At 44.8% G+C, this 72,089-nt stretch overlaps 2 protein-coding genes across 2 annotated transcripts; one reads left to right on the top strand and one right to left on the bottom strand.

The window, feature by feature from the left end:
• Positions 1 to 34,512: 34,512 nt before the first annotated feature.
• On the bottom strand, positions 34,513 to 48,306 carry LOC146392739 (rho guanine nucleotide exchange factor 37-like). Its single transcript, XM_084952549.1, has 5 exons — positions 48,000 to 48,306; positions 42,166 to 42,295; positions 38,395 to 38,454; positions 38,035 to 38,198; positions 34,513 to 36,411 (listed from the first exon to the last, which is right to left on the bottom strand). The coding sequence occupies exons 2-5, from the start codon at positions 42,269 to 42,271 to the stop codon at positions 36,262 to 36,264; spliced, it is 480 nt and encodes a 159-aa protein (XP_084808675.1). The 5' UTR covers positions 42,272 to 42,295; positions 48,000 to 48,306; the 3' UTR covers positions 34,513 to 36,261.
• Positions 48,307 to 59,548: 11,242 nt separating this feature from the next.
• On the top strand, positions 59,549 to 61,149 carry LOC146392738 (uncharacterized). Its single transcript, XM_084952287.1, has one exon. The coding sequence runs from the start codon at positions 59,611 to 59,613 to the stop codon at positions 61,147 to 61,149; it is 1,539 nt and encodes a 512-aa protein (XP_084808413.1). The 5' UTR covers positions 59,549 to 59,610.
• Positions 61,150 to 72,089: the final 10,940 nt, after the last annotated feature.

Here is a 72,089-nt window from a genome sequence, read left to right as displayed (position 1 = left end):
AAACAAAATGATCTCAACAGAGCTGCATGGGTTACAAAGTAATGTTTATACTCACGTTGCTACACGGATAAATTATAGCAGGCCAGGTAAACAGTGTACAGCTAGGTTAGCTTAAAACATTCTTAAGCTAACCTACAATACAATACAATACAACTTTATTTGTATAGCACGTTTAAAAAAACAGCCGTACACCAAATTGCTTTACAATAAAAACAGGAAAATTAAGACATGATTAAATAAAAGACTATTAACAAAGTACCACATATGTCATCAGGTTGAGGGCACTAATTATACAGCAATAAAAGAGAATATAAGAACAAAGTTACTAAGAACAGATATAGCTAAAAGATAAAGTACATAAATAAAAATTAAACCAAATATAAAATAGGGACACTAACTAGATGGAAAAGCTATGTTGAATAAGTGAGTTTTTAAACGGGATTTAAAAGATAAAATGTGGAATAACCTTCCCATCACTATCTGACGCACGGATAGTGATGGGAAGGTTATTCCACAGATTAGGTGCAACCAGGGCAAAAGGCACGGTCACCCCTAGATTTAAGTCTAGATCTAGGCTGAGTCAAGAGTAATTGGGCTGAAGACCTGAGGGCTTGCCCAGGGACATATAGACCAGCTAAATTATTAATAATTTTAAAGGTGAGCAACAATATTTTAAATTCAATGCGATATTTTATGGGTAACCAATGCAAATCAATAAGAATAGGGGCGATAGAGGCATGCTTTCTAGTGCCAGTCAGGAGGCGAGCCGCAGCATTTTGGACAAGCTGGAGTCTATGAAGGAGAGCGGAGTGAAGACCAAAGTAGAGAGAATTACAGTAATCCAATCTAGAAGTCACAAAAGCATGAATGAGCTTTTCAAGATCTTTATGAGGGACATAGTGCTTAGCCTTAGCAATAAGGCGCAGTTGGTAAAAGATTTGATTACTGAGGACACTCGTTTGTTAAATTTGAAAGAGCTATCCAGCAGGACACTAGGTCACTAACTGAGTCAGAGAAAGATGTGGCAAAGGAACCAAAGGTATCAGCTAATAGGCCTCAAGGGATATGGTTGCCAAACACCACAATTTCCGTTTTCTTTTCATTCAGGATAAGGGAATTGCCTGAAAGCCATTCTCTGACTTCTCTCATGCACTCGAGGAAGCCGTGCAACGAAGGAGCAATGTCGTCATCATCTAATTGAAAATATATTTATATATCATCGGCATAGAGGTGATAAGAAATGTTATATTTTTCAAAGATTAAGCCTAGGGGGAGCATATATAATGAGAATAACATTGGGCCAAGCACAGAGCCTTGCTGTAATGTTGAGGTTAGAATTAACTGGACATTAGCCTGAGGTCAAGCAGGTTTCTGTTGGCAGTCATGACCTTGATATGTTCATAAAAAATGTCCAAATCCTGCTTTATTTATTTATTTTTTTTATAACTGGGTTAAAAAATACAGGGCCCCGCAAGGGACGGGAGAAAAAAAATGAAGATAAACTTTTGCGAGATCCTGCAAAACTTTTCCGAGATCCCGAGTTTCTTTTGCAAAAGTAACTCAGGATCTCGCCAAAGTTTTGCGGGATCCCGTAAAAGTAACTCAGGAGCGAGATCCCAGCTGCGTCCTTCCTCCGAAGACCGAGAAGGCCGGAAGTGCAAGGCTGTGAAATAGGGAACAGTCGAACCTTCAGATTTGCATTAACAGCTGTCTCGGTGGACGTCAATAAACTCAGCCATCTGCTCCTTGCTATCTAAAATATAACAGGACAATGGAGTATATTCTCTACCATCTCACACTTCTGTTTAATCAGTTTCTGTTTGACGTTTATTCAGCTGTGTGAAAACTATAACTTTAATCTCAGTCAAACTGATTTACTCAGGAACAAATAAAACACTGAAAAAAGCCAAACAATAACATTTTTAAGTTGTCTAAGTGACTTATATATCATAATCTGAGTAGTGAAAGATCGCGGGGTGTTTGAAAACAATTTGTCGGGAGTCAGCTGTTCTCGTCAGCTCTGGTGAGCCTTGAACCCCTGGCAAGCTATCGAGCTGGTAGGTAACAGACGTCTCCGAAAACATTGGAGCACTTTTGCAATTATGTGATGTCTTGATAATCGAGCAGACATTTGAAGTTTACACAGCTACATTTCCGCCTGAAAGTATCTTAAAATTTTATTTTGTGACCCAGAAAGAGTAATAGTAAAACTACGTAGCAGCTGCCATTGTTGGAAACTGGAATTGGCTGGGCTGCACTGTGAATTCTGGGATAGGTTGGGCCATGAAGGATACTCTCGACCCATCCTTCAAATTTGGGGAAATGAAGGACGCATTTGTCGACCGCATTTGAAGCAGCCTTAGAATTTGGACAGCCTTCGTCGCCTGGCTGTGATGTAATCGGCCTTCAAATGCGGCCTGTGAAGGATGCCTCCTAGGAATTGGGACATAGCTCCCGAGTTACTTTTGCGAGATCTCCAATGTCCCTTGCGGTGCTCTGTAAAAACATACTGCACCTCATAACACAAATAAAGAGCCGCCGCACAGTAATAGAAATATTTAAAATATTTCTTCAACATTAAAATTATCCTGTGATCTGATAAATCTGGGTGTGGCTGTAAATCATTCACTAGATTTAAACGTGGTGATATTTTTTATTACTATGAACTCTAAACCTGAGCTGTAACCTGTAATGACACTGTAGTATTACACCATGATTTCCAGTTGATATATTATGATATTTGCGTTTCTCCTTTTTCTAGTGTTTCTCTGTAGGAGATAGAGAGTTGTTTAAATCTCAAATATTTAAGAGTACAGCAGTGAAAGTAGTCATTACTTAATTACTTATTAGTATCACTTTAAATTCAAATAGAATGACAAAGTATTTACAGGTGAGTGAGCAAACAGGTAATGGTATAAATGCAGAGGACTTCATCAGAAGGAGCATAGTGAGTTTCCGGCTTGAGTGAATGCTGGCGCGTCTGGCTGCCGCTACTCACCGGTTCATTTTTCGATTATTTGGATTTATTTGGATTAATTGGATTATTGGATTCAGATTTGAATGAACAGGGACATTCACACTCAGGACCAGATCGATCTCTGCCAGGGATTGATTTGCAACGCTTGTCCTCAACTTCTGTTATTTCAGCTGAATGTGTTCTCACGTCTTCTTCTCAGTGAGCTGCACTAGCTTAACTGTTTGAGCTATTTTAGCCCACCTGTTCGTTGCTCCGGCCGGCTCAGCTCCTTTTCCTCCACACAATCGAAGATGCGGACCAAGATGTTCCTGAGCTGGTCGGCACTATTTTGGATTCTCCTGACGCTCGTCTACCATCCTACGGCTGGACTTCTCCGCTATACAGCCGCTGAGCTCCTGCGCCTTCGCGGGCAGCTATCGCTCCCGTCGCCGGCGGAGCTCCACTACCACCCGGGCATCACTTTCCAGCCTCGCCGGAGATACATCCATCGCGGGTCCCGCAGGATTTTCCATAACTCCAATGGAACTAAATCGTTCTGGTCTGCTACTCGCTGCCCTCGCAGGAACCCTGATCGGGCTGTCAACCATCGATCTCTAGCCCACCTGCCTAGGGCGCCCACCGCGATTAGCAAAAAAGAAGATACTCCACTCAACTTCGGTCTTCTAAACATTCGTTCATTGACAAGTAAGGGACCTCTCATCCAAGACCTCCTATCTGACCGTAAGTTTGACTTTTTCTGCTTAACTGAAACCTGGCAACAACCTGATGACTTTTCTCAGCTAAACGAATCTGCTCCTCTGGGGTTTGTTTACTTTTCTAAACCCCGCTGCTCAGGTCGTGGGGGTGGTCTCGCGATCCTTTTTCGCCAGCACTTGAAAGTCCAGCCAGTTAATGTTGATACCTTTAGTTCTCTAGAGGTCCTTGCATGTGAGCTGACTGGACCCATTCCCACCATCATAGCTACTGTATACCGCCCCCCCCAAACCTAACCCTGTCTTCCTCAGTGACTTTGCTAATCTACTAACCCATCTTTCATCTCTCTCCCCAAATGTGATCTTGGTGGGAGATTTCAACATTCACATGGACAATAATGACCTTCTGCTCACCAGAGACTTTTCCTCCTGTCTCGAAGGCTCTGAATTTAAACAATTTATCGACTTTCCCACTCACTCTAAAGGACACACCCTGGACTTGGTCTGCTGTTCTGGTCTTACTCCCTCGAATCTTTCTGCTACTGAAATCCCCATAACTGACCACTTCCTCCTTTCATTTAACCTCACTCTCTGCTGCTCTTCTACCAAGCCAACCCGTCTCATCTCGTTCCGCAACATCAAGAACATTGATATGGACATTCTCACTACCAGTTTGGACAATGTTCAGATTCCGGACTTCTATTCTACTCCTGATGATTTGTTGTTATATTATAATAATTGTCTACGCACTGTCCTTGATTCTCTGGCTCCTGTAAAAACCCACTCTGTTTCCTTCGCTCGCTCTGCTCCCTGGTTTACCTCTGACCTCCGAGCTCTGAAGGCCAAAGCTCGGCAGCTAGAGCGTAAATATAAGAAATCTGGTTTAACTGTTGATTCAGAAATCTATAAATACCACATACTTCAGTATAAAGACTCCATTAACAAGGCCAAACAAAGCTTCTACTCTGGTATTATCAGTTCTTATGAGGGTAATGCAAGGACTCTGTTTTCAGTTTTCAACAAACTAATTCAACCCCCCAACGCTTTACCACCGCACTTCTATTCCTCTGAAACATGCAACTCCTTGATGCTGTTCTGGACTACGAAAATCAATAACATCCACCAGCAACTCAGATCAAATGTTGTGTCTACGCCCTCTCCAGAACCTTTTCTCCTTTTTGAGCCGTTTTCCACTTTTCATCTTCCTGATTTATCTGATATTTCCGAGTTAATATGTAAATCAAAGCCTGCCACATGTCATCTTGACCCCATGCCCACGGGGCTTGTGAAATCCTGCCTCTCTTCTTTACTCCCACTCATTTCTGCTATCATTCACTCTTCTCTCACCACCGGTATCGTTCCCTCCTTATTGAAGACTGCTCTAGTCACTCCTATACTGAAAAAACCTTCTTTAGATCCTAACAACTTTAACAACCTCCGTCCGATTTCCAATCTACCCTTCATTTCTAAGATACTCGAAAAAAGTGGTTGCAGCTCAACTTCATTTACACCTGGTTAATAATAACATCCATGAGAGATTTCAATCTGGTTTTCGCTCATGTCACAGTACCGAAACTGCTCTACTTAAAGTCACTAACTCTGGTCTTCTCACCATTCTCGTCCTTTTAGATCTGAGTTCAGCCTTTGACACCATTTCTCACTCTGTCCTTCTAAGCAGACTTTCCTCTCTCGGCATCTCTGACACACCCCTCGCCTGGTTTCAATCATATCTCCTCGACCGCTCCCAGTTTATTTTTAACTAAGATCATTCCGCTCTCGTCTATTCCCCGTCACCTCTGGTGTACCCCAAGGCTCAGTTTTAGGCCCTCTTCTCTTTATAATATACATCCTCCCTCTAGGTACCATCTTCCGCAAATTTGATCTTCAGTTTCACTGTTTTGCTGATGACACCCAGTTATATCTCTCTTGCAAACCTGATTCCTCCCTCCCACCTTCTTCCCTTACAGAATGTCTATCCGAGTTAAAATCCTGGTTTACCTCTAATTTTCTAAAGCTCAATGAGGATAAAACTGAGATCCTCCTTATTGGCACCAAATCCAACCTTTTGAAGGCAAACCATTTCCCACTCACCATCGATAACTCCACAGTTTTCCCTTCTCCTCAGGTTAAGAGCCTTGGTGTCATCCTAGACAGTTCACTTTCCTATAAATCTCACATCAATAATCTCACCCGTTCTGCCTACTTCCATCTACGTAACATTAACAGATTGCTTCCTTCTCTTTCCACCCAGTCTACGTCCATTCTTGTACATAGTCTTGTTACCTCCCGTATTGACTACTGCAATTCTCTTCTGCATGGTCTCCCCCAAAAATCCCTCCATAAGCTTCAACTGGTTCAGAACTCTGCTGCTCGCATTATCACCAGAACCCCCTCCTACCAGCACATCACCCCTGTTCTTCAGGAACTTCACTGGCTCCCTGTGAAATTCCGGATAATATTCAAACTTCTTCTGCTCACTTTCAAGGCCATTCATAACCTCGCTCCTTCTTACCTTTCTGACCTGTTAACCACCACTTGTTCTGCCCGTTCACTTCGTTCTTCTTCTTCTATCCAGCTTACTGTACCTTCCTTCCGCCTCACCACCATGGGAAGCAGAGCTTTCAGCTGCTCTGCTCCCAGGCTGTGGAACTCTCTGCCCCCTGAAATAAGAAATATTGGTTCTCTCCCCCAGTTTAAATCCCAACTCAAAACTCATCTGTTCAAGTCTGCATATTCACTGTGAATCCACTGTTTGTTCATTTTATCTTGTGCTTTTATTTTATTGTTCTTATTCTGCCATTGTTTTACTAAGTGTTTTATCCTATTGTAAAGTGTCCTTGGGTGACTTGAAAGGCGCTCATAAATAAAATTTATTATTATTATTATTAGTGTGAAAACACAGTGACAGGTACATTGTGTCCAACCAGAAAACAAACGTTAGATCAAATTTATACATTTTTTTTAAAGAACACATAATAAAAATAGATTTTTAAATGTATCAGCGAAAGATTTACAAACAAGCAGCATTACAGATGACACTGTGGCGGTGGGAGGCTGTTCTCTGACGCCTTGTGTTTATTAGCAGACGTCTTACTCTGGTACTGTGACTCTGAACAGTTGATCTAGTTAATCAGTTTGCTGTGCAGAGTTTGTTTCATTTTTTTTCATATTCTAAAATAAAATGCTTGTTTACACACATCTTTGCAGATAATCCCACTGCAATCAGACTAACTCTCAGGTTAGACAGATTTATGTTCAAGTCTGAATCCAATCTCTGTCATTTTTGTTGTTTCAATCAGCTGAGAGGACAAACTTTATTGTGCTAGTATGTGGGCCTACGTATCCACTGTGCAGTGCCTTCTTCGCTGACAGCAGCTGTTCTGGTCTGATGGAAGATTCTGGCTCTGCTTCATCCTGTTGTTCCTTTCATGGTGCTCCAGATGTTCTCAGCCGGTCAAAGGTCCGTCACTTGGCTGGACTTTTCCCCTATGAAGCTGTGCTGCTGGAAAAGATGCAGTCTATGCTTTAGCGTTGTCCTGCTCAAATATAAAGGCCTTCCTGAAAAACACATCTGGATGGAGCAGATGTTTCTCTAAAACCTGTTCACACCTTTCAGCACTGATGGAGCCTTTCCAGATGTGCCTGCTTCCAGCTCCAGAAGGATTGATGCCCCCCCAGGCTGATCAGGCTTTGACCTGAGCGCTGATAACGAGCCGGACGCTCCCTGTCCTCTTCACGCGGTCCGTATTTGCACAGGTCCGACCTCAGATCAGTTTTAAAGGAGCACATTTCTCCATCGTGGTCACACGTGGTGTCATCATGATGGAGCTGTAACCTGCATTGTGGAAGTGGAAGTGTTCGTGAGCAGTGCACTGATTTATCACAGTCGTGTTTTTAATGCAGCGCTGCTGAAGGTCACAGTTGCCAGCCTGCGTACAGAGATTCCTCCAGCTGTTGAGTATGTTGATGGTATGATGTTCTGTAGATGATTCACAGTGAGGAACACTATTCTGAAGCTGCTCCACAGGTTTTTGCAGGCTCTGCCTCTCTAAGATGCTGTTTTTATCCCTGATCATGTGACCGACCTGCTGACAGGTCACCTGAGTAGCTGCCAACTCTTTGTTTTTAGTACTTTGCCAGCCTCTTGTTCACCATTTTGCAAACTTTTAGAGACATGTTGCTGACAACAAAGTGAAAATGAGCTCATATTTCTCATGACGTAGTCAAACATCCTAGTTTATAGTAACATATGGATCTGTTTGTTTACAGGTTGTGATGGAGAGTCCAAATAAATGCCTTGAGAGTCCCTACAAGTGATGATTAAAATGTTGGTCCCCACAACAGCTGGAAACCAGTATGTGTATGTGCGTGTTTGTTACCCCCTCCAACTCTCTCTCACTTGTCATCTGCCTCTCTCACCCTCTCAGTTCATTTCTGTGTCACGCTGTCTTTGAACACACATGCTGACAATCTCTTTTATGTGTGTGTGTCAGTGCAGTGATACTCTGCCTCTCTCTCCACGTGACTCTGGGATTATTTCTGTCCACCAAAATGAAGCTGAGAGAGAAACAGAAGAGCTGCAGTGAATAACAGGAACAGAATAAGCTTCTGAAATCTTTTATACTTCCCGACAGTTTGATAAACATCTGTGATAATTAGTCAGACATGAATGATGTGTTTGCAGAGCACAGAAACAGTTTGATCATCCTCACTTGCTGGCATGGCTCCATCGCAGCAGGAACATCGTCAGCCCTCAGGCGCTATTTGCTCTGCTGTCATCATGTCCCCATAATCCCTGTTCTGCAGAGGACCCTGCACATGTTCTGGTACAGCTTGAGGAACTGTATCGCTCCTTGATGATTAGGAGCTGAGAGCAGCTTCAGGAATATAAAGTTGGCGTCAGGTCATGGTGAGGCAATCTCAGCCACAGCTGGAAACAGCAGCATGATGATGCCGACTCTGTCTGCTGTAGGGGGGGAGCCGAGTGACCTACAAAATGAGATCGAGCGGTGGAAATCTTCTGAGGGCTCGTGCTGAGTGAGGAGCTGGCTGATCCAGGAGCAGTGCTTCAGCCTCTGAGCAGGACACCTCCTGGACCTGGGTGAGGTGACTCTGGCAGAGGGAGGGACCCTCGCAGATGGACCGACGGCCACTGACCCATGTTTTCCAAACACATGTATTAGGCTGAGCTTGAATATAATAACTAACATATAGGTGGCGTCCAATGGTGGACCAGAGAGCATGAAGCTAGTGCCTGAACACATCCTAGTCTGTGATGATGTGAAGCCTGAATCTCTCTGTCATTTACTCTGAAACACGCTCAGTCACTGAATACACTGGAATATTTTACATCTCTACTCTCACTCCCACGGTCACAGCAGAAAGCCAGGGTCCAGAGGAGCCGTCTGACTGGTTGAGAGGAAACATTTTCTCTAAATGTTTCCCTCGTCTGTTTTTGATCAGCTCGGTGTTTAACAGTCTTTAACAGTGTTTGTGGAGATACTTGACCCAAACCCTCCGCCTCGACCTGTCTTTGTAGCCCCTGTTGGGGGAATATTTGCTCTCTGTGCTGTGGCGGCTCACCCATGTATACTGAAGGTGACAAAGAGCTTGGTAAGTCACGTGTCTGGATCAAATCCCAGTAAATTCCATGGAGGTGAATGAGGAAGTTAATATTGTAATGATTTACTTTTGATCACGGGCTGGGTCTGCACTCTGAGAAACAAGGCTGGGGTTCAAACTTCACCATGGACACGAACCAGCAAACGCATTTTCTGTAAGAAGATGAAGGACAGCAGCGTCATGTGTTCGTCACAGTTGAGATCACAGACAGATGTGGACAGAAGTTCAGTCCCAACATAACAGGACGCTCTGCTTTAGTCGTTGCTCCTTGGTGGATTTTGTTTTGCACAAGAGTGACAAGAATGACTCAGAATGCTCTTCTCTCCCAGACTGAGATCATTTTAGTTTGATTTGAGCCTTTTAGCTCCAGAGTCAGCCAAGAGGCAAAACATCAAAGTAAAATAAGACATTTCTGAAAATCTCATAAAAGAAATAAAATGAGGTGATCAGCCTGGGTCCAATCTCAGAGCAGCTCACCTGAGCTCACCTGCATCACAGTAGGCTCAGCCACAACAGAGAACTGCAGCCTGTGAAAAAAACTTCCTGGAAATAAAATGGACTAAAATAAAATGAATGGACTGTTGCTTACAGCCGTGGTTCTGTCTCCATACAGATCCTGATGTGATGGAGGACCCTCAGCTTTATTTCATGCTGTTTAGCTAAAGTATTGCAGTAACTGTTCTGGGATTACGGCCATTGTACACATATGCAAAACATACAATGCTGTCCGTAAACATTTGGACCTGAGCACTTTTAAGTGAAGCTGTGAGCTCGCTCTGTTCTCTGGAGTCTGCAGGTCTGCGGTGATCCCAGAGCTGCATCCTGAACCGACTGCAGGAAGCGTCTGTGGATTCTTTGCAGGCTGAAACACATTCAGCGAATGTGTGATCCCTGTTCACTCTGCTGTGTCACCGTGAGGCCGTTACCTGCACAAAGGCTATGGTTGCACTGTCACACCTGCTCTGACCTTTGTCCTCACACACAGCAAAAGTAAAAGCTTTGCTGCTCTACGAGCACACTCTGAGATTACAGCAGACTCGGGCCGTGATAGGATGACTGGACTTCACAGGTTATTACAGGCTCCTCCTCAAACATGGAGAGTACAGAAAGGCTGAAAGAGGCGGAGCCTGAATTTCATCCAGCACGCTCATAGCTCATCGCTGCAGCACTCTCGCTTTTACTCTGCCAATATTAGTGTCAGCTGCATTCTGTATTTTTGTGCCATGTAGGAATTGTGGGAAAAAGTCACACCGATGATGTAGAGGTCTCAAATACTCACCGATACTCTCAAATACTCACTGATACTCTCAAATACTCATAGATACTCTCAAATACTCACTGATACTCTCAAATACTCATAGATACTCGTGTATTAGCTGTGATACACTTGGTATCACTTTAAAAATAGAATGGGAGGTAGAGCCTTCAGTTTTCAGGCCCCTCTTCTGTGGAACCAGCTTCCAGTTTGGATCCAGGAGACAGACACTATCTCTACTTTTCAGATTAGGCTTCAAACTTTCCTTTTTGCTAAAGCATCTAGTTAGGGCTGTATCTCTCTCACATACATACACTGTGTGAAGACAGTATTCTTGTAGGCGCACACACATGTGCAGCTCTGCAGTTTTCACACATGCTCACTCAGAGTCAGAGTCCCTATCATGTGACTCAAGGACGAGTGTCAGCGGCCGAAGGTCAGCCAGCTCCACATGAGCGCCGCATTCCACTTGGTTGTGTGTGTGTGTTCATGTGTGTGTGGTTGTGTGCTCTCCGTGCAACATTTGCATTTTAGTACAGCAGGATCATGACTCACTCAATTTATAGTTGCAGTTAAACTGAAAGTGTATGTTTGTCTTAACCTTTCCACATGTCAGGATTTTTTCTCTATGTGTGTGTGTGTCAGCTTTGATCCTGCTGTTCCCATTAGTGCTGCTATTGATTAGTGTTGGTAATACACGTGACTGTGTGTGTGTGTTTCTGTCTACCTGAGATGGTGTGATTGTGCATTAGCATGTATGTGTGCCTGTGTGTGTGTGTGTGTGCGTGCACGTGTGTGTAATAAGCCTCTTTGTAATTGTGCAGTATGAAGGTCATCTCAAGAGCACATCATCTTCCTCCGGAGGGTTTTCTTCTGGATCGATGCTCAGAGAGGATGAGGAGGAGGAAGAGTGACGCTGTGATCCCGACCATGGAGGAGAGCTCTGATTGGTGTAATTCAGGGATGTTTAGATTATTTGAGTATTCAAAAATACATGAAAATAAAGTTACTTTGTAGAAGACAAACTGCTTGTTTGACAGTTAACAGTCGCTCTTCTACCAGCATGCTGAGTTCACCTCCAGTGATGACACGCCTTGTTTTTGGCCCCTCGTCGTCACATTGCCTCGACCAAAAGCTATGGTCCCAGCATTGTCTTCGTCTTCTCCACATTTGGACGCTACAATCCACGTGGCGTACACAGAACCTGGACCTGCTGAACATAACGTTCAAACATGTTCAGGTTCCAGTGCACACGTTACCGACACCAGCGCACATGGGCCTGATGTTGAAGGGCAGGTACAGTGCAGGTGTTTGAGGATCAGATGTTAATGCTTACAGAACAATAAAACTGCTGTAAAACTGTTGGCTGTGGAGAATTGGGGCCTTTCTCAATATGCGTACTTGTGCGTACTTGCGTTCTCGTGTACTCGTGATACATCATCAGTCGGAGACCAAGTACTGTTCCAATTCGAAGTACGCATCAAGCCGAGAACGCGAAAAAGTCCCGGATGTGTTCTCGCTCCGCCCGTTTTATCGAGCATGCATCGGTGGTGACTTGTGTGGACTTGGTACAGCTAAATATCCCAGAATGCATTTCGTCCAAAACTCAAACACGGCAATGGCGGACGAGCGGGGCTAAAAACTTTTAAATATTACTCTTTCTGGGTCATAAAATAAACTTTTAAGTTATTTTCAAGCGAGAATGTAGCATGTAAACGTCAAATATCTGCTCGATTTATCAAGATATCATATATTTCCAAACGTGCTCCGACATTTTCGGAGACATCTGTGACCCGCCAGCTCCATAGCAGACAGCGAGGTCGAGGATTATTAGAGCCGGCGAGAACAGCGGACTCCTGGCACATCGTTTTCAACCCCCCCCCCCCGCGGTCTTTTTGCTACTCAGGTTAAACAAACCCCAAACCCCAGTAGCTGTCTATTGTATTGAGTGTCCACTAAAATAAAAGGTATGTACACGTATGTACATGTACACTATTTTTATTAATAGAGATTTCACTACTGAGGTTAAACATGATATATAAGTCACTTAGATCACTTCTAAATGTTAATGTTTGGTTTATTTCAGTGTTTTATTTGTTCCTGAGTAAACCGGTTTGGCTGTGATTAAAGTTAAGCGTCATAACATATTACTCACAGTTAAATTAAGAGGGGACGGCAGTAAAAACTCCAGACCTGTGGCATCAAGTACGCTGGTGTTCCAATTGTACAAATCGCGAGTCCGTACTCGCATTCTCGGCGAGTCTGTACTCAAGTGCGTTCTCGCCGAGTACGTTCTCGCCGAGTACGTACTCGCGTACTTGAGAATTGAGAAAGGGCCTTGACCTCTAATCAGCAGGTCTGAAAGCATGCAGCGTAAGTTACCATAGCGATTTAAACCAGGAAGAAGTGAACCACCTTTGTAGTACAGAAACACTCGGGTGTCACCTGGTGTCACCCAAATCCTTCTTCGTGGCACAGGCCTCGGCACAAAGTCCATCCCTTTGTGGGCAGCTGTATTGAGCTGCAGGTTATTGCAGGTGTGGTCGACCTCAGCGTGTTTCAGTTCGTCTGGCTGTGACCATGTAAATCATTACTGCATTTCTTAGATATTTTCAGCTCGCTGGGCTGGACACAGTGACTAAAATGAGAAGCTGAGTGTGTATGAGCTATCTGAGCTCAGGGCTTATTTTGAACCGTAGGTGTTACACAGACGCTGACCTCCCTCCAAACACTATGAAACACCTCCTTTGACCTCTTGGTGACCTTTCATGGCTTGCATCACGTGTAATTCCACTGCTGCGGGGTCTAACATCTGTAACGGGGTCGGTGTGAGGCCACGGCCCCCTCAGAGGCTCACTCTGATAACTTAATATGCATATGCGTGTGTGATACGATACTGATGGGCAAATTAATGACTGGCATATTCTACGTGTAACATGGAGGCCATGGGGCGCTTTGGTTAATTCCTGCTGCATGTGGCAATATTGTCATGACCCTGCAGACAGCCGATGATGATCAGTTGGACTTTGTGAAACAGAAGAAAACGAGTTCAGGATGAATTCAGAGGAAAGAGGTTAAGTACCAGTGTGCTCAGCCACACTCTGGAGCAGCTTGCTTACCCTGAAATGAGAGGAAGCTTCAGACCCACTGATTTTGTTTCATGTCATTTAACATGAACATAAGGAAACAAGTTCCAGTTACATGAAGCGCCTTGAGGCGACTTTTGTTGTGATTTGGCGCTATATAAATAAAATTGAATTGAATTGAATTGAATACAGCTCATGTGTTCATTTAGCAGCAGACTACAGTCATGTATTAGCTGCTCGTCACTGACCAACCCAATGCACAATCCTGAACCCAACACACAGATCCAACCAGCAAGGGCCGCCTCCAAAAAAGGAGGATTGTTTGAACAATCGTCCATCGACCTAATTTCAGGCCTTTTTTCCACACAATGAAATCTGAACATGAAAATGATTGTTATTAGTGTGCACTCAGTACTCAGATTACAGCTCCTGATTCACTTTGATGGTAAGAAAGACAAATGAAGACTTGAGGCTTTAACGGTTTTTGCCTAAATAGGGCAGAAGAGCCGACTTTGGTCTTTGTGTGGACGGCTTTAAAAGCAAGCCGTCTCCTTAGACAGATAACCACAGAGCAGTTTATCGGTGGTGTTGAAACAATGAATCAGATACTGTGGAGCTTCTCTTGGACTTTGGCCCGTTTGTGAACACAGAGTAAACAGTGACTTTCTTAAACTTAGATGGTCATGGTGCTGATGCATTAAACACACTTCTTCATATGGGCTGCACACGCGTATTCATATTCATATTCATCAGAGTAAGCCTCAGAGGGGGTGATGGCCTCACACCGACCCTTGTTACAGACGATAGAATACAAACAAGATCCCTGCAACGGTTCCAGTGGAATTACACGTGTGCCTCTCGCTGTGTTTTTCTTACATATGTAACAATAATTTGAGGCCATCGTCATGCAGACCCATCGGCTCATATGTACCCATATGAGAAAGCGCTCAGTTTGTGAGTCCTTAAACATAGAAATGCTCTCGTGTTGTTTCAGGAACGCTGGGACGGGTTAGATATGAGCACATGCACACTCACTCTCTCTCTCTCTCTCTCTCTCTCTCTCTCTCTCTCTCTCTCTCTCACACACACACACACACACACACACATCAGAAATGATCTCTGTTGATAAAAATGTTGATAAAAATGAAGCACACGTTTCCAGAAACAGCCTCTGTGTTATTTGGAGTGTCTTTGCTCACAGCCAGTTTGGTGGACGTCTGCAGCTATTTCAGTCTAGAAATGCTGCTGAATTATTTAATTCTCTTTTTTCAGTGCTTTGAACACTCCAGAGGAAATTCAATCTTCCTTCCTCTCACAGAGGTGGAAACTTCACAGACAAATATCTCATATCCTGAATTGTCCAAACAGCAGCCAGCATGGTTATTATTCTATTACAGCTACATCCACCTGCAACAAGGGCATCTACAGCAGTGATCTGATGTGCTGCTAAGATGCTGTCTGTCCTCAGAGATCACCACATTCACCCACACACATGGTAGCTCCGCCTCCTCCTTTCAGACTGCTCTATTATGACAGTTGGTTCGGAGGAATTCAAAACAAGAACGCCTCCAGTCCTATCAGTAACAAACACACATGCATGTAAGGGTGATAGTGGTGTGCACACACATGCAGCAGCCCCCACCTCCTGTGTTTTCATAACTTGGGATAAAGGTCGCATCCCGCTCTGCTTGTTTAACATGTACACACTCTCAGGCTTCAGTGCTGAAGACGACAAAAACAAAAAGTCAGAACGCCTACTTTAACCCCGGCAGGATTAAGGAGGGGCTGTGGGTGGATGTATGGGTGAAGGGGGGTGATTGGCCCTCGGGCGAGGGGCATATAGGACCTGGACATAAAGGTTAGAACGTCTGTTCGCTCCTCCACCTCACAGCTGCACCACTGCTCATTCACAGTCAGTCTTTTGTCTTTCTTTAGTGAACATAGTTTTAATTAGCCTCACCCACATGTTTCTCTATTCCACACTATAATATATGTAGAGGTGGAGGAGACCCTGGAGAGGTGGAGGGATGCTCTGGAGAGAAGGGGATTGAAAGTCAACAGAAACAAGACAGAATACATGTGTGAATGAGAGAGAGGCAAGTGGGGGTAGTAAAGGTGGATGAGTTTAAATACCTGAGGTCACCCATCCAAAGAGTGGCGAAAAAGAAAATGCAGGCATGGTGGAGTGGGTGGAGGCCGAGCTGAAGATGTTCGTCAGAAGTGAGCAGGATGAACAGGATCAGACATGAGTCCATCACAGGGACATCTCAGAGAGGCTGAGGGCGTCTGAGCATGTGCAGAGGAGGAAGGGTGGAGGATGAAGATAGAGCTACAGGCAGGAGGAGAAGAGGAACAGCTCAGAGGAGGTTCATTGATGTAGTGAAGGAAGACATGCAGAGGGGTGGTGTGACAGAAAAGGATGTTGGGATAGGATGGAGGCAGAGGAGCTGCTGTGGGGACCCCTAAAGAAGAGGAAGAAGAGCAATCCACACAGTCATGAGGAAGACTCTACAGTCATGGAGCACAGAACCTAGCTGAACCCACAATTTACCCACGAGCTGCAGCAGCAAACAGCAAGAGCACGAACACGCCAGCTTTAGCTGCTGTTTCTGTAACGTCGACGAATAAAAATCCAACAGAGCAGAGCCCAAGTGCCCGATAGGAGGCTGCTCTGTATGCTGCTGACATTTGTTTGTGGTTTAAGCACCACGTGTGTGTGTGTGTGTATTTGTCTGAATAAGTGGAAGCAAATTTCAGTGTCACTGTGTGAGTTATGTGTGTGAAGGTCACTGTGTGTGTGTGTGTCATTGTGCTCATATGATACACTGTGTAAATAGCAGAGGGTCTCAAAAGAGAACGGACACCAGCCGCTGCTCCCTGTGGTATGATAGAAATACAACACACACACATGCACACGCTGTCATTATTCCTCAGCTATGGATGGGGGGGGGGATAGAGTAAAAGGTGAAGAATAAAAGAAAAGAGGGGAAGATGGGGAGACTTTGTGTTCCCCCAGGTGGAGCAGGGTGGAGGATGAGAATAGATCTGCTCCTTGAATCATTTATCAGTCATATTAGAGCAAGCGACCTCTGTCAGTTTACAGCAGGCCTGAAATGCCGCACACTCTCAGCAGCTTGGCATCACTCTCACAGATCTCACCGGTCTGGCTGCTGTGGGTCTCCCTGTGACCGCTGCTCTTACCACACATTTAAGTGGATTCTGCCTCAGCTGTGTCAGTCTGCCCGCTGACATCTAAATGAGCTGCTCTGTCACACATCAGCCTGATTAGATGGATGTCGGGAGGATCTCTGAGCTGGCTTTGCACTGCTGGAAACTATCAGGACATTTCTTTGACTACTTTTGGTGTTTTAAGTGTGTTTGACCAACAGGAGACCCCACAGTGTCCCCCCAGAGGAGCAGTTGGATGGATAGATAGGTGGCTGGAAGAACAGATAGACGGATGGCCCTCACTGATCTTCAAGACCTTCAAGTTCAACACACACACGCACCCACTGACAGTAAATTCAGTAAATTCATGTGCCCACGGCTCTGAACTCTTCTTCTCTGGTTTTGTAAAGGTTGTGCCAGTTTTCTGCACAGTCACGGCGTCAGGTTTTAGAGGTTCTTCCTCTGAATACAATCCTGCCTTTGTAACAGCAGTAAGAGTTACTGTTGCATAGTGGATGGTAAATTGCACCACCGCTCTTTGATGTTTGTCCACTGATGATGTCAGCAAAAACATACAAAATCAGACAGCAGGTGGAGTATGAACCTCCACGGAGGCAGCTCACTCGCTCACCAGCATTTCCTTTTAAGGGAACAGTTTTGTATTTTCTTTATATTCATTTTGTTTTCTTTGTTCTTTTTAAACAGGTAACAACTATAATAAGTCATTCATATAAACTCACATTATATATTAAATATCTTTTGTACCACTATTATATATAATACGGTATGTTTTACCAATAATATCACCTTGTACATGTTTTCCATTCACTTCACTGTGAGTTTGATTTGTTAAATGTTTAGTGATCTGTGAATACCTTCTCAGTATATTATTATTTAATATTCTATTACAGCCTATTTCTAACAGCTCATTCTCTTACTTTAAAGTTATAATACATGTGGCGTAAACTGGAAAGAAAGGCACATGTGACATGTAAAAGTGAGGTCAGAGGTCAAATGTGACATGATATCTTTATTTGGTACCTTGTATGTGCTGACAACACAGCACACCTGTAAGAGTCATAGTTCCTTTTTTCCCCCACCTTGATGACGTCGGTGGACAGAAGCCAAATTTTAAATACTGTTAACATGAGTTCATTCAGAGAGAAGGGTTACATCTCCTGGGTCTAGGTGCGGCTTGCCCCTCTGGGGGCGGGGGTACCTGGACCTGGGATATAGAGTATGTTTGGGGAGTGTGACTGTCTGTGCAGTGTCTATTTGTGTCTGCCTACACGTTGGGTGAGTGCCGAGTATTTGGTTGTGTATATGGGGGTGGGAATGCACGTTTGTGTCCGCGTGCGCCTGTTCGTCTGTGTCTATATGTCAGGTTGGGTCTTAGACTCAACCAGACCCTCCTAAGTACGGAGGCCTATCTCCCCTCACCACACTCCCTGCCGGTGGCTGATGCCCTCAGACGTTGGTGTGTTGGTGGTTCTTGTCGACTGGGGCTGGGCGCTCATGTATGTACCGGCTCACTCCTGGTGGCCGATTAGCGGGGCCTGGCTGGGCCCCTTCCGGGGGGTGGGGTGCCCTCAGGCCTCTGGGCCTGAAGCTCGGTCCTCTCTGGCACAGCTGGCTGCCGGCAGAGCCCGCGGGCATGCTACTGCAACCCCCTCTGGCGTCTGCTCCGTAGCTGCTGGGTGACCTCTCATTTGGGGCTCTACTCAGCTCTTCCCAGGAGGGTGGCACGGTTCCCCCCCTTTTGGTGGTCCTCCTCGGGTCCTCGTACTCTGGGGCCTCTGGATGTCTGGGGCCTGGATCTCCTCCATACCTGCTTCATACCCTGGGGGACGGGGCTATGGCTCCCCACACTCCCTAGCAGATCATTACATGGAGAAACCTTTGGAATACAAGCATGCTGATCCACACAGGTGTGCACACAGGTGTACACATGGGTGTTCACAGACGCGGACTACACCTTTCTTGGCTGCTGCCTCAAAGCACATTGTGCGCTGTCTATCTTGCGTGCTGCACAATATCGTTTATTATTTAGTATCTACTGTTATCTACTGCTAGCTAGTTTATTGTGATGGTGCTGTATTTATTATGTTGCTCTTTTTTTGTTTGCTTTCTCTTCTGTTTTTTTTTTCTCCATACAGGTGATCCAGGTGTTTTGTTTTTTCTTTCTTTCTTCCCCCCTTTCTCACCGTCTCTTCTCCCCTCTGTTTTTCTTTCTCTCCCTCTCTTTCTTTCATTCTTTCTCCCTGTCCTATCCCCCAGTCATGTCTGTCCCGTTTGTAGCAACCGAAAATAAAATAAATACATAATTATAATAAAGGTCAATCAAATGGACCAATATGGCAAGGCCATGATGATCCACTTGGTAAAATAAATCCGCTTGGCATCTTTCTTGGCCTTAAGACAACAATTCTGATGGCTAAAGATCCAAACGGGACACAAAAAAAAAAACAAAAAAAAAAACATGAGTTCATTCAAACGTTTCCAGCTGTCACATTTGCACACAGAGAAACACGCTAATGCTGCTTGGTGGAGGTAATAATGCAGTGCGGTGAAGAGGTTGGAGGGGTTTGGCTGAAGGTGTAGCTCCTCCATCACCCATCCAGACTTCAGCTGCTGGTTTAAATGTGAAATGAATAAAAAAGCTTTTAGGTGAATTTCCAACAAAAATATCTTAATGAAAATAAACGAGGGTGCATGATGTCAGACCCCAGCCGCCCACAGGTCATGGAGTGACCTGTGGGCGGCTGATTATAGAGGAGATTTGAAATCAGCAGGGCTGTACTCAGGAGAATCACACACAGCTTCATGGTAACATGCTGCTAAAGTTTGTTCTGTGCAGCAGAGTAAGCATAGCTGCCATTTATTCAGTTTCTAATGAGTCACTTGTTTACATGTGTCATCATAATCATAGAGTTTAAAAGTGAAACGGAGCGATCGCTCCTGCAAACATAAACAAATGTTTCATTGTTAACGGTGAGCCACGTTTGTGAGTCTGTGTGCATGGCTGATGGAGACAGCTGTACCCGTGTTACAGCGCACACACACACACACACACACACACACACAGACAGTAGAAGATGTGTGTAAGGGGTCAGACCGGATTCACGCTCAAGTAGAAACTGCATCACTTTTGATTTTTATTATATTTATTTCTGTTCATTTAAATGTTTTCAGACGCTCTAAAACCTTTTTGTTGTTTTCCCTGCAGCTTTTCCTCGTCCCAGGAGAAAGTATATGTGTGCCAGCTGGGGTCGCAAAGTATGTACGGGCCTGCCGGGCTGATCTGTGGATGGGGACACAGGTGGCTGTAGCTGCTAACTGTCTGCTAGCTTCACCTGAGCTGGTCCTCTGACATGGGGGGTGTCCAAATTCATGGGCTGCATCCTCCTGAGGTCGCATTTGTAGGCTGATTACGTCACAGCGACGCGACAAATGCATCCTCCTTTTCCCCGAATTTGAAGGATGGGTTTGGGTGTATCCTTCGTGGCCCACCATATCCCAGAATTCATAGCGCGGCCCAGCCAGTTCCAGTTTCCAACAATGGCGGAAGCTACTACGTTTTAATATTACTCTTATTAATCTTTCTGGGTCACAAAATAAACTTTTAACATATTTTTAGGTGAGAATGTAGCTGTGTAAACTTCAAATATCTGCTCGATTATCAAGACATCACATATTTGCAAAAGTGTGCCGACATTTTCAGAGACGTCTGTTACCCACCAGCTCGATAGCTAGCCGGGAGCTCGAGGGTCACTAGAGCCGGCGAGAACGTCAAACTCCCGGCACATCATTTTCAGATCACCGCGGTCTTTTAGGTTGTCACTTAGACAACCTAAAAACGTTATTGTTTGGCTTTTTCAAAGTTTTATTTGTTGGTGAGTAAATCGGTTTGGCTGAGATTAAAGTTATTAGATTAGATTAGATAAAATAAAACTTTATTAATCCCTCGGGTGGGTTCCTCCTTGGTTTTCACACAGCTGAATGAACGTCAAACAGAAAACTGATTAAACAAAAGTGTGAGATGGTTGAGAATTTCCACCAGTGTCCTGTTATATTTTAGACAGCAAGGAGCAGATGGCTGAGTTTATTAAACTCCACCAAGACAGCGGTGACGCAAATCTGAAGGCTAGACTGTCCAATTTCACAGCCGCTCACTTCCTACATAGACTGCGAAGGACAGGTCCTCAGGAGAATGCAGCCTATGAATTTGGACACCTCATGTGACCAATAACATGGCTGCTGTGAGGTCACTGTACTAACAGAGCGTCCAGGAAGGCAGAGCTCCAGTTTAAACTTGTAGTTCCAAAAACTATGATGGTCAAGTCGAACATTTAAAAAGGTGATCTTAAATACAAAGGAGGATGTGCCTTAGCGATAAGGTGAGTTTTGCTTTAAAATGTCAGCACATTCTAACTGCCGCTCACGCTTACCCCCCTCTTACCTGTTTCTGCCCCCTGGGGCATCTTAACACCTCTGGCTGATCTCCCCTCCTGCACACCTGCACACACACTGCGGATGCTGCACAAAACACAGGTCAGTTAAACACACATTCACATACATATCACACATTGCTCACATACAGCAATAACTCTGTCATTTCTTTCACATACACACACACACACACACACACACACACACACACACACACACACACACACACACACTAATGCACAATTTTCCCCATAAGAGCATTCCCATCTATTATTGAGCAGTCAGCCATCATTTCAGGGCCTGAAGGTCACTGACATCAATAACCCTGCTGGTAGCCATGAGACAGTGACACACACACACACACACACACGCACACACACACACACACACACACACTCACACACACACACACACACACGCAGAGCTGGTCACATGATGGAAAATCCAGCACCAGCAACATCCCCAAAGAGGAATCACAGCTCCAACCTGCAGCTTTTCAGAGTCTCGGCATGGATGGATGGTTTGTGTATGGAAAAAATCCTTTTCCCGTTTTACATGGAAGAATTTCACTGACATGTAGAGCAACTTTAGCACCAACCACCTTTGACCCAACACACCGGCTTGTTGCAAAAGCCAATGAAACACATGTGTGTTAAACACCAGGACAATTGACAGGCACGGGAATCCACAGTCAACGAAGTGTTGGTTTTCTTCTACACATAATCTACATTTAATTTAGAAAGATTTGAGGTTCATAAAATAATTCCCAAAAGCTACACAGATGTTGGTGACCCTGGTACTCTGAGTACTTGAAGTTTCATGACGATTAACTAACGTATGGGGAGGGACAGACAACCTACGATGATTCTGTTCCTTTTCTGAGTGGACACATCCCAAGTTCTCTGAGCTCTGCTTCATTTCTGTTTCAATACCCCATCCAGGAGCAGACAGAAGGAGGTGCTGAGAGCAGGAGGTGATGACTTGGAAAACAGACAGCGAAATGAGACGAAGGAGACGACAGCAGTTGGTGTGTGTTTGTGTGAAAACCAACATTAAACGTGATTTTATCACAGCTCCATCAACGACTGTAAGTCAAGATGTAATTTCACAGTGCTAACTCCACCCCTTTCATGTGAATGCATGGGTCAAGTCCGGGTTAACTCAGCCAGTTAATGACCAGCTTATCACTGATGCATGAAGGTCAGTGCTGACCGTCTCAGCCACACTGATGTGGAAACTGATTCATTTTCAGTGAGAGAAGAATGAAAACTTGCACAGCGCTGACTTTGACGGTCTCCGGTGTCGTGCGTGAGGCTGGCAGCAGTGCTGAATCATGCTATTTATGTTTCACTTTGGGGGATTATTAATCTTGTGAACAGTCTTCTGCATGCAGCATGGAGTGTGTGTCTGAGCCCAGTGTGTCACAGTGTGTTGCCACTCTTCACTGCGCAGGCTACATCTGTGTTAATGTTCTGTCCAGCTTCAAACATGCTCCAAACGCTGTTTGATGGACGCGTACACCACGCGTTGTGAACGTGATATCTTTTAATTAAACATGAACTTTAATGATTTCTAAATATTTCCCTCTGTTGTTTTTCACAGAGATCTTTCGGACAGACGTGCAGATGGCTGGATGCGCTGCGGCATGCGTACATGTGAAAAACAAGAATGATGTCACGAAATATCAACTCTGATTTCGTGTCTTTCACCTGCATTTACCTGTAAAATGATTTGGAAGGTTTCTCACTTTTACCCATCACTGTGTGATGCCTCGCTGCTTTCAGCCAATCAGCACACACAGAGAGAGAGAGAGCTGCTCTTGTACCAGGACAGCAGCACAGGTATGGAAGGGTTCTGATTCTGGAGAACGTGTGACCAGGTTAGAAGCAGTGAGCTGGCCTTTTTGTGTCCGTATGAAACTAAACTTACACTAAAACTGTTGGTCCCGTCTGCTGCTCTGATTGTTACCATGGAGACTGGTAGACGCCCCCCCCACCCCCCGATGTCACTGACACATCTGGAGTTACTGACTCAGGGAGACTTCCTTCATCCTCCTCTTCATCGCTCTCACACCAGCAGAGCGCTGCTGATCTGACATCCTGCCACTCGCCTGTCCACTCGTATCCCCGCTCATCCATCATGGCTGCCAGGCCGGAGGCTGCATGCACTCCTGGCCCGAGCTTTCAGACGCCGTCACCTTTGACCTGAACGTGTCACCCATTGTCGAGTTTTTGTGGAGTCTTTTTGTTGATGAGTAATACAACAGGATGCGGCTTTCACTCCTCTGCTGTCATTTTGTTTCCTGTCCTTAGTCGTGACCTCATCAGCTTTGTCCTCACTGCTCTTTCCGTCAGCAGGTGATCCTCCTTCTCTCATACTCACGTGCTCTGCTTGTTGTGGGTCTGCTTGCTGCTGCGTCTGAACACTGAGGTGCATCACAGATAGAATGAATGGACTGGCATATATGCAGCACTGTTACTGATGCCTGAGCGCTCTCTAACACACTCACACCCTGGTGGATGCATCAGCAGCAGCTTGGAGTTTAGCGTCTTACAACAGGACTGCAGGGGTCAGGGAGCAGGGGGGTGAGGCTGTAGTCTGACATGGTGCTTCAGTTAGTCTTGTTAGCTGAGAATGATCTTGGGTGTGACAGAAGAAGTCAGAGAACACACTCATCACCACTAATGCTCCTCTTAGGTTGACTTGTGAAGGGTTGCAGGAAGACGTGCATCACCCCCACAGCGCCACCTACAGGAGCACGAGGGAGGAAACAGGATCCAGCTTCACTGGATTTAAACATGAGGCTGAGGATTTACTCTCCTCTCAGAACTGTTTGACGTTGAGCTTTAAACCTGCAGCAGCAGCAGCAGCAGCAGATGAAGCTGTAGCCACAGTGACATCAGCAAACTGATGTCAGCACTTCAGCACTGATGTCACAGAGATCATCACTTCCTCATTAAAGCAGTGTTTCTATGGCAACTCTCTCTCACCTGTCAGCATGTGACAGGTGAGACTAAGCCGACACACCACAACATGAAAACCATCATTTATCTGCACAACGCAAAGACACACACACATAAGATGGAGTCATACATAGATCCATGCATACTGAACCACAGGTCACCACGCTGTCAGTCCAGTTTCCACCGCATCAGAGGCACATCAGACAGCATGTTTCTCACTCAGAGCAGGTATGATACATGTATGATAAACTGATAAAAAGAATAAAATCTTTTCATGATGTGTTCATTCCCCCCACTCAGATCCTGTGATCGCCTCCTGGTTCAGATGTTTCTCTGGAAAAGCTGCTTTCACAGATTTTTCTGCTAGTATTGAGTAGTTTGAGTCTCGTTTTGAGCTGATGTATTCAGGTAAATGAAGTCTGCCGCACCTGGAAAAGCGGGCCGATGTGTTGTGTGGAGCAGATAAAGCTCATGTGACTGCAGAGCAAACAGGGAGCAGTGAGCAGCTCTCCTCCTCGGAGGTGGGGAGTGAAATCTGTGTCTGAAAATAATTTTTCACTCCTCTGAACTCAGAATCACCTCATCACCAAACGCAGCACGCCAGACGGACACCGACCTCCACGTTTATGACCGACACAGATGCTGATATTCGACCACAGCAAAGTAGAAGCAGCGAGGATGTGAGAAGGTAGTGCTGACAATGAGTGTCTCAGAATATTTACAGGATTAATGAGTCAGGAACAGACTTAAGACTTAAGGCTGATGATCCCAGGATCCGCACGCAGCCTCTTCCTGTTCCACAGAAACACAAATCATCTCCGCTGCCACGACTCTGTGAGCCGGGCATGCTCAGTTTCTCTTCTGAACTTTCCATTGTTGTTTTGGTGTATTGTTAAATTGCAGCTGTTCTGCAAAGGAACCAGAGCACAGGAGAGTGCAGAGCTCTTCAGTGAAAGTGATGGATCCAGAATAAAGTCAAAGGATGAAGACGGTAAATCCACTCATCTGAGCTCAAACATGACGCAGACACAGACTCTTTGACCATAAACTGAAACAAACGACTTCAGCGACTGAACAAAGCTGACAGTTGCATCCCACTACCTGCTAACTGCTGAGACAGCAGCCTGACCCGAGGCCAAGCCTCCAAGTGTCGATGGCGCAGCCACAAATATCTGGATTATATCCAGGTGGAGACTTCCTGTTCTGCAGGCTGTCGTCATTTACAGTTTGACTGAGTGCACATTCACACGTACACCCAGTGGGAGGTGGCTGTTATGAAGGGTTTGGTCCGCAGAGACCAAACCAGTTTGGTCTGTATCAGGCTGTAAACATGTTTATTTTAACATGGAAGTCTATGGGGCCTGACTCACTGCTGCCTCTGCTGGACACCAGAGAAGCTGCAGGGTCAGAGGTTCCTCTGGAACACCAGCCTCAGTTTCTTCACAGTGTGGGAAGTTGAAATTCACAGAAACCACTGAATCACGTGGTATTTGAGGTGTGTCGAATGCCTCGTGATGTGAACGCATGCCCTGAGCAACATGCAAGAAAATATTCCGAAATCATAAATATTCATAAACCAGGAAGTTACTGTCTCACCTGTTCACTAACCTTAACCTGGTGTGAGGAAGACGTGGAGGCTGATAATGTCAGTCACGGATGATTGGTGGATGCAACCTTAGAACTGCTCCCGCCTGTTGGGCTCAGAATAAAAATCAGAGGGCCAACCCGCTGATGGACCACATGATGCATCATCAGCTGGAAAACATCTGTTTGTGTCTCCCAACACACCTCCAGTGACCTCTGACCTCAGCAGCACACTCTTCATCCTCACAGCTTCCTAAAATTCCATCTGTGTGTGTGTGTGTGAGTGACACTGAGTCAACCTGCTGAAGATGCCTTCTCGACTACCCTGGTGGGGAGGGCCAAGCACAGCAGCTGGTGTAAAAACAAACACATGATGTCACCCATGTCATCACAGCCCGACCTATGTGGGCACGCGCGCGCACACACACACACACACACACACACACACACACATCTTGTGCACTTTTCTGTTGCACTGTTGTGTCTGTATCGTTCTGTTCTGTCTTTGTTTTGTTTTTTTGCTCTTAATGCAGTCGTGTTGATTGTGTGTCACATGCAGCACCATGGTCTTGGAGGAACGCTGTGTTGTTTGTTTCACTGTGTACTGTACTGCTGCACATGGTTGGAATGACAATATAGCCACTTGACTTGACTTGAACATTCCAGATTCCTGATCAGGAATGCTGACCTTCTGGTTTCTTGCTTCAGGACAAAATCAAATTTTGGAAAATAAGCGTACCTGTAAGATTTGTTTACTGCATCAAATACCAGCTTATTAATAATAATAATAGTCCTAACTATTGGTTATGCTCACGTATAATGACTCTTGTGCAACACGTCAGGCCACGTGCCAGCTAACAGCTACACCCTCTAAGGTGGTGGAGCTCGCTGCTTGGCAGGTAGGATAGCTTCTGTATGCTAATAAATGTAATCGCGATTTAATCGTGTAGCTCACGTAGTAGAGCAGGTCACCTACTCACCGGAAGGTTGGTGGTTCGATTCCAGGCTCCTCCAGTCTACATGCCAAATACCCTTGGGCAAGATACTAACCCCATGTTGCCGTCTGATGCATCCATCGGAGTGTGAATCCGAGTGAATGTTAGATAGAAACACTAAAAACTTTATCTAAAGTGAATGGATATGATTGGGTGAATGCACAAGTTGTATAAAGCACTTTGGGTGCTCAGTGAGAGTAGAAAAGTGCTATATAAGAATTAGTCCATCTGGTATTTACTCACATGATCTTGGACTAAAAGAAACATTTGTTTGATGACCATTTGATGACCTCCAACATGTCAGTGCCACGTTTGGTGCTCTCTACTTACAGCAGAGCGGCAGATAGGTGTCTGCTCACGACAGGTGAGAGCATATCCAAATATGCTTTTCAAAGAGTTTTATATTTACAGGTAAAGGTCCTGCAGAAATCCAGAGAAAACCAAAAATGATTGCCTACGAGCAGCACCTGGAAACAGTGGCAAGAAAGAACTCCCTTTTAACAGGTAGGGACCGTGACTGGTTGGGGGTAGGGGTTAAAGAGAAGAGAGCAGAGGGTAAAAAAAAAAGGAAGTAGGTAAGGACCCAGAAATCAAACACCTGGAGCTGTTTGTACCTCCGAGCTAGCAGCATGTTCATGAGCTAGCTATAACTTCTTCAGGTTTTCCTGTAAAACAGCAGGAACACCGTTAAGTACGAGCGGGCTGTCAGTTCAGGTTAGCCGACACAGAAGACGTGGGCCCGCCAGGTCGGTCTGTTCTGCGTGAACAAAAAACTGAGTAAAAGCACTTATATTGGTGTGCACAAACATCCAGATCTGCCTGATAAATGTAAAAAAATGAGGTGGACAGAAATCTATCACAGCGTCAGCTAGGCCCGCCTCTTTCTCTTTCACAGACGTGTGATTAGCAGGTGGAGAATTCTTGATGGAAGGCTGCAGCTGCAGGTGTGGTGAAGCACACAGGTATGCAACCAATTAAACAATTCCCTCGTTGTTCTTGAAACACACGTGTAATATGAAGCGTGGCCACGCTGCAGGTGCAGCATCACATGCTCGATCTTTCCTCTCGCTGAACATGTGCAGTTCATCATGGAGGTCTGAAAGAAGGCTGAGTGTGAGCCGGGAATGTGTATCTGTATGAAGGAGACGACACAGGGGCTGCTGACTGACAGGTGGACTCACACAGGTGAAGCTGATGAGGGCGGGACCAATAGTCACAAAGGAAACAAGACTGCATCCCACTGCAGGTTTCGTAGAGGGGATGGATTTTGTAGTTTTCCAGCTTTTCCTGCCGATAGTAGAAAGTACATACGAGGCAGCAGCTCTTGTTTCTAATACTCTGATATCTTGGAGATTAAATGAACAGTTAAACTTCTTTCGCTGGTCCGTCCCACTCGATATTAAACAATGCTCTACATCAGGTGTGTCTGTATTACTGCTCTGAGTTGTTTCAATCGGCCATATTTGTGTTGTTTCTGCTCCGCACACACTCGGGTCAGAGTGGATCTGCGTCTGAGCTTCAGACTGAGTGTGTGTGATCCTGCAGGCGTGTTGAAGCTGCTGCTAACATTCTCCTCAGGCCTGCCTTTGTCTGCTCTCTGCTTAAGAATAAAGTTTTATGATTGTGCGCTGGAACAATACAGCGGGCTCTTTACAGCCGGGCTGGAGACTTCACGTGACGTTCAAGGGCACCTCGACAATACGTTATGAGGCAGTAAGGAAGTGCTGCTGACCTTGGTATTCGAGCCAACGATCTTACAGTCAGAGAGCGTTCCCATGAAGACGAGCCTGCTGCTGTTTGCTGATAAAGAACGATATCTCAGAGTGCTGCGGCGTGTCAGCAGATCTCTGCGGCTCCATGATGAGGACGTTTGTTATCAGGTCACCGGGACGCACAGAGGCAGCATAAACATCACACCGGGAGAAGCCTTAACCCCAGCAGGGGGTCCTGAAATCACACAAAGTCAGTTTCTGTCAGATCTGTAAACACAACAGCAGAGAAAAGCACAGCCAGTGTGCTGTGACACACTCATGTTTACAGGTGTGTGAGGAAAGCCTGTGCCTGGCTGCAGCATGTGACTGAGCCCACCTACACAGATGTCAGCCTGATGTCTGCAGCTGGACAGATGTGGTAGTATAAGTACTCAGATAGGGGGAGGGGAGGTTTGTGATGGCTCAGTGCATTAATCCAGCATGCTGCAGACTGTCTGCGTCATCACACACATACACACACACACTTTAACCTTCACTCACAAGCCTCCGAGTACTGAACGCACACAAATCAGTCATCGCGATAAAACCTCTTGCTCACCCGTCCTGGGGGTCGAGGGTGTGGCCTCTGTGATTCACACTCAGGTCCTGCACATGCTCAGTCACACTTGGAGTTAAAAGGCCTGGTCATGCCTCTTATCAACACCTGCAACCTGTGTCAGCTTTTTATGTTCAGCTCCATCGCTGTAACCAGGACCCAAACAGGAAGCAACAAAAACACAGTGAAATCAGTGAGGACGGGACAATCACAAAGGTGGGGAAGAAAAGCAGGAAGTAAAATGCAGGGCAAGAACAACCTTCAAAGTAAAACAGGAAGTAACCAAATGAGAAAAAAATGGACTCATGAAGAATAAGCTTACTGACGGAGACAGAAAGAAGAAAACACTAACAACATTGAGAAGTAATGTGAGTGATTAAGGCCAGAGCGTTACTAAGATCTGCTTTATTGCCACTATAACATCTGCAGCCAAACAGTTCAGCAGTGATCAGGGTGAGGAGGATGCTGTATGATATGATCAGCCTTCCTGAGGCACAGTAGGGAGGGAGCATCCAGTAACTCTCTGGGCTGTGCTGATGACCCTCCACACACAGGAGTAATATGTTAAAATGGAGTAGTGGTAGGAGGACACCAACACCATCTCTGGGTGGTGTTGTTCTCCCTGATGAGACAGTTTCAGCTGTACCTTCTTGTGTACCTGACTGTGCTGGATGTAATGTGTATACAGTGGTCCCTCGTTTATCGTGGAAGTTATGTTCTAAAAATAACCCACGATAGGTGAAATCCGCAAAGTAGCCAACTTTATTTTTTGCAATTCTTATAGATGTTTTAAGGCTGTAAAATCCTCACTACACACTTTATACACGTTTCTTAGACAGGCAAGAAGATTTTCACACTTTTGTCTCTTGTTTAAACACCCTCAAAGTTCAAACCTTCGTAGAAAAATAAGTCCAGTATTATATTATAATCTGAAAAATACGGTAATGTCTATCTTCCTTTAGCATGAAGAAGTCCAACTTTTTGTGCGATGGTTAGCATCTTCCTCTGCCTTTTGGGTGCTACCGCAGGTGCCTCTGACGGTGTGAAACGTTTTGTCGACATTGTTGTGTTTGTTGAGGAGAAAACTTACAAACATACAAACATACAGTACAGCACTTCAGAGTCACACTGCTAGCGATCGAAGATGTATGTAAATTTGATAAGCTGAACGCATTCTGTACTGTACAGGAGACACGGCACGGAGGAGACTGTTTGACGATGGTCTACAGCCACAGAACACAATGCGCTGTAATAAAAAAAAAGCATGCAAAATTGCACAAAACAAATCAGCGAAACAGCGAGGCCGTGAAAGGTGAACCGTGTTATAGCGAGGGACCACTGTAGTCACATTCCATTACTGCCTTACGTTTATGTGGTCAGTGTGATACAGAGGCCCTTCAGTAATCTGCATGAATGGAAATGGAAAAAAAAAACCTGATTATTTTTTTCTTCCTACAGTCAGTTTAGTTCAGTCTGTGTGCGTGAGGGAATGATGGAGCAGTGTGCGGCTAGAGAAGCGCAGATATGAAGATGACTTTTTTTCCATTTTAAAGGACAAAAACTCCAGAAACGTCTGCACAGATGGCATGCTAACCAATCTGCACAGACCACATGCTAGCACATCTGCACAGACAGCATTCTAACACATGAGGTAACAGCAGCAGTGCTGAGCAGGCAGGGTTGAAGCTCCATGTCTCTGCAGTAGCCAGAGGGAGTTAATTGCTTCTCTCTGTCAGGTATAAACTGAGCAGTTCCATCCCTTCCTTCATGATGGGAGCCGTGCACGCTTACACTTGTATTTCTGTGTGACTGTGGATTTAAATGCATCAAACATCAGTATGATTGTTGAGCAGTTTTAATTTAATTGTGCATGTTTGAAGCATCTGTTATGGGGAATGATTGAAGCCTCTGTTCTTGGTGTGCTGCAGATGTGGAGCTGCTGCCTCATCCCTCTCATGTAGCTGCTGCTGCTGAGAGTCAGGAGATTATGCCCCTCCTCCTTCAGGCCCATTACCATTTTCCTTTCTTCTTTTGTTTCTGTGTGCCTTCATCTTTATATCAGCAGGGTTTTTACGGATTTAGTGATCAATGTGAGCTGTTTTTCTTGTTCTTCTCCTTTTTGGTCTTCTCTCCAGCTTCTGCCTCTATTCCCGCACAATTTCTGTCTTCCAGTCCTTTCTATATAGACCTTAAGCTCCCGCCTCCTCTTGCTGCCATCATCTTTTTCTTTCCAGCTCACTTCCATCTTCATTTTTTCTCCTTTTTCATCATCTAATAACATTTTCTTCCCTGCCTCCTTTCCTGTATCCCTCCATCCCTTTCTCTTTTCTCAGACAGAGGGCCAGAGGCAGAGATCACACTTTTTAGGAACAAAGGAGAGAGACTGAGTGAAAGAAAGAAGGAAGCAAGTGAAAGACCAACTACAAATGGTGTCTGTCACAGATTTCATCAACAATATGATAAGAAAAAGGTGTGTGTTGTAAACGACACATGCAGTCTCAGTGGGACTACCTGTTCAAATAAGGGTTTAATAAAAACACAGCTAAAATTTGGATACAAAGCATAAAGTCATAAAACACAAACTAACAGAACAATGTCGAGCTGTAGGCTCTAAGACCAACGAGCACACGACCATGAGGGAGGACGGCTGAACTCGACCGAGAAAAACAGACAAAGGAAGTAAAAATAAATACAAAGCACAAAAGACTACCAAAATAAAACAGGAAGTAACAGAAAAGGGGAACAGTAATGCAGACGTTACACAGAGAGCAGAGGAAACTGAACTCCAAGAGGCAGAACTGAGACTGAGAATAAAATCATGCAGAGAAATAAACTAAAATACCAGAGCTCAGAACATGCTGGGCAGAAAAGGCGAAAACCAAAAACAAAGTGAACACTCCGATGACCTCGACGGGCCCCGGCACCAGACGGAGGCTGTGTGCAGCTCCAGCATCGTCCTGTAGGTGGCAGAGTGAGCTGAGGATCTATTTTAAGCTCAGCTGAGCTGAAGGAAAATATATTTATAGCTCCTGATCTGTTTACTGTTAGCTGCTGAGGCTTTCACACACACAGAGCTAAATATAGCCAGCATCCACCCTCTGCAGCGTGCCCTCCTTCCATGCGTCTCCACACAGAGGAAGTGCCTCACACACACACACCTGGGCTTACGTGATGCTCTTACAGACAGAAACATGATTCTGATAGAGTTTCTTAATAAAGGCAGAGATCATAAAGAAATTCATCTGTATATATATATGTCAGACATGTAGCGAAGCAGCTCTCTTCATCTTCATCATTTCACCTCCTTGGAGGAGCTCTCTGGTCGAAGCAGCCATCATCAGCTCGGGTAAAACTCCTTTGATGATGTTGGTGAAGCAGGCTGAACGCTGCAGCAGCTCGCCGCCTCGTTTCTGCTGAACGCCTGACTCACAGAGTTCATACAGAGTGTGTTACAGTGAGCCGCACTGATGTCTCACATCAAAAGCAGCGTGGAAAGGCTCACCCTGTCGGCGAAACATGTGACACCCTGCTGTTTTTATTCAGTTCATCTGAACTCTTTGGTGTCAGATAAGAAAGAAAAGCACTGCACTCCTTTTATATCACCGCTCTTTACTTTAGCTGCTGAACCTGGAAACAACGCTCTGCATCAGCTCATACTCAGCGTGAAAGCAGGAAGTCCCCGACGGAGAGCTGCCGACACTCCGGGGCGTCCACACGATGATTGTTTCACTCTCACTGGCTGATTTCAGTTCAACTGTCAGAAAATACACAACAACACAATAAACTCAACACTGAGACAGAAAGAGGCAAACACACACACACACACACACACACACACACACACACACACACACACACACACACAGTGGTGTGAGATGAATACTTTACTTGTAAACAGGCAGGGTGCACAGGCAAGTACACACATTCTTAACTAGCAGTACACAGACTTGTGTTAGTTGAAGTACTGATTCAAGTAACAGTCGAAGTACAGGTAGTGCAAAGCTAACTGAAACTCCTGCTAAAGTAATATTACAACACGGGAGTTTTTTCTTTTACTTTGCCTCCACCATAAACAGAAATCAGCCGTTACAGCACGGTGTAAGAAGGTGGAGGAGCTCTCAGTGGCTGTAGTGGCACAGTGTGAAGCCGCGACCAGCTGACCTGTTCAACAACACAGAGTTACAGTCAGCACGGTCCTTATGTTTAAATCCAACTTTCTTCTTCCTCCCTGTGCTCTTTCTTCCCCCTCTCTCCATCTCTGAGTGAGCTTCTCTCATGCTGTGATCCAGCAGCTGGACCTTCAGGTCACACACACTGAGACAAACACACACACCAACAGTTTGTGATAGAAACTACTCCCTTTATGTTTGCTCCTTTTCTGTAGCGATAGTTAGATCCTGAATTATCGCAAACACAACTTTATTAACATCAGGACCATGAACGCCATCAACCCCTGAGTAAAGCGCTTTAAATGATGTATAAATTACAGCTTTCATCTCTATGTGGCATACCTGAAGTATAAGTACCTGGGTGTTCACCGATGGTCTTTACAGGAAGGCTGAGAGCAGACTCAACCTGCTGAGGAGACAGAGATCTTTGGAGTGCAAGAGGTGCTTCTGAAGGTGGCGTCGGCCATGTTGTCTGTTGGAACAACAGCCTATCAGTTGGATAAGCTCATCAGGAAGGCCGGCTCTGTCCCAATGCAGGGAGTCGTGTTTTTTGGAGACTGAAGTGACCGCGAGGGTGTGTTAAGGTATCAGCTGCACCACCTAATCAGTAACATCCAATCAAAATCTTAGAATTTTCCCCTGCACCAAATCTGGAGCTCACCCTTCCTGCACAGTCTGTTAGTATAGTGACCTCACAGCAGCCATGCTACTGGTCACATGATGTCATTAAAATGCTCCAAAAGGCTCCAACAGCACAAACAAGGTCCAGAGGTCCAGTTCAGGTGTAGCTAGCTGACAACTAGCAGCTACAGCCACCTGTGTCATTATCCTTCTGTCAGTCAGAGAGACCACGCCCCTAATAATGCAAACTTTTAGCCTTAATATAATTTAAACAGGTGAGTTACAGACACATCCTCCCCTGAACAGCTGTTATATTTCTCTCTGAATTCAGTGTTTCTGTTTCAGGCTGTAAATGTGTTTATTTTAACACTGGAGTGTATGAGGACTGACTCACTGCTGCCTCTGCTGGACGCCAAAGGAGCTGCAGCTTCATGTTTTAGCTTGTTATTCAGTAGAAGGTGAAAACATGTGCACACTGATGATGATGATGCATGAAGAAGAACAGCCGTGTCTCCAGATGTTTAACTGTAAAAGAGGCTGAGTTGGTGTGGGCCTCACAGCTTCGTAAATCATCACAAATATTCAGGTGCTTCTTCTCACGACTAAATGATGCAATGCCACAAAAAAGGTTTGAGTTTAGTTTTATTGAAGCCACACTCAGTTCTCTGCTGCCGCTGCTGCTCAGATCTCCCACCTGCTGTGTGAAGACTGAGTTCAACATCACAACTCTGGCAGCGCTTCATGCTCGGCTGAGGTCACGCAGCCCTGCAGCATCGAGGAAAACATCAGAATGACTCAGCAGGACCGGCTGAGCAGCAGTTTCAGGAAACCACACAGAAACAAAACAGGAAGTACAAACTGTGGCAGTGATTACCAAACACACACACACACACAGTTAATCTGATCATGCAAACATGCTCCGAGTCTCTGCCTCCCTCTGGTGGTGAAAATGCAAACAGCATGCGAGGAAGATTTGACCTGTTTTCTGATCAGACAGAAAAAGCCAGAAATGTTCACTCTGTGTTTTCCGTGTGTGTATGGGTTCAAATATCTACTTCATCCACAAGAAGAAACACTGCAACTTCATCTGCATGTCTGTTTGGATTAAAACTTCCCAAAATAACTGAGGCTGCATTTAAGGAATGAACCGCTCCCCTCATCCTAAACCGGCCTTCGAGGAGGGGAAATCAGGTAAATGTTATCAGGCTGAGGTTTCTGAGTCCATCTGACTAACCCTGACATATGGTATTTTAGGAGAGAAGCATCCCCCCCCTCCTCCTCCTCCTCCTCCTCCTGACATTCAGCCTGATGGGAACAGCTGAGCAGCTCAGACTCCCGGCTTCCCTCCCTCTGCTCCATGCTCACAGCAGCTGAGGCTGTTCAACCTCACAGAAGGAGGCTAGGACAGAGTATGTGATGCTCAAAGGTTAAAGCTGCTGTTATCTGCAAAACTACTGGAGCTCAGGTTCATTTTATGTCCTCAGAGCCAATCAGCATGCGCTCAGAGATGCTTTCAAATGATTCTGAGCCAAAAATGTTTAAAGTGCTGGAATCAAGAAATGATGCTGCAGCCGAGCAAACTCCACAGATGTGACCTGCACTGCCTGAGCCGTATCCATAGCAACAAGCATCGTCGGGTGAATGTGACTGCAAGAGGACCTTATTCTGTTCTGACTGACCCATTTCACTCTTCCTACGTAAAATTCTGGAATCAAAGTGCAACGAAATTTAAGTCAGCTCATAGGCAGAGCGGGAAACTGGTGTTCTCCTTCACCCCTCTCCCAGTTCCTCCTCCTCCTCCTGAGTCTTGTTCTTCCTCGGCCCCGGAGACCTTTCACATTTACATCACATTACACAGTCTGAGATGATGAGAGCGCCATGTACCTGTCAGCTCTGCTCCAGGTGAGGACACACACACACACACACACACACACACACACACGTTACAGTTAAATTGATAGCACTCAGACCCTGTAATGAGAACATGCAGCATGCCTCTAAGGATCATGGGAAATGAGCGCTTCATCGTACAGCAGCCATGAAAATCGTCCTTCATCTTAAAACCGCTAATCAAACATCATCTACACGTTCAGAGCTTCATGACGTTACAGACGCCATCTTTGAAAACTGTTCTTGGAATATTATGCATTTATGTTTGTGCACAGATCACTGCAGACCAGTAGGAAGGAAACATCACAAGAAGAAACTTTACACTTCCAGTCGTAAACAGGTTACAGTGGAAGGATTAACACTGAGACTGTAAGCAACCGATCCCGACCCCTCTCATCAGCACCAGCTGCAGTTTCCACCCCCTAAATGAAGAAGCCAGTGCCCGAGGGCAGCCCCGCTCCCACGGGCATGATTGCCAGGTAGTTAGAGGGCATGTAGACCTCCTCTGACCTCCATCAGGCTCCACTCGTGGCTCCCTCGTTTGTTGTGAGGCTCCAGGACATGAACAGGTTCTCTGGCCCAGAAGGAAACTTTGTGTTTGGATCTGGCTGTGAAGTTGTAGGTGCCCACAACCTGAAAACATGAAAAAAAAAAGGCAGCATTAAAGGTCTCTGCCTCCACACCGTCACTTGTATCCACACATCCTTCCTCCATCACGTACATGCACCTCCTGGCTGTAGCTCAGGAGGATCACACATCATCATCGTTACTGAGTTTTCCTGGGCGGCTCTGAACTTCAGCTGATCCAGAGTTAATCTGTGATTAAGCTCCACTCAGTCGCTCCTTTCATAACTGCAGACCACATACAGGAAACAAAGGCAGGAAGTGACAGAGCTCAGCGAGAGCGTCTTCCCTGATGGCGTCTTAAATAAAGGTCTGAACGACGCTGCGAGATGCAGATGTTTCCAGCTGCAGGCGTTTCCAGCTGCAGAGGCTGATACAGCAGCATTACACACATCAGTTTGTCCTCAGCTCACACACACACAAACACCCCAACTCGTCTAAAAACACCAGCGTGGGGTCGTTATTACCACCTAACCCGGCTCTTTCTAACAAACTGTGCTCAACAGCAACGTCGCTGTGACTGTAACATCAATGACCACGACAGCGTCTGCAGACGACACAGCTTCAGCACGAGGACGAGGAGTGCACGCCTCTACAGCACACACCAGAGATGCTGAGGAGTTGAAGGCAGAGACTGCTTCTGCTGTACAGACTGCAGCTCAGCTCTTATTCTGCACTGAATTAAGCTCAGAGAAGTTCAATGCATCAACACGAAGACAAGAAGAAGTACTCCAAGCACACATGTCGTCACGTATGAGACAAGAGTAGGAAAAAAAACGTCTTCTTCTACCGTTTAAGAAACAGTCAGCTGATGATGGTATAAAAACTAGGTTTGAGAGGCTGGTGTGGACTGTCCCTCTGAGGTACTGAAGGACAGTGTGTGAGGACAGGCAGACACAGGCCTGCTGCTGCTGCATGTGACCGAGTCAGATCTACATGAAGGCTGTTACAGGGTGTTCTAAACACTGTAAACACTGACAGCTTAAACAGTATCCAGCATCAACAACAAGCTGAGAGTACATCCTGCCGGTCTTTAAATCACCTGCTCAGGCAGAGCCGCTCCATTTCACATTACTGTTCAGGAGAAGACCGCCGGTGCTCCATCAAGCAGTGTATCAATGGTTACGAGGATGTGACAACATCACAGTTGGTGTGCACAACAACAAATTCAGTCTTACTGTTGTGGCCAGGGCCATCCACTGTGCTGTTGCATGCTGGGATGGCCAGTAACGGACAGAGCTGAACTCTGTTAAGGTGGAGAGGTGGATGTTGTCCAGGATAAGGACAACCCCTCCCACCCACGCCGTGACGTGCTGGCCAGTCACAGGAGCACACTTAGTCAGACTGAGATTACCCATAATGCACCACTGAACGACACAGGAAGTCATTTCTGTTCGTGGACATCTCTGTGAGATTCCATATGTAAGCCAACTTTGTACATGTTGTATTATTTAATGGGTTCACTCTGTTCTTATTGTCTTGGAGCGACTGTCAGCACATAATGTCCTCAGGGATTTAAGAAAGAGTATTCTGATAGCTGGATAATCGTTAGTGAACACCTGCAGTCCTGCTCTGGTGGACAGCACGCAGTCTCCTTCTCCTGGACAGTCTAATCGAGAGGAATTCAATTACCTGGAAGCAGCTCATGGGTGGTGGGGCGTGGCCTGCTGGGCTGTAGGAGTGTCTTTTGCCTGCGGTCACACCTTCTGTCAGGGTCAGGTGTGGTGAAGTGGGCGGGTCTTCTGTTGGCTCGTGATAGCGAATGAGTTTCGAGGCAGCGTCATAGCCTCGCTTCCCTGCGTGAAGACATAACATTTAAATAGTTTAACATTCATTTGTTCACAGTGTCAGACCAGCCCGGTACTCCCTCACAGAGCGATCCCATTGGCTGCACGTCTGTTTCTGTTTCAATAACAGTGGCTCGCCAGCAGATGGCACCATTGTTCTTCCTCTCAGTGTTTCAGTGTAGACTTCATAAAACCTTAGTCTCACCTCCTGCTTCGACCAGCCACCTCCTTCTGTTTCCATGGCTGTCGCCTGGAAGATCATCACCTGGAAGATGATGGAAGATGACATGCTTATCCGTTAGCTGCTTCAGACGGCGCTGAGAGGACAGGCTAAGAGGCTGAAACACACGAGCAGATGTCAGATCTCAGAGAAGGCAGAACACAATGAAACAGCTGCTAACTAGGGCCCGGGCTGCTGAATTACTAACACACGGTCAAATTTACCTGGAAGGTGTTCAGAAATGAAAACAATGACTCAGAAAGGGCCACTTCTGGTTCTGCAGCTGCAGAGTATATAATGGGACCCGAACACCTACAATCTCAGGAAACTGAAGCTCAGACTGGGAGAGTCGATGTGACATCATCGGCGTCTGTGTTGTTTGATATTCAGAGAAAGATGTTTGCTGGATAATATAATCATCTGTGCTTTAGTCACCTCAAAGCAAAGATGTCTGAGGTTAGCCGAGTTGTCCTCACGATGTTGTTAATTTACAGTCTTTTGGTTGGGGTCTTCAGTTTTATGCCTTACAACAGCGGTCCCCAACCCCTGGGCCACGGACCGGTACCGCTTTGTGAGTCGTTTGGTACCGGGCCGCAAGAGTTGAGGCTCAGGTGTGAAATCTATGGTTATTTTTTGAAAATCATTTTTATCATTAACTCAGTTTCCTTGGGTCTTTTCCTGTGTGTTATGAATAAATGTTCTTTTTTTTGGTACCGGTACTGGTTTTATTTTGTTGTATTTGTCCACGACATCTTAAAGGCTGGTCCATGAAAATATTGTCGGACATAAACCGGTCCATGGTGCAAAAAATGTTGGGGACCGCTGCCTTATAGTACCATATCACCAAATTAGAGCACTTTGCTCTCACACTGCAGACTTACTTGTTATTCCTAGAGTATTTAAAAGTAGAATGGGAGGCAGAGCCTTCAGTTTTCCGGCCACTCTTCTGTGGGGCCTGAAGCTTCCAGTTTGGATTCAGGAGACAGACACTATCTCTACTTTTAAGATTAGGCTTCAAACTTTCCTTTTTGCTAAAGCATATAGTTAGGGCTGGATCAGGTGACCCTGAATCCTCCCTTAGTTATGCTGCAATAGGTGTAGGCTGCTGGGGGATTCCCATGATGCACTGGGTGTTTCTTCTTCACTCACTATATATTAATAGACCTCTCTGCACCGAATCATTAGTTGATAATCTCTGACTCTCTTCCACAGCGTGTTTTTGTCCTGTCTTCCTCACCTCCAACATGTCGCAGGAGTTGGCTGCCCCTCCCTGAGCCTCGAGGTTTCTTCCTGTTCAAAGGGAGTTTTTCCTTTCCACTGTCGCCAAGTACTTGCCCATAGTGGTCTGTAGCTTACAGTATAAAGCGCCCTAAGTTGATTCTGTAAATCACATAAATTCTCTCAGCCTTCTTGCTCCTTCCAGCACTGAAGACTCTGCCCACTCCCAGAATGCACCAGGAGAGAGGCTGCTGTGAGGAAGCTGCAGGGAGACATGTGGAAGATGAGCACAGATAGCCAACATGTTTTTGTTCATTAGCCTGTCTGTAAGGACGTCACCTGCTGAGCAAAGCTGTGAAACAGCTGCTCCATGTCTGCGGCGAGATCTCTGTGCAGACAGCTGAACGACCCGAACATGCTCCTGATCTGCAGAGCCAGCCCATTAAACTGAGGGAGCTCTTTCAGGAGCAGCGTGTTCAACATCCTGTCAGGAGGAGAGGGGGAGTAGAGGAGGTCACACCAGTCACAGCTCCAACCATCAGAAACCAGCTCCCACCTGTACGCATTGGCCACAGCCTGCTCCTTGTAGCTCAGGTTGGGTTTCCCTTCGATCACTTTGTAGTCGAGAAGCTTGTCGAGTCTCTTTCTGATCAGATTCCTCGGGCCATCCAGAGGTCCCAGAGAGCGCAGAGCAGCTGGTGGATCAGCTTCCTCATCCTCTTCTTCTGGAAGAAGGAATAAAGAACAGACCGACATCAGCAGACCATCGTCCACTGCATGGCAGCCTGTTTCTGACCTATGATAATGTTCTGAGCGTGTGAAGAGGAGATTGGAGGCGGGATGGAGGATGCAGGCCGTCCACTAATCAGAAGCTGTTTGCAAAGACGAGAAGACCACTAGTTAAACTCAGCGAGAGTTTAACTAGTGCTGTTTCTGTGAGCGCAGCTCATCCTGTCCTCTTAACTGGACACGAGCCGACAGGATGCAGCACTTCCTGCACCTGTAAAGACCACAGCACTGCTCTCAGAGTTAATCAGAGTGCCATAGTGATCTCCTTGTAGCAGATCGGTGCCTTTTCTCCGTGCAGTCCAAGTCAAAGTCCTCCGTGCGGCAGACAGGAAGCCCTGCAGACCAACCACACACAAACACATGTGTGGCCTCCTGACAGAGACAAACTCCTGACTGCATGTCTGTAGTGATATGCTGCTGCAGAGGCTGACCTTGAGTTACAGCCTGAAACCTTTATTAAAGCCGTAAAGAGTGACTGCTACTGACTGTGCAGGCAAAATCACAGACACAAAGTCATGTTTTACAAATGAGTTTATTCAGTTTTAATGTTTAGTCACTAAAGTCCAGTAAAGCTTTGCAGTCAAGAGACAGGAAAGTGTGTGCGTGAGTTTACCTGCTGCATTACATAAACCAGCTGTGCTCTTACAGGTCATCACGCACAGCTTTGGAACATGTAGTAATGAGGTCAGTGTCAGTAGGAGCCAAAGGTTCAGAGGAGATACCCACCTGCTGTTTGTGAGGTGCAGCCAATCAGAAGACATTTGTCTTATAGGAGGAGCACCAGGATGACGTACAGAATGATTATTGTGAACTGTGGAAGTATCACTGTGCCTGATTAGACCTCCCACTCGCCCCACTCCACTGCTGTGCTTCCATCCAACAGCATCTGGTCGAGGTGTAACTGTCATGATCCACCAGTGGCTGTCCTGGGGTGTGGTGCCTGACTTCCAGTGGTCATCTGATCTTCACACCCATGCACTGTGGCTCATCATGGCTGAATAACACTGACCATACTTCAGGCCCGGTTGGAGTGGTGTCCCTTGGTAGTGTTAGTGTAGCCTGGCTTAGTCTCTTGCTGAACTTCCCGAGTGTTGCTCTGACATCTGTCTCCATCTCCCTTATATAGACCTTCCTGGACCTGAACCTGTCTTCTCTGGACCCTTCCCAGTTGAGTGTGAGTGAGATTGAGCACAGTGTGGACTCTGGATTTCAACTGAGCATACGCTCCCCTTTTTCCCAGCCCTGGACCCCTCTTCTTCCTGATTCACTGTATGTAGAAGTCAGCGGTGTTGTAAATAAACCCACTTGTTTGATAACACAGTTCAGAGTTCAGCGCCAGCAAACGTGACAGTAACTTGCTGCGAGACATCAACCCAAATGTTCGTGGACTTGTTTGACACAGTTGACACTGTGAGGATCAGAGAAAAATCGATGATTGAAAGTCGATCATTTATTCTGACCATCTCATGACAGATGAGATTTTTTAAGGTAGACTTTACATGCTGAGCTGGTCTGTAAAGAAGAGTCTGGAGCTTCCCAGGAACAAGGAAGTGATACCTGTGTGATTCAGGAGCTCACCTGAGCTTAATCACACTACTTCATCTGTAAATTTATGAATTTATAAATGCGCTTTAAACAAAAAGAACAAACAACAACCACTTCCTGTTTGACTTCCTGTTTAGAACGACAGAAAGACTGAAACTGTGAGGGTGACACGTCAAAGTAAAGGTCTGGTTTCAGGTCACTTACAGAGACTCTGCAGGAAGTCGGGTTTTCCAGGCTGAAGCTGCTTCTGGTCCGGCAGGCTCAGGAGACGGCTCGATACGTCGATCACCTCTTCGATGTGCAGAAACATGCTGTCCAGGCCGGCTGGAGGCGGCTTCAGTCAGAGCAGGTGGAGGGAAGACAGAAAATTAGGGTTTTACACCTGATATCAGATGTTTCTTTAACCGCAAAGTCTGAGGGTTCTCCTGGTTCCCCATTAAAACCCATATGCTCCCATTATAAACCATGTACTCCCATTATAACCCATATACTCCCACTATAACACACATACTCCCATTATAACACATTGTTTTCATTTATTTTGAGTATATAAAAACATCAGAGTGGGAGGAACGCTGAAAAAGTGATAGTGATGTGCTGCAGCAGCATCAGAGCATGGCTGACTTCTGACCTCTGATTATAAAGGTGGATCTGCGCTCGTGCTGAATGACTGAGCAGTGGTTGCGCTGGCTGCTGGGAGGCTGAACAATGCACAATCCAGCAGCTCATCGGCCTCACAGATCCACCATTCACCCATGCCTTCACCCTGCTCCTCCTCCTCCCCGTGTCGTGTTTCACCTCCACTTTTGCATGCTCTACATTCATCTCTTATGGAACACAGTTCATATCTCTCCTGCTCCCTCGTTGTGGTTCCACAGCTCAGCTCTGCTCGCCCATAAAGCCTGATTTCATTATGTTTTATGAGCCCTCATTTCATTAGGACAGTGACAATAAGCCATTATTTAGCAGTCCTAAGCAACAGAACAGGCATAATGAAAAGCAGGTGATAAGAAGCCACTGAGAGGGTGCAGGATGCTAAAACACTTACAGTACCTGCTGCAGCTTTACGTTCAGCCTTTTTCTTTTTGCTTCATTGTGTTGTCACTTTAAATCAAAGCTTGTCACTGTGACTGTATACACCTCTCTGCATTTATTCACTGCTTATCATTATTATTATTATTATTATTATTGTTATTATTATTATTGTTGTTATTATTAATTTATATTTTTTAATTTTTTTGCCTGTCCCGTTTGGCTCTTTTGCCATCAGAATTATTGTCTAAAGGTGAAGAAAGATGCCAAACGGATTTACTTTACCAAATGGACCATCCCAGCCTTGCCGTAATGGTCTATTTGATTCACCTTTTATTGTTTATATTATTTTATTTTCACTTGCTAAATACGGGACAGACTTGACTGGGGAAAAGAAAGGGGAGAAAGAAAAACAGCGGGGAAGAGGGACGGGTATAAAGGGCAACCCCCCACAACCCCCCCCCCCCCCAAAAAAAAACAACAACAAAATAAGCAGACAAAAAATACATATATCAATTACCTGGATCACCTGTTGAGAAAGAAAAAAGAGAAAACAAGCAGAAGAAAAAAAAAGAGCAATTTAATAAACAACATCACGATGATCTATGGGAATATAACAGTAAATACTAAATATTAAACATTATTGTGCAGCACGTAAGATCGACAGCGCACAGTGTGCTTTGAGGTAGCAGCCAAAAAGGGTGTAGTTTGTGTGTGTGAGCACCCGTGTGTACACCTGTGAGCATAGAATAGAATAGAATTCAACTTTATTGTCATTGCACATGTCACAGGTACAGGGCAACGAAATGCAGTTTGCAGCCATCCAGAAGTGCTTTAGCCATGATATAGATATATTACAAAATATATATTAGCAATAATATAGATATGTAAGTTTATTACAGAAATGGGTCTATTATGGTATGTAATATGTACACGGTATGAAGTATGTTATGAATATGCTATAACTATAAGTATGTACAGGCTGTAGTGAGTACAAGCTATGTACAGGCTATGAACAGGATATAAATATGAAAAAAAAAACTATACAGAATATGAAATAAAGAACTACACAGAAATATGAGATATACAGCTATACAGAAATGGGAACTATGCAAGTTGTAAACAGTTGTAGAATTAAAAATTATCGTATGATTATTTACACAGAACTATACAGTAGTGCAGTTAAGAGCCTATATAAAGTGCTAGTGGTTGTGAGTGGTGGTTCAGTCCATGTTATTATTGTGTGTTTGAGGGTACAGTTGTCCATTGTGGGTGTGTGTATGTCCAGTCCATGTGTTAACGTGGGTCAGATGTCAGGAGGCGGAGTTCAGGAGTCTGACAGCTGTGGGGAAGAAGCTGTTCTGGTACCTGGTGGTCTTAGTCCGGAGGCTCCTGTACCGCCTCCCAGAGGGCAGGAGGGTGAAGAGTCCATGTGATGGGTGACTGGGGTCTTTGATGATTTTCCCAGCCCTTTTCAGACACCGCTTCCTGTAGATGTCCTTTATGGCAGGAAGTGGTGCTCCGGCGATGCGCTGGGCAGTTTTCACGACTCTCTGCAACGCCTTCCGGTCCGAGGCAGAGCAGTTCCCGTACCAGACTGTTATACAGTTGGTCAGGATGCTCTCGATGGTGCAGCGATAGAAGTTCACCAGGATGTCTGAGGACAGGTGATTCTTCCTCAGAGTCCTCAAGAAGAAGAGGCGCTGGTGAGCCTCCTTGACCAGCTTGGAGCAGTTCGTCATCCAGATGAGATCCTCGGAGATGTGGACTCCCAGGAACTTGAAGCTGCTCACACGTTCCACAGCCGTCCCCTTAATGTAGATGGGTGGATGTGGGTCAGCATTCCTCCTGTAGTCCACGATGAGCTCCTTGGTCTTCTCGGTGTTAAGCAGCAGGTTGTTTGTGTCGCACCATTCAGCCAGACGATCTACCTCCTCCCTCCTCACTGTAGCATGAGCGCGCTTGTATTTAAAAGGTTCCTTCATGTAATGATCTGCTAGAGGGTGTGGGGTGCCACAGCCCCGTCCTCCAGGGCATGAAGCAGGCATGGAGGAGATCAAGACTCCAGACATCCAGAGGCCCTCAGAGCACAAGAGACCAAGGAAGACCAACAGAGGGGCAGTCGCGCCACTATCCCAGAAAGAGCTGAGGAGAGTCCCAGATGAGGGGTCACTCAGCAGCCGCGGAGCAGAAGCCAGGGAGGGTTGCAGTGACGTGCCCATGAGCTTCGCCGGCAGCCAGCTGTGCCAGAGTGACCGAGCCCCAGGCCGAGAGACTGGGGGCACCCAACCCCCGAAGTGGCCCGAGCGAGCCCCAGGCTCCAGGCCCCGACAAGCAGCCACCAGGAGTGAGCCGGTGTGTACCTGGACGCCCATCCCCGGACACAAAGAACCACTAATGCACCGATGTCTGAGGGTGTCTGCCACTGGCAGGGGAAGTGGTGGGGGGAGATAGGCCTCCATACCTTGGAGGGCCTGAGATGACCCCAGAGAGGTGGCGTCTGATACCCAACCTGACATATAGACACAGACAAACAGGCACACACAGATACAAACATCCATTCCCACCCTCATGCTCTCATATGCAATTACTCAACACTCACCCAACGTGGAGACAGACATAAATAGACACTTTACACATGATCACACTCCCCAAGCGTACTCTAAGCCCCAGGTCTAGGTACCCTTGCCCCTGGAGGGGGAAACTGCACCCAGACCCAGGTAGTGTTACCCTTTTCCCTGGGGTGGAGAGATGCAGACCGCCCCGACTCCACAGCAGCAGGGAGGCCCGACATTCCAGACCCCAATCGGACGGCTAACTCCTCCTCCCAGCCCCCCCGCCCCAACAGGCAACAGAGAACGGGGGTGTGTGAAGACTCCAAACCTCCCTCCGCCCGCTCATATGTAGTGTTGATGCATGTGTGTTCTAAGGTGCACTTAAAACCCAGGAGGGCATGGAGCTACCTGCCAGAGAGCAGCAGGTAAGCGCATAGCCCCTCCTGACAGCCCTCAATGTATACGTGTATTTAAAATTGAGAGGTGGGCAATGACGCCAGGTGTGAGGTTGTACACCCTGATGGTCTTTTGGATTCCGTGTAGCGTGCCCACCCCCAAGGTCCTATATGAATGTGTTATGAGAGTGTGAGTAATGTGAATGTCTAAGTTGTGGGATATATAAAATTGAGGCACAGGCAGCCAGAAGGGGACAGAGGAGGGGGATGCCTCCCCTGCACCCTGGTAACACACCTTTACCCCAAGGCCCTGCATGTGTGGGTTATTGTGGTGGAGCGGGAAGAGGGAGGCAGCTGGAGATGGGGAGGGAAGGAAGGGAGGGGCAAGTGACCCCTCCCCGGGGCCAGCTGACCCCAGTAGGCACCCTCATACTCTGCAACCCACCAGGGAAAGGGGGCCCAGGCCCATCCGGACCGGAGCCCAGTTCAGCAGAGCCGCCCGGCCCCACAGAGCCCAGGACAGCCCACCCGACCCCACCACAGAGAAAACTGCACCCACCCCGTCATCCACTCATCTTCTAGACTACACAAGACAATAGACGCCCAGGCTGAGATCTTCCTCCACCTCTCCTATATCTCCCCCTCCTGCAGAGTGAGTTCCTGAAGAGAGGAGACCTCCTGCAACATGTAACAGCCTCCCCCACCAGTTGAAGAGCCCCCCAGGTGGCTCGATGCACTGGCGGCACCCTGTGCCAGGGCTGGGCCCCCATACACCCACCTGCCCACAACCCCGGCGACACACCAACCAGGACCCAAGCCCCCAAGGCCCAGCCAGGGCCCCAGCCAAGAGACGGAGCACCCAGGGGCAGCCAGGCTACCAGGTCAGTAACCCACGTCCGTCAGCACAGACCCTCCCCTAGCCCCGCTGCACGCAGCCACGAGGAAACCGTCACCTAAGAGCCAACAGAGCCCTTAATAGGCCATGACCGCAACCCCGGGTTGAGCTCTCCAAGGAAGATGCTCCTGGGGAATCCCCCGACGCCCCAAGCCTGTCCCTGCCCCTACACTGCTTATTATTAATGTCTGGCTCTCTGCCCCAGCGTGTCTCTGTCCCCTCCCTGCCCCTTCCTCAGCCCTTTTTCCTGCTAAAAGGGAGTTTTTTTCTTCTCTTCTTCCTTCACAGTTGGATGACCTCTATGAACAAGTGCTTGTTCATAGAGGTTTTTTCTGTATTATTGTGGGGTCTTTAGCTTACAATGCTTACAATGCTGAGTTGCAGCAGGCGCAGCTAGCTCTTCTCAGACTCCACGAATTTCTGGATGGCCACGTGATAAACATGCTCTCCTCTGGGAAACTGTCCTGAGACGAGAGTCTCCGAGCAGTTTTTCTATCTTCAGGCGGCGCCTCCCCCACTACACTCAACCCCGACTCAGGCGTCTCCTCCTCTGACCTGAACTTTTCCCCTCCAGTTTGATCATTGCTGCTTCCAGCTGCCTGACCTGCAGCTCCCAAAGGAGACCGAGCAGACAAGGCTGATTTAGGAAGAACCAGTGGGAAAGAGAGCCTCCTGGGCTCTTCCATGACGGAGACGGCTATGAAAGAAACAGACTGTCAGGTACTTCTTTACATGTCTGAGCATCTTTGCTGTCATCAGTCTGCAGAGTGAAGCTCAGACCGTGCAGCTCTGGAACTTGCAGATTTTACATTCCCTGATTACTGAGAGGAGGCATGCTGTCTCCGTCTCCCGCTCCATATGAGAAATATCAGCGAATGACAAAGACTCACACAGACATCTGCACCAGCATCGCCTTACTTGACTTTAGTGACTAACAAACAGGGGATTTGCTCAGATTTAAAACCTGAGGTGGATCATCAGTCTAAACAGCCCCAAATCACTGTGAACCAAAACGCTGCCTCTGATGCCTCCTTCATCCCTCAGCAGAAAATCGATAATTAGCAAATAACCCTGATCACCTAAAACCCGCAGACCGGGTCTGAATCGGGTCAGAGCCATTTTTATGCTGACAGGGACAAACTGAGAGAAGCACGCACTCACCTTTAACCCCAAAATGCTGCAATCCCCTCAGCTCCGATCCTCGCCAATTGCGTCCTCGCTCGCTCCTCTTCCCGCCGCACTGAATCAAAATCTGCCGCAAGGACAACACACACACACTACACACACAGAGTTTAATTTTCTCCACTGACTCACACACACTGGCAGGCGTGTGTGAGGAAAGGGGATGGGAGGGAGGGCTCACACATGAAAACACACACACACACTCGTGCTGCTGAATAAGCTGAGTGACTGAAGCAGCTGGTGGGGAGAGGAAGTGGTGCTCACCCAGACAGAAACTGACTGGGTGACAGATCTTCAGACTGAAGTGAAGGACCAATCAGAGGATATGTTGATGAAATGCAGTGAGGTCCATGCAGCAGACCCTCAGGCAGCAGAGGCTGAAGTTTCCCTCTCACAGGAGACAAAGCACTGTGGGTCCTCCTCATTAACAGGATTTACACATTTAGGTCCTCGCTGACTTTCGACCCTCAAAGGAAGTGAATGCCCACCCCAAACATAAAGACTTTATCCTGTATTAAGGGGGGAGTGCACCAGCATCTGCCCTGAACTGCACGTCCAGACTCTAAATGAGCAGCTTTGCATGACTCACAGTTCAGAATAATCCTTCTGTATCTGATACTGCTTCATCCCGTGTGTGAAAGAAAGTATCCAGTCAACTGCTGCTGGCTTTATGGTCCAAAAAATACGGTTCATATCATGTTTCTTTACTTGTGGATTATGTAAAGATTGGTTCTGAGATTAATAAGACAGTTACTCCATCTGAGACTCAACTGCAAACTGTTGCTGGCTTTGTTTCCCCCCTGGACTGTATCACTCCTCAGCCTGTGAATTTTGAGACTGTTTTTGGTGTTGTTTCACCCCTAGACTGTGTGGCTCCACAGCCAGTTTATTCAGACATGGCCACTCCTGCTTCTGTGACTGCTCCTGAGCTTCTCTCTCCTCCTCCCGTTCCTGGGCCCAGGGCGGCTCGGGTCCAGCCCTCCCCTGCACCTGTTACAGTTCCTCTGGTGAGGGTGGCTGAGGCCCAGCTGGTCCCTGCTTCAGTCCCCAGGTTGGTGGAGGCTCAGTTCATCCCTGCCTCCCCTTTGATTTATGGTGCTGATCAGTGTTGGTCAAGTTACTTGAAAAAAGTAATCAGTAACTAATTACTGATTACTTCCCCAAAAAGTAATCCTGTTACTTTACTGATAACTGATTTTCTAAAGTAATTAATTACTTAGTTACTTAGTTACTTTTTAAAAACACGATTTACAACCTGAATAGGTGATAAAGCGATAGATCTTTCAGCCCAATTCTACTTTTTCTGCATAATCCATCATACAAAATGTAATCAAATGGAAAAGTCCCTTTTTAAAACTTGTTTTATTAGTTTTAATCTTTTAACTTTATGCATCAAGCAAACATTTAATTATATGCAACATTCTCTGACTGGAAGAAATTTGTTTAATATTTAAACCTATTTTCTGCACATTCCAGCACATAAAATATATATATATATATATATATATTTGTGTTTCAAATAGATGCAAGTAAAACACAGCAGAAAATAAATAAAGTCAAAGACTAGCAGTCCTTTTGCTCTATTTTCACCTGTAAAGCAGGAGTAGGGTAGGCGGAGGTTTACCCTGGTGCAGGTGTGCCGCAGCGGTCAGTGGAAGAATCCGTGTGAATTTCCCATTACGTCGTAGCGCACTCGGTGCTTGCTTGGAAGTTTAGGGGGTTTTTTTCGCTGTAAAAAGAAGTTTTCTTCCCACGCACAACAGACGCTAATGTTTTTGTCACTTTTTATGGAATCAAACTTAAAGTAAGGTCAGTACTTCCACGCTTTAAACGCTGCACGCTCATACTCTCTCCCGCACTCGATATATTATCCATTGTTGATCTGCACACAGCTGTTGTCACGAACGTCGCACTTGCTTACGTCCCTGTCATGAGACATTCTCGCAAAAAAAAATCACGGTTTTAGTAACGCAGTAACGCAGCGTTCCTACGGGAAAGTAACGGTAATCTAATTACCGTTTTTGCAATAGTAATCCCTTACTTTACTCGTTACTTGAAAAAAGTAATCGGATTACAGTAACGCGTTACTGCCCATCTCTGCTGCTGATGGTGCTCAGGATGCAGACATCTTTCCGCTTTCTATTCGATACAAGTATTGCCCAGCAGCTCTGCATCACATTTGTATTTTGAGTCTGGTGTTCTAATATGTAGAAAAAAGCTGTCATTGTAACATTTCTCCACAGCTCCATCAATTTCAGGAACATACTTACTAGATTGGGATATCTACACTTTGTCTCCAAATCAAAAGCAAGCCACCACACATATACCATGATATCACACATCAAACAAACAAAATTTATCTAGGCTGCACATAGTGTGTACAGTTAGGCCAGCTTTTCTAAATGAAAAAAACAAAACAAAAAAACCCCAAAACAAAATGCTTGACATTGAATGCATTGGGATGAATTCAGTAGCTTATACTGTATCTTGGATGGCCAGAAGATGAAAAACCATTGCTTAGTAGATACCCTCTTCTACCTCTTAAGCCACATCCACCCCATGATAATTGGCCAGAGTTAGCTGTGAGACAGTTCTGTCCGTGCTAGACTTATGCTAGAACAGGCTCAGGCAACACATACCATCCAAACTGAACGGTGTAAGTGTCAGGAGCAGATCTCGAGAAATTGTCTTAGGGTGGCATGGAACTCAAATGAGGTGGCAAAATCAAAGCCTTTAAAAAAAAAACCCCACGCATTCAGGTTTTGCATATGGTTAAAATGATTCAAATGCAGTAAGTATACACAGTTTTCATATAAATATAGTCTGTAACTTAATTATTTTCTGTAGCCCACATTGTTAAACTTTCAGTTACATAAAACACGTGAATTTTGATATTATGTACTGTACAGCCTATATAATAAATAAATATGTAGCGCAATAAGCATAAAATCCAGAAAGCAACACGATATGGGGCAGTTCATTTACAAACACGAGTTGAACTTAAGTTTAGCTTTTTTGTTAGAAAAAATTTACACAAATTTACACTGTCATGAACAAAAATGTAAACCCAATGCCTGGTTATACTTGTTGGGTTAACCCCTGAGGTCCAATAATTGGCAATTTTTGACTACTTTTGATTTTTGATTTACCTTTATTTTATTTTATTTTATTTTTTTGTACCTTGCCTTGCTTGGTATCATTCTTTTCAGCACAACCTCACGTGTCTGAATTTACAGTTATTTTGTCATTAACATACTGTATTAACACAACTGATCTGAAATCAAACAAAAAACATAAAATCATAGGTGTAGTTTTTTTTTAACTGTAAAAACCACAAACATGTTATGTTAATTATTTTCATAACTTCAAATATAAATATAAATTGTAAATTTTGGAAAACCTATGCATACATTTTGTAAAAAATAAAGTTATACACAACTATCAGCCAACTATACAGCCTGTCATTAAAATTTAAAAACTTTGAAGTCTGAACTTTCAACACAGGCTGAAATACAGCGAGTGCAGAATTATTAGGCAAATGAGTATTTTGTCCACATCATCCTCTTCATGCATGTTGTCTTACTCCAAGCTGTATAGGCTCGAAAGCCTACTACCAATTAAGCATATTAGGTGATGTGCATCTCTGTAATGAGAAGGGGTGTGGTCTAATGACATCAACACCCTATATCAGGTGTGCATAATTATTAGGCAACATCCTTTCCTTTGGCAAAATGGGTCAAAAGAAGGACTTGACAGGCTCAGAAAAGTCAAAAATAGTGAGATATCTTGCAGAGGGATGCAGCAGTCTCAAAATTGCAAAGCTTCTGAAGCGTGATCATCGAACAATCAAGCGTTTCATTCAAAATAGTCAACAGGGTCGCAAGAAGCGTGTGGAAAAACCAAGGCGCAAAATAACTGCCCATGAACTGAGAAAAGTCAAGCGTGCAGCTGCCAAGATGCCACTTGCCACCAGTTTGGCCATATTTCAGAGCTGCAACATCACTGGAGTGCCCAAAAGCACAAGGTGTGCAATACTCAGAGACATGGCCAAGGTAAGAAAGGCTGAAAGACGACCACCACTGAACAAGACACACAAGCTGAAACGTCAAGACTGGGCCAAGAAATATCTCAAGACTGATTTTTCTAAGGTTTTATGGACTGATGAAATGAGAGTGAGTCTTGATGGGCCAGATGGATGGGCCCGTGGCTGGATTGGTAAAGGGCAGAGAGCTCCAGTCCGACTCAGACGCCAGCAAGGTGGAGGTGGAGTACTGGTTTGGGCTGGTATCATCAAAGATGAGCTTGTGGGGCCTTTTCGGGTTGAGGATGGAGTCAAGCTCAACTCCCAGTCCTACTGCCAGTTTCTGGAAGACACCTTCTTCAAGCAGTGGTACAGGAAGAAGTCTGCATCCTTCAAGAAAAACATGATTTTCATGCAGGACAATGCTCCATCACACGCGTCCAAGTACTCCACAGCGTGGCTGGCAAGAAAGGGTATAAAAGAAGAAAAACTAATGACATGGCCACCTTGTTCACCTGATCGGAACCCCATTGAGAACCTGTGGTCCATCATCAAATGTGAGATTTACAAGGAGGGAAAACAGCACACCTCTCTGAACAGTGTCTGGGAGGCTGTGGTTGCTGCTGCACGCAATGTTGATGGTGAACAGATCAAAACACTGACAGAATCCATGGATGGCAGGCTTTTGAGTGTCCTTGCAAAGAAAGGTGGCTATATTGGTCGCTGATTTGTTTTTGTTTTGTCTTTGAATGTCAGAAATGTATATTTGTGAATGTGGAGATGTTATATTGGTTTCACTGGTAAAAATAAATAATTGAAATGGGTATATATTTGTTTTTTGTTAAGTTGCCTAATAATTATGCAGAGTAATAGTCACCTGCACACACAGATATCCCCCCAAAATAGCTAAAACTAAAAACAAACTAAAAAGTACTTCCAAAAACATTCAGCTTTGATATTAATGAGTTTTTTGGGTTCATTGAGAACATGGTTGTTGTTCAATAATAAAATTATTCCTGAAAAATACAACTTGCCTAATAATTCTGCACTCCCTGTAGAGACTCAGCGTGGCTGCAGCTTGTTGCTATGTCAGCTTAAATCAGTCATGTGATTTGGAGGTTTGGTGTGTCCGTGGACCACAGAGCATTAATAACACTTAACTTCATTCCATTTCCAGAGTGTAACAACCAACCACAACGCCGTCATATGCAAAACTGGCATTAGGGGTGGCAAGGGATCATTTTAGGGTTACATGCCACCACATGCCACCCTTCTAGATCCACCCCTGGTAAGTGTAAAAAGAATAGTGCATTTCACTAGTGTGCAGGTACAGGTATTTGTCAAGGGTTGACATGGAAAAAGTTGGTGTCCCAACTACATAAAATGTTACACACAAGGTGCAAAAGGGAATTTGCATTTTGTTGATTATTTCTTTGTAGTAACTCCCCTTTGTAATACCTCTTAGCAATAAATCTTATACAGTTGCAAAGCCTGCTTATTTGCCCTTAAATAGTGCCAAATATGTAAGGAAAATGCATTTGTAGGTTGAGCAGCAGAGTTGAAAATGTGGACCTAATTAAACCATGTCTAAATTTAGTGTCCTTTAAGATGTCTTTTAAGTTAAAGTTGTTTTTTGTAACCTAAAGTCATCTCAAGTGGATATATTTGTTAAAAGTTAAATGATAAAATTAAAGTAATTCAGTTAATTAAGCACAATGAAAACATGCAACATGAAAAAAAGAATCACTGAGACCTATTTCCCTAGTACTAAACATAGTAACATACTCAGAGGTGTACTTTTTATTTACCATAAACCGAACAAACTTCTTCACACTCTTAGCTGATATTGGTTAGCACAAATCTCCACTAAATGTATTTGACATTTTATTATGCTATCTGTGTTACTTTCCTAAAAGTAGCCTGAAAATTAATGATCTTGAGCCTGCAATGTGTTGTAATGTGGTTTACCCTGGCGAGCAAATTCTATGTGCAGTCTGAGGCAGAATATTATCTGTAGCTAAAGCTGTCAAACGGCAGTCTGTCAAATGGAAAGAAGAGAGAGAGTGCCATGGAAAACGTAGGGACAAAGATGAAAGCTTCAAACATTAGGAAAAGAGAGCGATGACAGATTAATACTTACTGGAGCTGTGACATTCTGCAAAGTGCAACAGCCACTCCTCCTGTACAGCCTCAACACCCTCACCCACGCATTCCATCTCGAATGACACTTTTCTGTCTAAGATTTGACATTCAAGCGCTCCATTCCTTAAGACCTCTCCTTCCTACTTTTCCCCTTGAACTTTTACCCCCTTTTTTACTCATGTCCTGATGAGAATTCATCCTGAATCACTGTCTGGATGTGATCAAAAGTGATGCAAAGTCCATCTATCCCTTCTACCTTCCTTAGTTCCCATGAGAAAACACTGTTTGTTATTCATGTGTCAGGGTTGCGATCATATCTATGCATGACTCTATGGTGGCTTAAAAGATAGAAGGCAAAAGGGCCAAGGTGAGAGGCGACAGTGTGAAACAGAGAGAATATGGTAATGGAAGGATATGGAGAATGAAAAGGAGAGTGGGGGCAGGGTTTAGGATTCAGGAGATGATGGACAACCTGGGTGACGAGTGGTGGGGTATTACATCTTGCTCACTCTTGCTGCAGTGTGCTTTAGTGTTTTAGCAGTAGTGCAGCAGTGCCATCATGTGTCTCAAGTGGTGTATCAAGAATATCTCTGAAACTGAAGCTTGCTTCTACTGTCAAAAGCCCTCATGTTAGGTATCCCAGGTTTTGCTGGATTTTTTTAGCATGCTTTTAATTATATATGTCATAACATTTAAAAAGTAAAGAAAATGTCACTTAATACTTTCTTCATACATTCAGGAATTTCTTATGGACATTAAGACCTGGATGACCTTTAATTTCCTGGTTCTAAATTCAGATAAAACTGAGGTTAGCTGTATTTGACCAGGATATGTCCTTCAGTTCTCATGTTAATGAAATATATGGGACTGCTTTCTTACATTTGCACAATATCTCTAAAATTAGAAACATCCTGTCTCAGAATGATGCTGAAAAACTAGTTCATGCATTCATAATTTCTAGGCTGGACAATTCTAATTCATTATTATCAGGCTACCCTAAAAAAATATTGAAAAGCCTTCAGTTGATTCACATTGCAGCAGCGTAAGTACTGACAGGGACTAGAGTGCATAATTCTTCCATATTAACTTCTGTTCATTGGCTCCCTGTTAAACCCAGAATCAAATTTAAAATCCTTCTCTTCACATACAAGATCTTGAATAATCAGGCCCCATCTTATCTTAAAGACTTCATAGTCTTTGACTGCTGGTAAAAGTAAACCATAGACTGCTGGTTTCCTTTTTGTCATAAGATATAGAACTGGGGTCAGAGCCTTCAAATTTGAGGCTCTTCTTCTGGAACCAGCTCTCAGTTTGGATTTGGAAGATGACATCCTCTCTGCGTTTAAGATTAAGCTTAACAATGTTCATTTTGATGAATCATTTAATTAGGGCTGGATCAGGTGACCCTGGTTCTGCTGCAGGTTTCTTCCCATTGTCACCAAGTGCTTGCTCATAGGGTGCTGTCAGATTGTTGAGTTTATTTCTGTTTTATTGTAGGGCACTATACAAATAAAATTGAATTGAATGAAATACATTCACATCTAATACTGTTAAGATTCGTAACTGGACTGCCCTGCAGTGCAAATAAAATGGAGGAAGAGATGAGAAAATGAGCAAAGAAAAAATAAATGAAAGGTACAAGGATGAGGATAAAACAGAATAAGTAAGAGACAGATCAAAAGAGCAAGACAGATGATCCTCCTTGTGTGTCTGCTACACCTTGTGTGATTGTATCCTTTGTTCATATTTTGACCTATCTGTGCTGCAATTCTATCGCCACCACCGTGTTCCACAGATTGTATAAGATTGTTACCCTAGAAAGCAGCATTTTGCTGCCCTATAATGCTTCTCATATAAAGCAACAAAGCTGTAATTTGTTTTCATCCTGGTTGTCATTGTAATCTTTAGAAAACTGCAGACTGTGGACAGTAATTTTCCTTTTGAAGAGCAAAGCTTTCTCCCTGATGCCCTGATGTGTACATCTTTGTTTTTGAGTGAGAAAAGTTTCTTAGAAGTTACCTTAGATTCACTAAGGTAACTTCTAAGAAACGTAGAACTTCTCACTAAATTCCAGTTTAAGTGATATTCCACTGACAGTAGGGTACGATTGAGAATGAAGAACTGAAGGGTAAAAACAAATGGCTGGCAGCAGAAGAAAGCTTGTCAGAAAAATAAAGGGTTCTCTCTATCATCATACTGTAACATAAAATCACTTAAATTTCATGGATCAGTCTGTCCAGGTAGGAAGCATAAACCATTCTGAATCTAAAAAGCTAAACTAGGGAAAAAATAAGCCATGATCAAGTGTTCCCTTAACTTCTTGAGAAGCCATGTGTCCTTTGACCCCTGCTGACTATGTTATGGATTTAGACAGTCATCTGCACAATAAGGTCTGCCTTAGCCCAGACTACACCACTCCTCTGTCCTTTGTACATGTGCACCCACTATGCTAAAAACCTACTAGCAAGCAGGATAGGATCACAATGTATGTTACCCTGTTAAGTGACACATTATAAGTAAGTGTTCTTTGTGAAACAGAAAACTCTAAAAAAATAAACCCGATCTAAACCAGGTCCCACACCTACTTTGAGGTAGAAGTAAACGAGGTACAGAAAACACCACTACCTCACTCGAAGTTTATATTTAGTTGCTGTTTAGTTATTAGATACCTATAGCCATTACAGAGAATATGTAAACCCATGTGTACAACAGTTAATTTAAAACGTGCTTCAGTCTACATGAAGCTGCATCAATTATTCAAATATTCTGATGCTTCCGGATATATTCTAGGCAGAGGGTTTCAACCAGCCTGACTTCATTAACCTTCCAAAATGTACATCCAAAGTTATAGTTAAGTAAATTTTTACTTGAACCATAATATGGCATACAATCTTTTTTGTTAGCTAGCTCTGCCTACTAATAACTCGGCTGATACTCTGTTTAATGATGGCCATGAGATCTGTGTTTTATTTACCTGTTTGTCTGAATGTTACCTTTTCTGTTAGGATACATTTCACTCCACTTTATAATTTTCACAAATTTGTAAAAATGCCAGATTAAATAAAAAAATAACTTGTTTTTATTATTATTATTTATTTATTTACTTATACATTTGATTGTATCAATGACCATTTGACTTGACTAGCATTAATCTGGACAATCCTGACACTTTTACAGCTTCTGAGATAAGAAGAAAAAATCTTTTTCACACATGATTGCCTTGTTTCCTTAAACCTGCCATCCATCCATCCATCCATCCTCCAGCATGTCCTGGGTCTGCCCTGGGGTCTCCTCCTGCTGGGACATGGCCAGCACACCTTACCCAGATGTCAGATGCTCGAACAACCTCAAATGGCTCCTTTCAATGTGGAGGAGCAGCGGCTCTACTCTTAGCCCCTCCCAGATGGCCGTACTTCTCACCCTATCTCTAAGAGAGAGGCCAGCCTCCCTTTGGAGGAAGCTCATTTCTGCTGTTTTTTTCAATTCAATTCAATTTTATTTATATAGCGCCAAATCACAACAACAGTCGCCTCAAGGCGCTTTATATTGTACAGTAGATCCTACAATAATAGATACAGAGAAAAACCAAGCAATCATATGATGTCAAGAACCATAGTTCTAGCACGCAAGCTGCATCCAGAAGCAAACACAACACGCAGGAATGCACGCAAAATAAACTTTACTTCTTAACTAAAGGTGACCCGGAATAACCAAAGGGAACACGCTGCTTTAATGTTAGAACAGAAGAGACCGGGAGATAAACGATTCGGGGATGCCGTGATCAGGATAGTGGGAGGCTGCAACAGAAAGGGGAGAGAGTTGCTGGAGAACAGGGAGATAACAGCATACGACGGGGGTAGAGCTATTTATCTTACAATCGGGGCTGGACCGTGGGAACCGGAGGGAGGGGTGAGTGTCCACGGGAGAGGATTCCAGGGAGACGGAGAGGATGATAGGCGGTTTTGCTGAACTCCAGGCGGGCAGGAGGACAGGCAGGTGAAGGCTTGAATACGCCGGACAATAACCTGAGCACACAGTGACAGGATTAACACAGTTCATAGAAACCAGAAATTCCACATCAACCTTCGCGAGGGGCCAAGTTACCACTGAATGGTGACTGATGGACTGGGGTGGAGCAGCCGGCCATGCGGGGTTAAATAGTCCTCCTGATGATGGCGTGGAATGGGATGCAGGTGTGATGACGACAGCCCCACCCGAAGGCGTGGCCACCTGGGCATCCCAACCGCTCCTCAGACACCGAGCCGCGGACCATGACATATGACCCCCTATGAGCAAGCACTTTGGCGACAGTGGGAAGGAAAAACTCCCTTTTAACAGGAAGAAACCTCCGGCAGAACCAGGCTCAGGGAGGGGCGGGGCCATCTGCTGCGACCAGTTGGGGTGAGAGAAGGAAAACAGGATAAAGACATGCTGTGGAAGAGAGACAGAGGTTAATAACAGATATGATTCAATGCAGAGAGGTCTATTAACACATAGTGAGTGAGAAAGGTGACTGGAAAAGAAAAACTCAATGCATCATGGGAATCCCCCGGCAGCCTACGTCTATTGCAGCATAACTAAGGGAGGATTCAGGGTCACCTGGTCCAGCCCTAACTATATGCTTTAGCAAAAAGGAAAGTTTTAAGCCTAATCTTAAAAGTAGAGATAGTGTCTGTCTCCCGAATCCAAACTGGAAGCTGGTTCCACAGAAGAGGGGCCTGAAAACTGAAGGCTCTCCCTCCCATTCTACTTTTAAATACTCTAGGAACAACAAGTAGTTCTGCAGAGCGAGAGCGAAGTGCTCTAATAGGGTGATATGGTACTACAAGGTCATTAAGATAAGATGGGGCCTGATTATTTAAGTGTCAGGGTCCTGGGTCTGGGCGGCCCAGGATCCCTGGGCAGTCATGGACTGGTGACATTATATGTATTTTTGGTGTTGCTGCTGCTCTTTCTCCGTGCTTGTGTGTGTATGAACACTGGTTTGCAGGCGCCTTCGGGCCTGGTGGGTGTGGCCCTGCTGGGGGACTGGCCACACCCGAAGCCACGCACCTGCTGCTGATCAGGCCTCGTCGGGGGAGCTACTTAAGAGAGTCTTGGAGCTCCCACCGGCGCGGGATCATTGCTTGAGACTCCACGTTAGTCATCCAGTTTAGGTTTTGTCGTTAAGTGCATGCCTGCCATTGTTTAGTGTCCTGACAGCTGCCGCTATTGTTTCCCGCAGGAGGAGCGTGGAAGGCCTGAAGAGCAGCGAGCACCGGGAGTGCAGACACGGGAGCAGAGAGCACTAGGAGGACACGACACGGGAGTCTGGGGAAAACACGGGGATTTATTGTTGTTTTGTACCACACACTGTAAATAAACGCACTGTTCGCACACAGAGCACTGCGCCTGGGTCCTCCTTCCCTACACCCCCCACGGTCTGCCATGCCAAACCGTGACAGAATGATCCCACCAAGCATGGACCCAGCGGTCTCTGAGGAGAGGCTCAGGAGGGAGGTGATGGACAAGGTTTACCGCCTATGCGAGTTGTGGTGGGAGATGCCCGCGGAAGGTTTGCGTCACGCCGTGGAGAGGCGGCTGCAGGAGACGCTTGTTAAATTCCCCTGGCTGGTGGACTCCCTTAATCCAGTTGTCCTGGACTTCCTGCTTTCCACCCTCCACCTCCACTCTCCTCCTCAGGCTGCTCACCAGCTCGGACAGCTGGTGGATTCACTGCCTGACACGCTGGCCCCGACGTCTACCCGGAAACGACGTTCGCGCCGCCGGCGTTCCTCACCGCAGCCAACTTCCCGGTCATCTCAAGAGCCGGCTGCGGTGAGTAATTCGGACACTTTTTCATTTCTCACCCCATCTGCTTCTTTGCTTTCAGTGGATGGTGACACCGCGGACGCTGCTGTAAGCCAGCCACCAGTGCAGCTAGCGTCGCCTCAGTCAGAGGTCTCCATACCACTCGCGGCTTCACCATCTGCCGTGGCTGTACCACCATTCTCTCGTCTGCCTGCAGCCACCATTCTGCCATCTTTTTCACCGGCTGCTACGTCGCCACCCGGCCCTGCCCTGCCCGAGCAGGAGCTCGGCGAGCCGGTGGAGCCAGCGCCGCTGCCGGAGGAGCTCGGCGAGCCGGTGGAGCCAGCGCCGCTGCCGGAGGAGCTCGGCGAGCCGGAGCGACCGGCGTTGCCAGCAGAGGAGCTCGGCAAGCGGGAGGAGCCTGCGCCACTGCCGGAGGAGCTCGGCGAGCCGGAGCTGGAGATCGGCGAGTGGGAGGAGCTCAGCGAGCCGGAGGAGCCCGCGCCGCAGCCGGGGGAGCTCGGCGAGCCGGAGCTGGAGATCGGCGAGCGGGAGGAGCTCAGCGAGCCTGTGGAGCCCGCGCCGCAGCCGGGGGAGCTCGGCGAGCCGGAGGAGCTCGGCGAGCCGGAGCTGGAGATCGGCGAGCGGGAGGTGCTCAGCGAGCCTGTGGAGCCCGCGCTGCCACCGGAGGAGCTCGGACGTCTGGAGGGACTCGCTCAGCCAGAACTGGAGGTCAGCGAGTCAGAGGGACCTCCACGTCTAGCACGCCCTCCACGCCGCCCACGTCTAGCGCGTCCACGTCAGCGACCGGCGCTTCATAGGCCATGTGCCACTCCTCACTGTTGCTCACCGGAGCAGCGCCGTTGCCGTCGGACCCGGGGCAGACCGCCGGAGGAGCAGCATCATTGCCGTCGGACCCGGGGCAGACCGCCGCCGGAACCGTTTCGCCGCCGCCACCGGACCCGGGGCAGGCCGCCGGAACCGTTTCGCCGCCGCCACCGGACCCGGGGAAGGCCGCCGGAACCGCCGGACCTGTGGCAGGCAGCCGGAGGTCCAGCGCCGCCGCCACTGGCTCAGTGGCAGGCCCCCAGAACCGTTTTTTTGCTGCTGCCGGACCCATGGCCGCCCGCCGGAGCTGCAACGCTGCCCCCACTGGACTCGAGGTCGGCCGCCTGAAGCGTCCTACTGCCGTCACGGGACCCGAGGTAGGCCTCCTAAACTCTTGTGTTGTAATGATGGGCCGCCTGAGACTGTTTTGTGGCGTTTTTCTTTTTTGCTCCGCTGTGGGATGCGCGGTCGGACTTTGGGACTGTGACCTTGGGGGGGTTGTTCTTTTGTGGTTTTTGCTTGTTTCGGTTCTGCCATGCCAAACCGTGACATTAAGACCTTGTATGTGAGGAGCAGGATTTTGAATTCAATTCTGGATTTAACAAGAAGCCAATGAAGGGAAGCCAAAACAGGAGAAATATGCTCTCCCTTTCTAGTCCCTGTCAGTACTCTTGCTGCAGCATTTTGGATTAACTGAAGGCTTTTCAGGGAGTTTTTAGGACTTCCTGATAATAATGAATTGCAGTAGTCCTGAGCTGGGTGTCATCAGCATAGCAGTGAAAATGTATGCTATGCCTTCTGATGATACTGCCTAAGGGAAGCATGTATAATGTAAACAGAATTGGTCCTAGCACTTAACCCTGTGGAACACCATAGTTGACGTTAGTGTGTGAAGAGGACTCTCCATTTACAAGAACGAATTGGAGTCTATTAGATAGATATGATCCAAACCACTGCAGTGCAGTACCTGTAATACCTACAGCATGTTCTAATCGCTCTAATAGAATATTATGGTCAACAGTATCGAACGCTGCACTGAGGTCTAGCAGGACAAGCACAGAGATGAGTCCACTGTCAGAGGCCATAAGAAGATCATTTGTAACCTTCACTAAAGCTGTTTCTGTGCTGTGATGAGCTCTGAAACCTGACTGAAACTCTTCAAATAAGCCATTCCTCTGCAGATGATCAGTTAGCTGTTTGACAACTATTCTTTCAAGGATTTTTGATATGAAAGGAAGGTTGGAGATTGGCCTATAATTAGCTGAGACAGCTGGGTCTAGAGGTGGCTTTTTAAGTAAAGGTTTAACTACAGCCAGCTTGAAGGCCTGTCGTATATAGATGATTATTAGAGATAGGTTGATCATATTTAAGATTGAAGGATTAATTAATGGCAGGACTTCTTGAGCAGTTGAGCTCAAAGCTCTGTTGGAGTAGCGTTCAGGTAGCTGCTCTGCTCAATGTTGCTACAGGGCATTGAAGATGGTAACAGTGGGTGGATTATATTCTTAAACAGCACTTTCAGAAAGGCATCTACTGTGATAAAGTCTACTCTCCACCGCTGTGTAATCAATTATTGTAAATGTAAATGTTATCAGGAAATGATCAGACAGGAGAGGGTTTTCAGGAAACACTGTTAAATGTTCAGTTTCTATGCCATATGTTAAAACAAGATCTAGAGTGTGATTAAAGTGGTGGGGGGGTTCTTTTACATTTTGAGAGAAGCCAATTGAGTCTAATAACAGATTAAATGCCATGTTGAGGCTGTCATTTTTAGCATCTACATGGATGTTAAAATCACCCACAATAATTATTTTATCTGAGCTGAGAACTAAATCAGATAAAAAGTCTAAGAAATCAGACAGAAACTGTGTAAGGCCCATGTGGATGATAGATGATAACAAGCGAGACTGGTTTCTGAGTTTTACAGCTGGGGTGGACAAGGCTAAGCATCAGGCTTTCAAATGAACTAAAAGTCTGTCTTGGTTTTTCGCTGATTAGTAGGCTGGTGTGAAAAATTGCTGCCACACCGCCCCCTCGGTCTGTGCTTTGAGATTTCTGGTAGTTAGAATGACTCGGGGGTGTTGATTCATTTAAACAAACATAATCATCCTGCTGCAACCAGGTTTCTGTAAGGCAGAGTAAATCGATTTGTTGATCAATTATTAAGTATGTAGTAAACAGAGACTTGGAAGAGAGAGACATAATATTTAATAATCCACATTTCACTGTTTTACTCTTCGGTGCAGATGTGGATACTGCATTGTTCTTTCCCATCTGCTCATCAGCCCCTCTCTTTACTCGAGTGTCCAGAAGATATGGCTGCAGGTCTGGTGATACGATTACAAAATTGATCATTGAACTGCGACCTAGGATGTCCTGGTGCCACGTGCACTTATGGACACCCTTATGTTCGAACATGGTGTTTGTTATGGACAAGCTGTGATTTGCACAGAAGTCCAACAACAAAACACCACTTGGATTCAGATCCAGGAGGCCGTTCCTCCCAACCACAGCCCTTCAAGTCTCACTGTCGTTGCCCACATGAGCGTTGAAGTATCGCAGTAGGACAACAGAGACCCTAGGTGGAGCATCCTTAAGCAGCCTGCCCAGGGACTCCAAAAAGGCTGGGTATTCTGACCCGATGTTTGGCGCATAAGCATAGATGACAGCACAGATGTGCTTGGCTGGGCCCCATGGACTAAGGCCCGGCCACCAGAAACTCATCCTCAAGCACCCTCTCTGGGCCTGGCTCCAGGGTGGGGCCCTGGTAACCCTATCACGGGCAGGGTGAACTGTTCTCTTGATTGTACAGTAACAGTTATCAACAAGTATCAACGAGCTTCAGAACTTTATGGTAAATACTGGTTCTTTAATCTGTTCTTTATATGCTTGTATTATGAGGTAAGTTTGCAAGAGCCTAGGTAAATTTTGCAACATTATATTGTATATCAAGTGTTCCAAAGGAATGTGGAAAGGCATGTGTTATGGTTTGATGAGTCAGTGGTTGAATTTTTGGCCATAATTCCACAAACAAAACTCTGTGCTTCATACACATGGTGAAGCATGGTATTGTTCACCATATGTTTTGGGGCTGATTTTCTTCAGCTGGAACTGGGGCTTTGGCCAAAGTGGAGGGAAAGCTGACAATGAAGAGACACTTTCAACAATGTAGCTTCTCTCAGGCAGGGTTTCTTGTATGTTTTTAAGCTAGTTTTCAGAAATAGATCTCAGAGCTTCTTAAAGGACATTTCAATAACCTGCCTTTTGTTCTCTTCTCTGTCAATATGGTCTCGCACTTCTACAATAATACCGAAGTTTCGTTTTTGGGGACTCCAATCTATGACCAATACTGTACCATTGTGTGTTTCAGTATCCAGGTATACTTCTACTGTCATGTTCTTCTACTGCCATATGGAAGCTGTTGCCAGCTTCCAGATGGCATTGCATGGTCGGTCATTGTCTAATTTCTTTATTTAAGGATTTCACCAGCACTATTAACCTCAAACCATGACAGCTCCTCCACCATGTTTTACAGATGGCTGTAGACACAGTAAAACACAATGTACCTCTTTTTATGATTTTCTGCATATATACTGAGGATGATTTGAACCAAAACCAATGATTTTCAACAGTAGATGTAAGTGAAGTCCTATATCAGGTCTTTTCTTAAGGGAATTACTTAAGGATACTGTTCATCTGGTGTAGATAGTTTTTAGTTCTTCATATGTTGTACTTCTTATAAGTACACACTGTGTACTATTGTGGAAAATTAATTTTATGGCTTTCAGACTGTTTTATCTTTAGTGTTTTTATTAGAAATTATGTTTTGCGACAGAAAATATTTGTTTTTTGTGAGAGCCCTGTGAAATTCTGATCAACTCATAGCTCAGTTTTATTTAATTAATTTATTTTATTTGGAAGGGACTGTAAGGAAGAGGACTCCCTTACTAAATTTATTTATATTATATTATCTGTATAGCACTTTAGAGCACACCTTTCACTTTATTAAAAGCACCTTATCAAGCACTTTATTTAGCATGGCACTTTAAGCATGGATTTGCACACACAAGAAGTTTAAATATTTATTGACTATTTATTGGGAATTTTAAAATCAGTTGGTAGCCTTATTTCAGATCCGGCACAGCTGCTCCTCATCAAGGAATGTGGTGGTTGTCTGTCAGGAGAAAAGAATGGTGATTGTGATCAAGGTTTACCAGTAAGGAAAACTAATGCAAATGTGTGTGTGAAATCTAGGGATAAAAGTGGTGCAAATAGGTAGTGATGTGACATTCTGTATCGAGGCCTCGAAGCTTGTGTCGAGTAATGGAGGGGGCGTTTCCGCGATGCGCGTATCGAGGCTTGCTTCATTTATGGGAGGAGCTGAAAATGATGACGTCTGAAGCCTCGCTGCCCGGCTGTACCACGTGACTGGTTCATGAAGTGGTTCGAACTTTGCCGCGAGCTATGACAGCGATACAAACCCCTCAGACTCCATTCAAAATGTAGGTGTTTGATGGAGAGTTGCGGTTAGTGAGAGTTTGGAGACAGTTTGGAGGTTTATGAGAGTGAGGAGAGAAAGTCAGGAGAGAATGGAGCCAGCTAAGAAGAGGAGGATGTCCTCCCCTGTGTGGGAACATTTTGATTTTATTCCTCCCAACAAGGCATGTAAATTTCTACAGAAGATGTATTTTCATAATACTGATGGTGCAATACAATTTATGTTAAGCTGTCTTTACTTTTGTACAAGGTGAAGTGTTTGCTATGTGCCAGGGAGCTGGGATATAACAACAACACCTCATCCATGCTTAGGCACTACAGAGCTTTGCATGAGAATAAGGGGGACACCGATTGTGGAGCAAGACCAGGTGAGCCATCAAATGCCATGATAATATAGCATGCAGTAATGTTACTAAATGATATAACAATATGATACAGCTGTAATAAGTTATGTGTGTGATATTTATATTTGTCCTTTGTTTTTGTTGTCTTTCCTCAGGAGAACCACCTCAAATAGATGAAGACCTGGTTAGCATGGTGATTGAGGACTCCCAGCCATTTAGCACTGTGGAGGACAAAGGTTTTAAAAGATTTGTTAAATCATTAAATCCTAGCTATGTTCTCCCCACTAAAAGGTCATAAAAGCAGTGAAAATTTAGTTTTTACAGAATAAAATGTGGGCAGGACTGAGGCTCAAAGCCTCAGTGTGTAGCTGTCCATACCTCAACGTTACAAAAGCACAACCACTGTCCACACCCCAACCACACCTCACCTCACAGTAAATGATCATTTCCATTTTAAGCATTTCCAAATAATCATTTTCCATACTGCCAGTATAAATATACACAGTATACTGCATCACTACAATATACATGTTTTACACACTCCTTTTGTTGTTGACATTTACAGGCTGTGTGCAAAAGGCCACACTCTTCAAATTCATGCCAACTAATATTTTTACGTCCAGTAGGTGTCCTACTAGAGCAAATGAAGCTTCAAGAAGCTTTGCGCTGGGGTGAATCAATTGGATGAAAAGCTTCAGTGCTTCATGAAGCTTCATCTGCCCATCACTACAAATAGGTGTTTGTAAGACAATGATTACTCACCTTTCTTGCCTGTGTCCTCTTCAAGGTGTTTGGGCAAATGTTTCCCCGGGGGTCCAGACACCATTTAAAGGTTCCGGGAGAGACCATTGGTAAAGAGAGTGTGGTGAATCTTGTTGTGCTTGGGTTTCTGGGTTTTTATAATATTGGGTTTGGTGTAACATTAAAGTGTGAAATATTTATTAATATGTAAATGTGAAAATGTATTTATGTATTTATTTATTCTAATTGATATATTGTATACTGTGGTGGAAGGTTGGGATTTAAGAATTTACCTGAGAGTGGAATAATGGTTTAGTCTGTGACAGCTGAACATATTTAAGGCTGCCAGTTGTCATTAGAGGGTGGATTTTTGTGCTGTGAAGAAGCTCGACAAGTTAATTGTTGTAAGGAGAGCTGTAAAGGAAATAAATGCTTTTTTTGTTCCACTACACTTGCCTTGGTCCATCTCACTGTGTTTCCAGCCGCTAAGGGCCGCCCTGTTACAGGGACCTTTGGAAAAACTGTAAGACAAAACACTTTGTGTCCTCTCATTAAGATCATTATGATTTATTGTTTAATGTTTATCCAGCTTAGCTATTTCAATGATGAGTCCACCCAAGTTTATGTTGGACCCTTGCTATACTTTTTCCCTTCATTTGTCATATTCTGGATTGATAAACGCTGTCAACTTGTCCAGGGTGTACACTACATAAAAAGGTTATGCTAGCAGTGTTCTTATGCAGGTATGGTTATTGTTTTGTTACTTAAGAGTAATGAAGATTTTTATTTTTATTATTTTTATTGTGATAGTTTTGTACTCACTTGTTATTAACTATTGTGGTTACCATTTCTAACCACAGCCCATCAACTCTACACTCTATAATTTGCAAAAAGCCATTATGGATTGCACAAAGCCTGTGATTAACATATAACATACTCTAATATTATATTGTTGAAAAATCCAATAATGGATGTAATTAGTGATGACTGACAAAATAAAAGATATTACTTTTATACATGCCTTAATATCAGTTATTTGAATTTAATGGCTCTCAAGTAAAATACTCAGGATAACAAAATTGTACTAGCAGTGCCCAAAAATAAAAATATTTTGCAATCTCCTTCGGCATAATAGTTTTTTTTTCTCTAACATCATTGCAGACTCATTTGGCAAATTCTAATTTCAGTAGAATCTTGTAATTATACTCTAAATCAATGGTTCATTAAGGGTTTTAGTGCACTACACACATAGCTGCTATTGTTATACTGAGGTTTCCTGCTGAATTTCCCAACCTGAAATACACAAGAAGCACCAGGATCTGATTCAACTCAGCAGGTGAAGCTGGAGATTGTTTGATTGATCACATTGCAGGCTCAGTTGAGAAGAACAACTTTCTGCAGTACAACTCGAATATCTGGCTGATGTAAGAGAATCACAATATTTTAGCCAATAGAGTCTGAAGGAAGCAGCAAACCAATTTCCTAGGGAAACCCTGCACATGTATGCCTCAGGCATATCTTCATTTATATTTTTACTGTCACTGAAACAAAGTGCTGCTCCAGCACTCTAAAATCATATTATCGTGCCTGTGAGCTTTGCGTTAGTGTTTTATTTGATGTCACAGTCAGCAGGTTTTCTTGATTTGTTTAATTCTGTTACACAATTTAAATTGTCTCACTTTTTGAGTGAGTACACAATAAAAACTATTTTTTGAACATATGCACATTTTAGATCAAAGTGTTACGATCAGGTTCATTGTTATTGCTGAGGTACATTGAAACTCTTTAGAAAAAACACAAAATCATGCAAAAAAAATAAAAAATGACATGAGTCTTCACATATTTCCTTAACAGAGTAGATCTCACAAGAAAAACACATTGATGTTTTCGCCTGGGTGACATTTTCCACATTCCAGTGCACTTTTCGAGCTCCTGTTAGTCATTTTCGCTGCAGCCCTGGCATTATGTCATCTTTCTGCTACATGTTTTCTACAAATAATGAGGACATGCACTGTTTCATTGTGGTGTCAAAAATCACATACACCAAGTGGGATTTTTTGATCATAAGGAGAGAACTGTTCACACTGCTGTGACTTATTCTTAACAGTTTCATGACACCTTCCTTATTTTTACCTTCTTAACATATTAAAGCTGATTAGGAACCTACAGTATCTAGCTTAGGCTTAGCCTAGATGGGTGATTGAGGTGGATGTCTCAGGTATAGTTAACCTCTTAACATCCACTAGGTTATATATTTTTTTAAATTATTATTATTATTAGCAGTCCTTTATATATATATATAGGTAAAAAATCTCATTGAGATTAAAAATCTAATTTCCTTAGAAAGACATCATTGGCAGCAAATGTCAGGTTAACTGTGAGTTATCCATGGTTAGGCATATGCTCAGGTTTTGGTTAACATCTGCTTTTTGCCTATATCAAACTTGCAAATGGAAATGCTTTACAGAAAAAGTGGAATGCCAAAATGACGTGATTTGTTTCTTCAGTTTCAGGGCTCAGTCATTAGATTCAGGTCACACTGAAAAGCACATTAAGTCCATTTATCTTAAATGATATCAAACTCAGAGTCAGGAGGAGGGACTACCCAGGGCATTGACTCAGGCTTGAAGAATCATTAGCCAAAGAGCATCCAGTTTCACAGGATATATTTTATCCTATCCATGGTCACCAATGGACACCTGATTGGTCACCTGATTGATGTGAAGATGCTATTGCTTCTCCGAAACCTTCCTATACATATTCTTTTCTGAATTACGTATCAATACCAACCTTTTGGATCATTTGATCCATAAGTGTAGGTGAGCAAAGATTTCTTCTCTTCTAGGCTAAAGGTACATTATTGCCATATACTGGGCACAGGGTTGGAGGAGAACACAATTTTTTCACTCAGTTTTCTTTATTTATTTCTCACACTTTACTACCTTTTCAGACCACAGAGTGGCAGTAGAGGTTTGTTAAATTGTCTAAACATGAAGTAAAGCTATAAAACCATCTCCAATACATTTTGCAGCATTGCAGTCTAACCTGCATTCGCTCCCTCTCCCAGTCTCTCTTCTCTCTCCCTCTTTGTGTACTTTTTTCTTACTTGTTTCTCATGTTGACCACATACAATACATCTTCCTCTCTGGAGCAAACCACTTTATATACAACATAGCTATCTGGTCACCAGCACTTAGATGCCACAGTAGTCTGCAACTTTAATATGGAGTGGCATTTGAATATAGATGGCGTGTACTGTATGACTGTGTGTGTTTGTGTGTGTGTGTGTTGTAACATGCTCTATCTCACTCTTCCTGCTGCAGTTTCCTCCTTGTCATATATCATGTCCAGCCTGGCTCCTAGCCATTGCAGTATCTATACTCTATTAAGTAAACAGTCAGGGCAGTGCTTAGCAGCACAGCGTATGCTGCATGATGCCAGCACAATGTGTGCAGTTTCACACCCACCCATTCGTTCCCTTTCCCCACTACTTAGACAGCATTTCCAACTGTGTCTGTACCCATATATTATGTCTACATCCTTTTTACAAGAAGCAGAATCTACTAAAGTAGAGTATAAAGACCACCTGTTAGCAAGCAGCTTTACAACCTCATGCTATATGAAGACTTTACTAAAACAATCATGGGAAAGGGAATCAATTTACCCAAAGTACACTCTGCAGTACTAAACATACATTAGTGTAAAATGTTGTTAATTAAAAAAAGAGATTCAAAGTTCCCCAAATTGACCAATGCTATCACAATTATGAAGAAACAAGTTCTATGACATTGTCCAAAACATCTACACATTGTGTTAAAGAGAGACAGTACCCCCCAATATTAAAACAGGGCCTGGCTGTACTTTCCTGTAATATGAATATTCCACAATATGGTGCAGTGAAACAATGTGGCGTTTATGTATTTTATGTATTGTTAAAATTGGCAAGGTTCAGTTACAAGTACTTTACAAGTACTTTTAAACATGATGCAAGGACATAATATTCATTTATAGTCACTGCTATAAACGATGCACACTAGCACTTGAGAGGCCTCAGCTACAGTTTTACATGTACACAAAGTTTAAAGACAGTGGGGGACAATGGGAGGCAGGGCCTTCAGTTACAAGTTGCAAAAAAACTGCCATTGGAATAAAGAGAATGCATTTGCTCGTCACAGTGGTGGAATACAGATGTTTGCAGACCTAACACACAGTAATCCTGTTTCTCAAAAACTAATTTCATTCACCTGATTCAAAAAGAGTTAATGTTCCTGGACGTAATCCAGTATAAGATATGAGCATGTTAACAGTAAGTCTTTGTTTTCCATTCTTTGAAAAGTTGGTAAATTTTTATGATGTATTGTGCTCTAGTTTTATTGTTCCACTTCTCTTATCCAGTGTTGCTCAGTTGAAAGACTTTAAGACCAAAGGAAAGTAGAATTTATATCTGAGTGTTGTGTTGATTTTGATAATCATTCAGGCATCAAACGGATTATACTTATAATATATATATATATATATGTATATATATATATATATATATGTATATGTATATATACTTGTAATATGTTTTAGACAATAATATCTGTTTTCTTTAATTCATTCTTTTCAAAGGTGACATTTGTGCCACTTTTAAAGTTTTTACAACCAGAATGACTCATGGGAAAGTTCAACAATCACAAATTAAGCTGCTGATGATGTGAGCACGCAGGTGTTTGATGCTAATCAGCAATAATCACCTTTTAGTGTAGCTACCACTTTTCCAAAATCGCCCCCAAATGCACACACACACACACACACACACACACACACACACACACACACACACACACACACACACACCTGTTTGCCTATTTGCACACCACAGAGTTGAATTCATTTATGCTGACACATCATTCAATTAGACCAAAATAGAGGACACTGAGTCAGAGCTTTCCAGAAATGATCTGTAACAACAAGAGACGCTTTCTACTGGAAAGTTAAAAGACTGAAAGAAAGAGTTCTGCTGCCCTGTAGCACAAAATGTCAATAATATACAGCGTTTTCACAGGTCTGAATTATTGATTAGTGTCAAGGACTTTACCTGCAACAGCTCGGGGTTAAGGATTCTGCCGTTCACAACTCACATTATACAGAAAGTTATTTTAATAGTGTATTAAAGTCCTTTCTGTTTTATCAACTGTGTCTAAGTGGGGGTGCAGTACTTGTTTAAATCAGTGGCTGTTCTACACCTCTGAGAACATCTAAGTAGCAGAATATTATGGAACAGTCCAGCTCAGAAGAAATGAATGCATGAACTCTGAGACAGAATGTTTCTAATTTCAGTGATATTGTACAGATGAAAACAGCATTCCTGCATATTTTTGATCAGGATATGTCCTTTAATGTATGAAAACAACAAATGACTCCCAGGTTCCTCACTGGGGACCAAAGAAATGCCATCCCGTTACTTACTCTAGACATCCAGATTTAATGTAAGATCTTTAGGGAACAATATGCAGAGATCTGAGTTTTGTCTGAATTTAGGATGCCTTTACATTTTTAAGACATATCTTTTCTTTGAGAAGACAACACTACAGCAACCAGTTTTATGGAACTCAATGAGAATCTCATACACCCCATGGGCCTGGCCAGTGGAGAGTGGCTTTTTCACTACTTCACTGACATCAGTCACAGTGGGCAATTAATTACCAGACTCTGTTTTCACTG

This window comes from Perissodus microlepis, chromosome 2 (genome assembly GCF_051167445.1).
Source record: "Perissodus microlepis isolate ML-2025 ecotype Zambia chromosome 2, ASM5116744v1, whole genome shotgun sequence".
Taxonomy (NCBI): domain Eukaryota; kingdom Metazoa; phylum Chordata; class Actinopteri; order Cichliformes; family Cichlidae; genus Perissodus; species Perissodus microlepis.
Note: the sequence above shows the minus strand (reverse complement) of the source record. Positions and strands in the feature narration are given on the sequence as shown.

Coding starts and splice junctions, on each gene's coding strand:
- LOC146392739 (XM_084952549.1), bottom strand. CDS start 42,271: ATGTTTCTGCACATCGAAGAGGTGATCGACGTATCGAGCCGTCTCCTG. Junction 38,199..38,394: donor GTGGCTGGTCGAAGCAGGAG/GTGAGACTAAGG, acceptor GTCTTCACGCAG/GGAAGCGAGGCTATGACGCT. Junction 36,412..38,034: donor CACCCATGAGCTGCTTCCAG/GTAATTGAATTC, acceptor TCATGTTTTCAG/GTTGTGGGCACCTACAACTT.
- LOC146392738 (XM_084952287.1), top strand. CDS start 59,611: ATGCCAAACCGTGACAGAATGATCCCACCAAGCATGGACCCAGCGGTC.